At 33.1% G+C, this 72,089-nt stretch overlaps 5 protein-coding genes and 1 non-coding gene across 6 annotated transcripts in view; 4 read left to right on the top strand and 2 right to left on the bottom strand.

The window, feature by feature from the left end:
• Positions 1–9,604, top strand: part of LOC124846218 (putative FCP1 homology domain-containing protein C1271.03c) — a 10,113-nt gene extending 509 nt beyond the window's left edge. The window contains exons 2-7 of the mRNA XM_047323435.2: positions 7,742–8,014; positions 8,092–8,173; positions 8,293–8,359; positions 8,608–8,793; positions 8,899–8,959; positions 9,318–9,604. Coding sequence (XP_047179391.2) covers positions 7,742–8,014; positions 8,092–8,173; positions 8,293–8,359; positions 8,608–8,793; positions 8,899–8,959; positions 9,318–9,505 — 857 coding nt within the window. The 3' untranslated portion in view covers positions 9,506–9,604. The remainder of the gene's footprint in view (positions 1–7,741; positions 8,015–8,091; positions 8,174–8,292; positions 8,360–8,607; positions 8,794–8,898; positions 8,960–9,317) is intronic.
• A 12,685-nt stretch (positions 9,605–22,289) lies between these two features.
• LOC148200120 (uncharacterized) lies at positions 22,290–24,270 on the bottom strand. The gene is made up of 2 exons (XM_088112852.1): positions 22,786–24,270; positions 22,290–22,637 (listed from the first exon to the last, which is right to left on the bottom strand). Exons 1-2 carry the CDS (start codon positions 24,268–24,270, stop codon positions 22,290–22,292), a joined length of 1,833 nt encoding a protein of 610 aa, XP_087968978.1.
• LOC148200121 (small nucleolar RNA R71) lies at positions 23,594–23,696 on the top strand. The gene has a single exon (XR_015786451.1). It is a non-coding gene; the product is annotated as a small nucleolar RNA R71 (small nucleolar RNA).
• Positions 24,271–35,603: 11,333 nt separating the features above from the next.
• LOC148200119 (uncharacterized) lies at positions 35,604–39,229 on the top strand. Its single transcript, XM_088112851.1, has 5 exons — positions 35,604–36,765; positions 37,108–37,721; positions 37,845–38,277; positions 38,440–38,844; positions 39,144–39,229. Exons 1-5 carry the CDS (start codon positions 35,604–35,606, stop codon positions 39,227–39,229), a joined length of 2,700 nt encoding a protein of 899 aa, XP_087968977.1.
• A 298-nt stretch (positions 39,230–39,527) lies between these two features.
• Positions 39,528–42,698, top strand: LOC148200118 (uncharacterized). The gene is made up of 2 exons (XM_088112850.1): positions 39,528–40,143; positions 42,610–42,698. The coding sequence occupies exons 1-2, from the start codon at positions 39,528–39,530 to the stop codon at positions 42,696–42,698; spliced, it is 705 nt and encodes a 234-aa protein (XP_087968976.1).
• A 15,037-nt stretch (positions 42,699–57,735) lies between these two features.
• Positions 57,736–60,852, bottom strand: LOC124840171 (uncharacterized). Its single transcript, XM_088111716.1, has 7 exons — positions 60,338–60,852; positions 60,030–60,193; positions 59,790–59,941; positions 59,493–59,540; positions 58,939–59,095; positions 58,741–58,860; positions 57,736–57,904 (listed from the first exon to the last, which is right to left on the bottom strand). The coding sequence occupies exons 2-7, from the start codon at positions 60,123–60,125 to the stop codon at positions 57,824–57,826; spliced, it is 654 nt and encodes a 217-aa protein (XP_087967842.1). The 5' UTR covers positions 60,126–60,193; positions 60,338–60,852; the 3' UTR covers positions 57,736–57,823.
• Between the last annotated feature and the right edge of the window lie 11,237 nt (positions 60,853–72,089).

Raw genomic sequence — 72,089 nt, 5'->3', positions numbered from 1 at the left:
CAAGTTTAATTAGGTGTAAAACGTGAATTAAGGATGTTAGAAATTGGAGAAATGACCTAGAAATGGTAAGGGCTAGTGTGAGTGCATGATTCTGCAGAATTTGTGTTCTACAAATGATGTAGAGTCGCTATGCGAGCTGTCTCAAGGACTCGCTATGCAGAGTCGCACAACGAATGAATCAAACAGAAAGCACCCTCTGCAAGGAGAAGATCCATGGTGGTGCCCTTAGTTGTTTAGAATTAAAGTAGGAGCTCAATCTTGGGGGTCATCCTGAAACTCCAAGAGTCTTTCTTCTCACATAGAGAGGATTGGACCATGTGGTGAGGAGTGGCAGGAGGTCTTAGTCTTGGGGGCTTCCAGTACGCCTCAAGGCCCAGAACAGGCTAACCTCGTGAGTGTGGTAGAGTGGGGAACCCAAGTATTATAAGCCACAATGAGTGCAAGACCTGTCATAACTCGACTATCATTCTAAGTCCGGACGAGTCAAGTTTAAAGTGTAACAAGTTGTGTTAAGTGATCGAGTATATATGAATTAAACTTGCATGTTGTATGGGATTGTTATAACATGATTTTTGTATATCTAGCTCACCCTTCTGCTTGTGTTTGTCTTTTGTTTGTGTGTGTTTTCTGTTGCAATGATCACCCATTTGGATGTGAGCAAAGGTAGATGAGGTGCTCTAGAGCTGGCCTTGGAGGGAGATGACACTGCTTCTTAGCCTAGTTAGGATCCATAGGCTTCTGCTTATTTTGAAATACTTTATCGTGTTAAAGTTTTAAATTTAAAACCATTTTAGGATGACGGTAACCTTAAGACTTTATCCACAAGTCTTCTTCCAATTGTTCTATTATATTAAAATGTGGACTACTAAATTATACAGTTCTATATAATTTGGGTCGTTACATTTATTTTATAAAAATCTATTCGATAATTTTTAGATGACATCAATTATTATATTCATAAATAATTTAACTATAAATAGATTTTATCTTAGTTGAGTTTCTATGAAATCATTATCTCATGTAAAAATCTTTTCTTAAAGTTTATTCTATTTTCCTTTTAAATTTTTAGTCATTTCTTATATGTTTGACCGTTATTACCTCCAACTGATCTATGGTACAGAGATATACAATTCTAACATATCAGAATCTAAAATAAAATAAATTTATATTTTATTTTATTTTTGAGTTAATTTAATGTGATTCACAAAAATTTTAAAGTGAATATTTATTTAGTCGTAGATCATTAAAATATATTCAATTTTCAATTAGCTCTTGAGGTTTTATCGTTAAGCGTCACCCATGAACTATTAGGTACTACCTAAGGATTCAATTCTATGGATTTTTAGTGGCCTGGGTATTGAGCACCAGGCTTCGGCTATTGGGCGTCAGTCTAAGCATTAGGCGCCATTTAGGTTCCTTTGTTTCATTTCCACTGGGCGCCCTTAGTTACAGTGGAGCATCCCAAGATAGGGTTTGTTGGGACAAAAAGAAATTCGTTGAGTGAATTTATGATGACACATGATATGTGTACATACTCAACCTATATTTAAATCATCATCATCATCATCATTATTATTATTATTATTATTATTATTATTATTATTATTATTATTATTATTATTATTATTATTATTATTTATTATTATTATTATTAACGGAACCAAAATGGTTCAATAAATAAAAGATTCAAATATGAGATTCATACAGTATATTAACTACTTTAAAATAAGAAAAATATAATATTTGATAGATATATGTTATTATATAATAGATATTATTATTGGCAGAACCAAAATGGTCCGATTCAAATATGAGATCCATATAGTATATTAACCCAATGAACCTAAATGCTATGAAATATTAATTGTCAAACTATATTTTTTCTACACAAATAAATAATAAAAAACGTGATTATTTATAACCAAAAATATATTATACTAACCTTAAATCCTTAAATACATATATAATATAAAAACAAAGCACAAACTTCCAAACTTATTAACTTTTAGAATACACAAATTTCATAATATTTATTTAAAAATAAAATACTAATTTACCACCAACATAAAGTTTCATTAATATACATTAAAACATTATTATACTTTATGTAACACTCCCAATTTGGGATTGTCACAGTTTACAAAATTTTCAAAAACATAAGAAATGTTTATTTGTCAAAAGGAAACATATGATACTGTTATAAAAATTTTAACACTTCAAAGATTTAAATAAATAAGTTTATCCTTCAGTTCAATTAAGAAAATTAATTAAAATACAACTCAAGGAAATGACAAATACATTATTCCCAAAAAAGTTTCCACGCAAATTCTCGCTTTACATCGATCTATCTTCATCTATAACAACATGCTCTCGTATAACACTACACATTATACAATCATCGCATTCACATGCACCAACACAAACAACAGAGTGATCTAACTGAAACAAGGATACATGACCCACAATCCTCTGATATCACAAGTATAACACAATACAAATCATGCATATAGCACACCCAAATAACATATTATTACCAATCAGTAAAATCATCAACCTATTTACTGAAGCGTAATAACATCTTATCATCCTACCTACTTACCAGTGCAGTCCAAGATCTTTTGCCTACCTACCAAAGCAACACAATAAGGTGATACTGTCTACTTACCAAAGTAGCATAATATAAGACATCTCACCTACTTACCAAAGTAGTACAGTTTATATCATATCCTCATCTTATCATCCTGCCTACTTACCAAAGTAGTGTAGTCCAAGACCCTTCTGCCTACTTACTAAAGCAACGCAGTATAGGATATCCCGCCTACTTACCAAAGCAACACGATTGCTGTTGATTTTGCCAACTTACCAAAGTAGCGCAAACCAACAAAGACACACATCACAACACATCAACCACAATCGGCTCAACATAATTGTTTAATTTTCACAAATCATCTCAACCAACAACCATAATCCAGTCATGCTCAACAAACATATCATACATCATACTGTTAGATCACACATATCTCATTCCCATATCATTTTACATCTCCATAAAGACCACACAACATTTCCACAATCAACAGATGCATAAAAATCAACTTAAGTCATCAAAAACATGCTTTCAGCCTCACGTTACTCGCCCAGCCAATGACTTCACTCGTCCAGCGAGTGAGTCTGGCTCTCCCAATGAATGGTTTCTTCTTATTCAAACATAATCAGATTCAAGCCTATTCTACAATTCCCTCTAACATTCCAGACTTTCTAGAGACCCAAAATTCAATCAACAATCATCACAAATACCAATTTTCTCATCAATATCATCATATTCTCAATCAAATTCAGGGTCTAAAATCATGCACAGATTCTATTTAAGGCATATGAACTGCCCATACTCAAACAAAATCACAATAACACCCAAAATAAGAATCAATAACAACCTTTATCGGGAAAGACAGAGAATAAATGGTACATACATATTCGATCTCACATATTCTCCTAGTGTACAATTAATAATCATGTTCATCATCACGAAATCAACAATTTCAAATCTTCCATTTCAGTATAGCATCACCAAAATAACATTTGACTTATTATGTTCATCAATCATACATAATCATGAGTTTAAACACGAATTACAATGGAAAATAAAAGCTTAATCTCCATTTAAAATCATTCACAGATTCAAAAACCCAAACATCTTCATGAATCAAGAACATGCAGAGTCAAAAGACCAAAGGTTAGCTCCCTTTATAGTTTTCTCCTAGCATGCTCGACAAAACTGGCTTTCGATGGTCATTCCACAAACTCAAACTCCTCATCTACCCCAAACTCAAATCTTCATACCTCTTTACCACTCAGATTCATTTTTCAGACCCTTTCTCAAGTTTGAAACATGCCTTAAAATAGGCTAAGACGCTTTTGAAATGCGTCTAGAACCAACCAAATGCTCAAGCTAAAGCCTTATTTGTCTAAGCTAATTGACCAATTCGCTCAAGCTAGCCTTATTAGTCCAAGCTAATGGACCAATTTTCTCAAGCTAGTGGACCAATTCGCTCAAGCTAGCCGAAAGTGCCTTGACAGTTTTTTCTACCGTCTACGACTTTTCAAGACGAATCTAGCTTTTTTTCCAGGTTCGAGGTAGCTCACCCAGCGAATCATCTAGCTCACCCAAGCAAGCCGAAAGCATCTAAAGTGTCAGATTCCCTTCCGGAAGTGCGATAACTAGTGCATTTTGGTCACCTAGTGAGTCAAAACTACACTTATCCTCTAAAAATCAAGGGTTTACACTTTACGTTTATGTATAATAAACTAAAAATAACTATACTCAGAAGCTGGAGGAAGTACTTTGATTTTTACGAGAATTTTAGAATAAGAGAAAGAAGAACAAATGTGAATCTCATAAGATTCCTTATTTCTTTCTCTGCCCATTTTTCGTGCCATCTCCTTGGGATTATGCTTCCCACATCCATTACTATACCGGTAGTCTCCTAGCATATAAGATCACATAACGCAGTTCATAAAATAAAATAACTTTGAATCAAGAAACTATTTCAAGGCAATGTAGAAGAAATATTACAAGCTGCAGTTTTGTTGTGCGTATCTAATTAATAAATTAAGAAAACATCCATCCAGAAAATATCAATAATCCCTAACCTAAAGCTTTTTATAATTCAACAATATATCATATAGGTAAACATAGAGAATACAAAGGTATGATTGCCTCTACAGTTCCTTCTTAACGTTTCAGCCTCCATTCTCACATCGAACCACTACCCAACAACCGTGCTACCTTTATCGGATCACCACAGGCCACCACGCGAAGTCTTCTTCTCCAACGCGTCACAACCACCATGGCATTCTCCAGAGTCACACCCGTTATCCATGGCAACCTACAGGAAATAGAAACCAAGCCAGAGAACCAAGACGCCGCCGCGACTACCGCCACCAAAAACCACGCTTCTCGCGCACCATCAACAACCACATTGTGTTGTGCCGTGCCACCGCCATCAGCAATCGTGCCACAACACCTCGCGAGCTCCATAAGGTCGCCGCCATAACCACCGTGAGAGCTTTCTCTCTCCTTCGCACAACCTGCAATCAGAACGACAACCAACAGATCACGCCACCACCGCCTTCGAAGTAGCCACTGCCAACGTCCACACAAATCGTGACAACCTCCTTTCATCGTGTGCAAAGAACAAGCAACAGAGCATAACAATTTCCCCCAATCTTCACCCCGTCGTCATCAAACCTTAATTCGCACCACCACCATCAACATCAGAAAAACCCCAATCACAAGTCTCCGCACTCACCTTCTTCACTAGAAACCTCCATTGATGCACTATCACAAAGCTTCGTTCATCACCACCTAGCGCTGCTGCCAACCTTCATGTTCGTCTCCATGGCGCAACCTCGTTCAACCTCAATGAGCGTCGCTCATCAACAACCTCACTTCACTCCCAATGGCCACCGCTTGCTCTTCCCTCCAAAGGCGACGGACTCGCAGGCGAGGTGGTAGTGGCTCCCAGCGGTAGGGTTTTGGCGAACAAAGAGGAAGGCGAAGGGATCTCGTTTTCGGTTTCGAGTTTGGTCACCTTGAGTCTCTGCGTGGAGGGGGAGATTTTGGAGCCGCCTCGTAGATTTGGTTTCTCACGAGAAAAGAAGAGGAAAAGGGGAAGGGGGCGGAGATCCGGGGCACCGTGCAACAGAGGTGGAGCAGCAAGGGCAGTGCAGCCAGGGGCGAGAGTGAGAAGAATGGTGAAAAAGTCTTATGCACGAGAGAGGAAGAAAAATTGTTTCTCGAGGAAGAAGGAAATGAAACACTGTTGCAGGTTAAGTTTTTTTTAGACAGCGGGGTTAAGAGGTAAACAATACTACCTCTGTTCAGCCGAAGCAATACCCACATGTATGCCTTGGTTCTACTCTTCCCGAGGCCTCAGAAAAAAATAAAAAAGAATATAAATGGATATACGCCTCGGTTCCCACCTAAACCGATGCATAAACATGGTTTCACACCGGTTATGAATGAACCGAAGTCATAGACTGCACAGACTTCAAATTTTAGAGACATGTTAGGGGGCAGATGGACTTTTAGACATCGATTGTAGTATCAATCAAGGTAATGTGCCTTATATGCTTCGGTTCCCCTTGAACCGAGACGTATAAGTTTGTTTAAACTACAAAAATACCATCGCATTTTGATAGACTTCAATTTCACCTAAACCGAAATCTATAGCGCGAGTTAAAAAAACAATTTTTTTACTAGTCATATAATCATGAAAAGAAATGATATATATTTCTATGGGGAATATATAAAGTTAATATTATTTTTAGTGTAAGAATTATAAAATAAGTATTAAATACAGGATGATTGAAATACTTTTAATTTTATAATTTTATAATTTTATAAATAATTATATATATATATATATATATATATTTATGGAGAAACTGTATTGTGGTTATAATATTTTTTATGCCATTTGGCTTAAATCCTATTGTAGCATATCTGCATGTCATTTAGATTACTGTCTGGGGTTAGAAGTTGATGTTCGTGTTATTATAATCAAAATTGAAATAGAAGATAGAGGGAAGAGTGATCTTATAGGTTTGGTGGACATCAAAATGAATATTTATTATGATTATATTGTGATGTATTTCATCAAACATTTGTTTTGAATTTTTTTTAAAGGTGAATTATCTTTAAAATCATTTTCTTTAACAATCCATAAAAGTATATTATGTTCGTGATTCTGAACAGAAATGACAAATTTATAAAATAAGACAAATTTATAAAATTGAATTTGACTTATTAAAAGTATAATTCTTGAAGACTATCCCCAAATCTTAAACTAGAATTCCCACAAATTTCTTTCCAATAATTTGAGTAAGAAGATCACCCTGTAACAATTAATATAATTCCACGCTGTTATTAAAAAATAATAAAAACATATTAAAAATAGAATCATAATTAAAAGGATTGTTTTTAGAATATTCTACTTTATCATTAAATAGAAAAGAGTATTAAAAATGTACTTGCATTTAATTCTGTCAGTTTTCTGTGACTACTTTTGGAAGTGAAAGAGTTATTTTGTTCTCCAATTTAATGAACAGTCCAAGTTGGTGACATTTCTTCAATTTATATGCGACGGTTACACTTTCCTAAGCTTACGTTAAGAAACAGAGGGTTCCTCACTCATTTCATGTCTTAGTGTATCTAGCGGTGGGAAGAAAGAAGCACAATAATCTTTCATAGACATTGTTCTGTTTCAACAACTGTGTTCTCCATTTTTGCATAGTTCCTCAACTTCAACAGGTACCATCTTCATGACACTCATTTTTGTGTCTTTTCGCTCACTTCCTTTTATCTGTTTTATCCAATGCTAATGTTGATGTATGTTATGTTTATTGAATCTCTTCTTTTATACTCTTACCTGTTTTGTGTATGAAACAATGACAATATCTTATAACTAGAAACTCTTTTTGTTCCTTTATTTTTATCGATTGTCATTTTTATTTGTTTTGCTAAATGTTGATGCATATTGATTCTTTTCATGTTTCCTTACTGAATATGGGTTTTAGAAGAAAAAAAAGTGATTTTCTGAACATTTATAAAGCCATTGATATAAAAGAGAGAACTATAAGAAGAACCATACTAATATTATGGTTTGGAATGATTTGTATTTCCGTGTAAATTTTCTAGTAACTTATTTTAATAATATTGTTGGTGCCAATGTTTTGTAAGAGAAAAATAGGAGAATGAATTTCAATGGAAATACCGTGAGTACTGAATCGACTGTGGCAGCCAAAGGAAAAAGAGACGAAGAAAAGACTGTGTCTGCTACTGACATAAATGAAGATCTCAGTATAGAAGTTTTCAAAATTTCTCTGCATGAAACTGAAATTCATCCCTTAAAGAGAAGACTAATTGTTCTTGATATAAATGGATTGTTAGCGGCTGTAGTTTCTTCTCCACCAAAGGATCGCAAACCTGATATAACCATTGGAAGGAGAGCAAGTAAGAATGGTTGTTCTTTGTTTTTTATGAATTCTGTTTATTATGCTAATTTTGGTTATGTTTGAATTTGATTTCAGTATTTAAGAGACCATCTTATCTTGATTTTCTGGAGTTTTGCTTAGAAAAATTTGAAGTTGGCATATGGTCATCAAGATTAAAGTACTCTTCTAACCACTTGAGTCTATTTTTCTATTTTTTTTGCCTCCATTTCTTTTTGGGATGTTTTGTTGTTAACCATTAGCTTTTAGCACCAAAATTTATGTTTCTTTATATTACAGGAAAAATGTTGATAGAATCATTGACGGTTTGATGCCATTTTTGAAAAACAAATTGCTTTTCTGCTGGGTAAGTATTTATTAAATGGTTCTCTGATTAAAGAAATACCTCTATCAATCTTTGTTTTAGTGAAATAATGTAGAGCTGAAAGGTTTGAAAATACCATGTTAGAAATTAACAATAGAGGAATTGCATTAACTCTGCTATAGAAACTATAATCTTTATGAGAGTGATGACAACTGCCATAATCTACTGACGGATTCCCTTTTCACTTTTGTCACTTCTGATTTTGTATTTTCTTGGCTTCTGATGTGCAGGATCTTTCTTATTGCACTGAAACACACTTCAAGACTCTCGAGAATAAATATAAAAATGTTGTTTTTAAGGATTTGAGGAAACTCTGGGATAAGCATGATCCTAATCTTCCATGGAAGAAAGGGTATTACAATGAATCCAATACTTTGTTGTTGGATGATTCTCCTTACAAGGCATTGCTGAATCCTGTAATCAATTTTAACTCACTTTTATTTCCTTCCGCAGCTTTTTATATCAACTAATTACTACATTTTTCTAATCTTTTGTTCCAATTCTTTTGATCAATTATTCAGCCAAACACTTCGATTTTCCCTCATACATTCTGTTATCATGATGAAAACGACAGCTCTTTAGGTAAAAATTTCTTTATAATATTTACTTGTATATAGTAATGAAAACATATTGAGTAACTTCTTGCTTGAATCTTTATCCTGAAATATTAGAAAGAAGAACAATGTAGTTTTGTAATCCGGAGAATGTCAAGATGATTTTTTTTATATAGTTTATTTTAAAAGATATAACCAAGTAGTCATTTGTTAATTCAGAATAAACTTACATTTAATGTGATGAACTGTTTGTAAAATGAGTCTTTTTTGTTTCTAACATTTTTTTCATAATTAACCAAAATTTATTGAAAACAATCGATTTTAGTGTCTTAGTTTACAAGGTTTATAATTTGAACATGATGGATTAACAGAATAATTCATGACAGCTGAAGGAGGAGAGCTGAGAGTATTTCTAGAAGGCTTGACAAAAGCTGAAGATATGAGAAAGTATGTTGAGGAACATCCCTTTGGCCAAGAAGCCATTAGTAAAACAAGTGATTCTTGGAACTTCTACAGTCAGGTCATTGAGAGTCTATCTGCAGAGAAAGCAATGTCTGATTTGAAGAGAAAATGAAACAAAAGGGTCTTCTTTTTGTCCTTAAACATTTTTGTTTTGATCTAAACTTTCTTTGAATATGACGGAAGATTTTGATTTAGATTAATGTTTCTGCTACAAAACAGGATGCTATATGTTATTATGGAATTGGAATGGAGTTTTTTTCCTGCAAACTTCATCAATCATCGGATATGGTGGCTGAGATATTGTTTTGGAAAATACTATTGGAATTTATCAAACTGTGTTCAAATATGTATAAGTTTTGTTATTTGGAAAGTGAAAATTTTTAGGTGATTTTTTTTTAATATTTTAAAGGGCAAAACAAATTTATCTTATTATGTTATTGATTGGTGCACTGGCTACATCACATACTTTTTTATATTCCAATTAATATGATAATGAAAACTTTACTGGTCTTTTTTATTTTGTATTGATATGTATAATTCGAAATATAATTTTATATTTTGAAACATATAATTTGAAATATAATTTAGAATGCATTTTTTATATGGTATTTCAAAATGAATAGTCCAAAACTGTGAGACCTTGGAAAATTAACACTGCAAACCTCTGTCAAATCAAATTAATGCACCCACGTCATTGCTCAGTATCATTAAAACGCACTCACATTCTCTGCCGCACGTCTGCCATGTGTCAAGTTGGAACATTCTGAAATCAGTAGTGGAAGACAGGTGTCCGCGTGTGAGAGAACGTCCGTTTGACATGGGGAAGAGAACTGAATTTTTCTGAAACACTCCTTCCCATTCTCTGCATGCACTCTTCTTCTTCCTCAAAACTGATTTCTCATTTCTCCACCTTCTCTCTAGAACCATTTCACCTTCTCTCTACTGTAACTCACCACCCTCTTCTCCGATCACGTTTCAGAGCTGTAGGAACGTTCCCTGCGTCGCGAGCTCCATTTTGGACCGAACAGCTTCAGATTCTGTAACCGGTAAGTTTCCCAACCTAGACGCTCGTTTCTGGATTACTTGCGAACCCAGATTTAGCTGCATGAAGGGTATAAGCTAAATTCTTCTACGTTTCTTTTGGTTAGATTTAGTGAAGAACTTAAGGAAAACGTTGAGTGTAGAAAAGCCATAGTTGGACGAGTCAAAGTCATACTCTTAGGACGTTTCACTCACTGATCCGGATAAGGGAAGCTTATTTAATTTAATTGATGCTTGTATGATGTATGAAAGCATGATATGAACTGGATGCATGAGATGTATGCTGATTGATTTGTTATGAACGATCGCTGTTATAATGAATATGGTATATGTTGGTTGAACGTTATGTTGATGATTGAAAAGTATGAATGATTAATGTGAATCATATAAAGTTTATAAATTGACATTGATATGAAGTATAAAGTATGAACTGATATGTTGAATTTGAGATCTGTAATAGATGAAAAATCTGAATGTAAATTACTCCCCTATGATAAAATACGTTCGTCATCGTACGGTCTTATACCGTTCGGTTTTCTAGTAAGTGACTTAAAAATGGAATTCTTTCATTCGGGAAAAATTCTAATCGAGAACGAGCGTCCTTTTGGGAAATACTATGTTTGAGCGTTCGGCTCATCATAGTGGCACCGTATACCTTAAATTAAAAAATAGTATTTTACACTCTTATGCTTTAAGATAAGTAGCGCTCTGTCTTATACCAAACGTTCGTCCTAAATAGCTGTCGGTCTTATACCAAGCGTTCGTACTAAATAGCGCTCGGTCTTATACCAAGCGTTCGTCCTAAGTAGCGCTCGGTCTTGTACTAAGCGTTCGTCATAATTAGTGCTCGGTCATCTACTAAACGTTCGTCATGAGTGGTGCTCGGTCTTATACCAAGCGCTGTATTATTGAATACCCACTTTGATAAATAGCGTTCGTTCAAGTAATATAATATTCACCTTTCCTCACGTTCGTTCAATTACTGGTATCGGTCTTCCATATGCGAATTACTACAAAGATAGTTCTAAATATTTTGACTCTCCTTCTTACATTAGATCTGGTCTAAGGTCTTCATAATGAAATTTTCTCTAAGTACCAGTGTACCTCCAAACGGGTTAGTTCATTTGACTGACCGACTAGATAGTAACGTTCGCTATAGACTTTTTCGTTCATTCAATACCTTTCTCTGGACGTTCGTCCTAGTTCTTTAGAGGACTGAACGTTCGTTATTTTATGCTCTTAAATCTAAAGATGAAAATGATGATAAATTATAAGGACTTGAAGTGTGAATACTATATTGAGTGATTATACGATTATGGATTTTGGACGAGCGTTCCAGGGAGGAACGACTCATATATATTGATTATGGAATTTGGTAAAGTATGACTGTGGTCATGCTAATGCTGGCTGGTCCATCCTGATGTTCCGTGAGTACCATCCTCACGTAGAGGGGTATGTCATGTGTGGGAACGGCAGGAGGTTCTATTCCTTAGGGGTACTTTGGATAGGGCTAACCTCGAGTGGCAGCTGTTGAGTGTATCCCAGTTACTACATCACTCGGGTGCAAGGACGCCTGTAGCTACACAGATTCATACAGTCCAGACGGTCTGTCTAGTATATATATATTTCTATGTTGTTATATGTTAAGTTACTTGTTGTGTGGATTGAAATGTTAAAAGTATATTTTGATGTATGAATTAAATTATATAAGCTTACCCTTTCGTTTTCCTTGTGTTGTCATTTGTCTATGTACGTTCGTCCTGTCCTTGCAATGATCATCCGTGTGGATGTGAGCAGAAGGCGAGGCCACTCTGGAAGACGTCATTGAAGAAGAAAATCTGGTCGAAGTGGAAGTCAAAGCCGAGCCTTAGAACGATCGTTTATTTTAGGAGTTAGATGTTAGTTTTCATTTTGACGTTCGATTAATTATTTTTGTAAAACCGTTCGTTCTAGACATTCACTGTTTCCGCTTCGTGCATGTTAATTCTGTATTCAAGCCGTTCGGCTTTTGAACTTCATTTTATTAATGTAAAGACTGCATTATTTTACTGTTAAATGTAATTAATTCTGATTTATGGTAATTACTGTATCTTGGGATGTTACAAAAACACATTTTGAAATTTAAAAAATTATGGATGTACATGCCGAAATTAGGAAGGTTGAGTTATGCATAACAATTCTGTTTTGTTATTTTGTGTTTCACCCTCCAAATACTTCATCCTAATTTTATGTTTGTTGACAATTTCTACGTCAAACTACACCCATTTTCTCCCTATTATGAAATATGTATCCTTACAGTCCATTTCTCATATATCAAAATAAAACCCTACACTTCATTTACACGCAATTATGATATATCTCTTACCTTTCTTAATATTTGAATTTGTATTAGTTTATAATGTAATTATATAATTTTTAATTATTATAAATTAATTTATATAAATTTATTAAAATTAATAAAAATATTTTAGAATAAAAAAGAAACTTAACCCATCATATATGAAAATTCAATTATATCGGATTTGAAATAGAAAATATAAGCACTTATCCCTTTCTTCTATACTCAACAGAAAAAATAACCAGTACCTTCATCTTCATCAACCTCCACACTTTGTCACTAGTAAAAAAACGTAATTTGAACTCGCGTAATAGGTTTCAGTTTCCTGCGGTGGCATTTATGAAATTTAATCGAACTTATACGTCTTGGTTCCTTTTGAACTGAGACATTTTAGCTATATTACTTCAATTAAAATAACAACCGATGCCTAACACTCTACCATTCCACCTACTTTCTGCACAGCAGACTTTTGCAGCTTTTCGAACCTGACATATTGCTTGGGTTCTTCAGAGAACCGAGGCAATAGCAATAAAGAAATGGAAAATGAAGGGTTAACCGAGTCATATATTATCGGAAGATAAACAAAAAGATGAATCCAGACAATTTGCATAAGCATGAAAACTACGAGAGAAGAAAAATAAGTATATTTTTGTTCTATTCATGGCAGATCTCACCCCTCTCCTCTGCCAACCCAATCCATCATTTGACACACAAGAATAACCACCATCACCAACACCCAACAAACACCACCCATCCCAGGGATCCACCCTCGAACTCTGCATAGGAAAATTCAATGTCTTCGACCTGGCTCTTCCAATCAGTACTTGTCTCCATCGCCTGACTCTTCGACGCCCAACAGACCTTCATCACCGTCTTCACTTACGCCCAACATACCTTCATCACCGTCTCCACTGCGCATGCTTCCATCGTGTCAGACTAGGGTTTGGAGTGCGCGAACTCTGTAATCTCGGGGATTTCCGCTTCGAGCTTCTTCGTTGGGTGCTTGGTGGGAGGATTCAGGCTAGCCTCGTTGGCTAACTCCTCGCTCGGGCAAAAGAACATGTGCATCACTTCTCTTCTCGTCACTCTCTCACGCAACGTTTGGATCTACTCCGCGCTCAAGTTCCTCTACGGCTTCGCTCGCGCGACCATGGACACTTTTGCGCTCGTGCTCGCCACCGAGATCATGGGCAAACGGCGGTGCAGCCAATGAGAAAGTAAGGAATGCAGAGTGTGCAAGCGAGAAAGCTCGTTTTTCAGAATCAAAGGCCCCTGATTCTTCTTCTGATTCTTCCTCTTTCGACTCCAACCCTAAGAGAATCAAAGGCTCCTAGAGCGCCGAGGAGGATCGCATCCTCACCCGCCTCGTCGATCGGGTCCCGTAACTGGTCCTTCATCAATCGCTACATTGAGGACAGATCTGCAAGTCCTGCTGCCTACGCTGGTGCAATCAACTCAGCTCCACCATTCAGCACCGACACTTCTCTCCCCAAGAGGACGAGACCATCATCGTCGGCCAACAACGAAGGAGCCACTTCTTCTCTCCAGCGCCGTCGTGGCTGAGGACACCGTACTAGATCACCGGATCTCTCATGAGAGTGCGCCGATGGGGTTTTGGGATATGATGAGAGATGTGACCGGACACTGTACTTTCATTAAATGAATCATAATTGCTTTTGTCTTTTTTTATTTGGAATATATTATTGAAGCAATTTGGTTTTACGGATCAGGAAATTAATTTTAAACTTTTTGGGACATACGGCCTCGGTTCCTACTGAACCGAGTGCGATTCAAAAAATAAAAAAAAAAAACAAAACAAAATTCCTACTGCTTCGGTCATGTTTCAACTGAGGCAAAATTCTATTTTTTTCTTTCGGTTGACAACCAAGGCAAAAAGTGGTTTAAAAAGGAAAATATGATTTTTATTAAAAATTTAATTTCAATTTAGAAAGGAAAAAAATTAAGACTAAATGAAATAAAATTAACAAAAATTGGGATTGAATGAAAATATACAATATTTACTACCAAATGGAATACCTTTATCACTCTCTTTAAGAAAATAATTTTATTTAGTTATTATTTTTATAGTGCCTTTTTTTTATATATATTTACACTCTTATTTTTTTTAATTACATTACATTATAATTAAAAGAAATTGAAAGTCTTGCTAATTAAAAGAATTTTTTTGAAAAATTGATTAAAAATAAATCTAAATATATATTTTTAATTCCTTTAAAATAAGTGAGTTTATAATTTTGTTAAAAGGTATTTATTTCTTAATTACTCTAAAATTAAAAATTAAAAATTTAATTTTTAATAATTTTATTGTTTTTGTTTAAATTTTATGATCAATATAATTAAGCATGCATTTAGTAAGTGAGTTTATTAAAAAATAATCATTATTAACATATTAATAATTAGTTAATTTTGAAACAATCACTAATTATTTTAAATTTATAAAATAAAAAATATATTTTAAAAATTAATTATATATTAATACTAATTTTACCTTTAATAAATATATATTTTTTTGGCTTTAATAATATATGTAACAATTCAATTAAATCAATTTGAATTAAAAAAAAATTAATAAAAATAAAATTTTCTACTGAAACTTTAATTATAATTATTTATTACATTAAAAATAAAATATATTAATGTTGGTGGTACTAAATCGATTATTTATCTAAAAAAATTATAATTACCATAATCAAATTTAAGTAACTTAAAGAAATTAAAATAAAATTATATTTAAATTTAAATTTTTTTTATGATATATTTGTTATCAGATTTAATAATAAAGTATATAAAGATCTAATTTTTTATAAAAATAATTATTAATATAATTGACTGTTGTACCAACTAAAGGATAAAGTAAATGCAAATTAAAATTTTTCACTTTTCTATGCAATGAATATTGTTAAAAAAAGTCCTCATCATGTTTTTGAACATAATCCAAAGACAAAAGAAAATGATCTGAATATAGGTTTGACAAATACTGCTGTTTGCACAAAGGAGCGGGAGAGAAAAAAATACAGAGGAGAGAAAAAAAGTTAACGACGTTTCTGTGTACTTAACGGAAGGGACTTGATTGAGACAAATTGTAGTAAGTGGGGATACAATTGACACTTTTTTAAAAGGAGGGACTTAATTGACACAATTAAAAGAATCCAAAAAATAATAAGAACAATTAAAAGAATCCAGACGTCACTGATCTATTTCTCCTAAAGCCTTTTTTTTTCTTTTCCGCATTGTTAGTGCAGCGTGGTGTGTGAGCAGGTGATGCAGATAATGAAAACAAAGAGAGTGGGAAGGGCAGAGAGTTTGAGACGTGAGCTAGAGAAAACGAGTGTTATTTTTTTATTAACAAAGTAAGGTATATATCAGAGAATGATACACTTTCATTTGACAGTTAAAGTCGTTTAGAGTTTGGTTTTATTTTCAACACGCATAACATTTTAAGTATAATTCATTACCTAAAGCCATCATCACGTTACAGCTACCATTTACCTATATGTTAAAACCATTTTTCAAAGATTCACATATCACAAAATTTATTCTATATGTACATGAAACGAAATCAACATTTATTGGCCTTCCAACAATTTCCTCGAAAAGATGTCCCCAACACTTGTAAAGTATGAAAGGTGGACGGACCTAGACGATGACCTACGTTCACCAAAACCATGGCCTTTTATTATCCGAATGATAAGGTATGGTCAGGTGTTTTCTTTGTCCCTAAAAGGAGAATCCTTAGCTTGGTTCAACGTGCTGCCATAGAACACAATGGACAACTTTGGAACCATCTGCAATATGTGTCCAACAGAGTTCAACATTTAACATATATATCCCTGTGATGAGCACTAGGCAACAGAAGGACGAGCCATTGAAAGACTTCATGTAGCGATACAATAAGATGGTTCAAATAAAAATTGTCAATCAGGAGTTCCTGATGAGCAGTATAACACCCTAATTTTTGAGATGTCACAATTTTTTTTTTTTTTGAAACACTATATTTCCTTCAAACATTTATGAAAGATTATAAACTTTATTCAATAAAAAAATCGGAAGAAAACATTACCATAAATGTACTCTGAAAATCTTGGAATATTTCTTTTACATACAAATACCATGTCCGGAGACTTTTTAATAATAGAAAACAATAATAAATCCCTGAACTTAAATCCCAACTCTCGCTAGTTACTACGATTCGGTCCTATATATCTGTAACGCCCTTTATTCCCGTACAAGTAAGATCATCGTAGGTGGAAACCATAATCACAACATGACAGGGTGAGCAACCAGAAATATCATAACACAATATATAATAACATTTTGAACACATATATCATTACAACATTGACGTCATAACATTAACATCAAAACATTATCTCAGCTTAGTAGTCTATTTCCCTTACACTAGCACACCACCTAATCAACATAACCACTTCATTATGAGACACACCCTCTTCCTGCAACACACGACCAAAGAGAACCTCTTTTCCGCATCACACGGCCAAAGACAAAAGTTTGGATAAATTGGCAATTTTGACCTTAGAGGAATGTTCTCGTTTGTACCAGGAAAGCAAATTTTTATTATACATGATTTCTTTGAAGTCCAAGCTATTTGATGATGTGAATTTCATTTTGGGTGGAATAAGTACTTCTTCTAAAGTCTATAACAAAGATTTAAGTGCTAAGTGGAGAGTTGGAATATCTCCTTTGTCAAAGGAATAGCAAATCTTCCTCCAACTCATTTGGATATCTCGTGTTTTCGCTAGTATGATAATGTAAGTCTTATTCAATAATGGTAATATGAGCAAAGATTAAATATGTTTTTGGTCTCTTATAGTCCCTCTTCAAAATTTTGATCTAATTTAGTCCACAAATTTTAAAAATGTGTGAATTTAGTCCACTTAACAAAATTTGATTAAGAGAACTAAATCTAGATAGTTCCAAAAATGAGAGATTAAATTGATCCAAAGTTTCAAAAAGAAACTAATTCTAATTTTTATTGAAAGTTAAGTGACTAAAATCATATTTAACATTGATAATAATAATACACTAAGTAATAAAGCATGTTAATTTAATTTTAAGTTGAAATGATTAATGAGATTGAAATTATGATACATGAAGTATTTACATAAAGGCAATCTGAACTACTAAAGTTCTTCCTTTTATAATTTTACCCCCAAAATATTATTTTATTTGTTCCTATTTTTTTAGTGGTACCTCTCGATTTAAGACTAAGATAATCGATCTGTAATCACAGTGATATAATAATTCTAATTTTTAGTTTTTTTTTTTTAAATTAGTTCCTAAAAAAATAAGTTTTGGTTTAGATGTTTTCTATATAAATTTTATTTTTCTTTTAGTGCCCAAAATTGAAAATTGTTACCTTTGTTAGGCTATATACTAATTAATATTTCTTTGAAATGAAAAGTTAAGAGTAAGACACATTGCACATAAGTTTATTAAATATGTAAAATATAACGGATGACTATTGAAATTTGTACCATTTATATCATTCATTTGCATATTATTTAAAAAATAACCGTACATCTCACGCGTTAACAGTTCTTTTTATATACCAAATATAATTACTTAATAATATTAAAATTATAGTTAAGTATATTTTTAGTCTTTAATTTATTTTTAAAATAAATATATATTTATTTTTAAAATAAATATATATTTATTTTTTCATTCCAATTCATAAAAAGAATGTAAAATATCCTTCTTAAAAAATAATATGTAAAATATTTATTGTGAGTGTTGAGACCTCGGCAAGCGTACCGAATCGTTCAAGTAATAAACCGGTAAGTCCGAATATCGTTTCCCAAGAGATTTGTTTAGATTCACTGATTGTTAAAGTTTACTTATTTAGCGATTATTAAACGTATTCTTATAACACACTTAAGATTAGCTTACAGATTTGAAAAGTGGTAAAAACAGTCGAATTAAAGTTCACTGCGATTGACATTCAAGTTCATCATTCAAATAATTTTCTACTAACATAGTTCCTCAAAATTAAGCATCGACATTCTAGGCATACAAGCATCTAATTCCTCATATGACAATTCCTGAATCATTCAAACTAAATCACTAATCCCTTAGCAAATTCAGATATCAGATTCACATTAAACACAATGTCACAGATGACTAAAAGTTCGAACCTATGTCTAGAATTGAAATCTCTTAGTTGTTCTATCCTAGGTCCGTGGTCTCATGCATTTTCCAATTATTTAACCGTTCAATTAGCTCAGATTTCCATCGTAGGCATGAATAATAAAGATAGAACAATAAATTCATACAAGATCATGTATTAACAAATATATTACAAAGAGTTTCAGAACTTTACTCTCAACCCCAGTGAAATGGAGTTCTAGCTACACATATGCATCTCAGAATCAATAATTGATGGATTAGATGGTAGAAAGTGGTGGTTTTGCACCTTGGAAGCACACATACACGAGCTAGACGCGAGCTGCAACGTTCCCCTCTTTCTCCTCATCCTTCTCTGGTTCAGTTTCGCGACATTTTAAAGAGAAGGACCTTAAGTGAATTCTCCATGGGCAACAGGCCTTCACTCGCTGGGCGACAGGCCTCCACTCGCTGGGCGAGTCACTCGCTGGGCGAGTGACCTCTTCTCGCTGGGTGACTGGTGCTGGCTCGTTGGGTGAGCGACGCACTCCAAGTCTTTGAGATTATCCAATCCTTATTCTACTTCGATATAAACATACAAAAGCATCAATACACATTTAAACATTCAAAACTATACTTACATCAATATTTATATACTTTTCATGAGAATAAACACTTAAACTACTCAAAAGCACAACATTTTAAGTAACAAATACAAGTAAAGTTTACATTTATCAACTCCCGCAAACTTATATATTTTCATGTCCTCATGAAAATAAACAATAACAAAAGAGCAAACCCAAAAGAGCAGTTGATATTCCATCACATAATCTTTGTCACAAAAGTGAGGATTGTACCTACATCTCAAAATATTCAGATCAAATGTTATAATTTCTATATTAACAAGTTCTTGAATCCATAATGATAAGACAACAGAAAAAGAATAATACAAATATGCTCAATCAGTGTTTATCTCAACCTGCAAGTGTTTACAACTCCAATTCACACTCAAATTGTCATCAACTACTTCATCAACTTTTGCAAGTCATCTCATACACAATTCACACATTTTGATTTAAATCAAAAGGACTTTCTCAGGTTATAACTTGGCTTGACTAGAAGAAACATGGTTTTACAAGGAAACAAAACAACACTAAAGAAGAGGAGAACAAGAACATAACAACATTGAAACTTTATTTATCAACTACCTCTTCATTCATCACATAACACATTGAAATATATAAATATTTTTTTTTCTTTGTTTTTAATCGGTTAAAGAGTCAACTGATTATAATTTCCCCCAAACTTAATTTCTACCTATATCTTGGCAATTATGTTTCTTATTCTCTTCTTCTAGAGTGTTGGATAAGGTAGATTGTTGTGTACTATGCTCAGGGTTCACAAAATATATATATATATATATATATATATATATATATATATATATATATATATATATATATATATATATATATATATAAGGCTCAAACAGGATATTAAAGGATGAATATTCACATATGGGTAGTTATCTGGCCAAGTAGTTAATTTCAACAAAAATCTGCCTTTCTCATTTCTAAACCAGAATGTATTTGTGTTAATAAGAATTGTGCAAAAACTAAATTCATAGCAATAACAACTTCTCACTTGCTCTCAAAGCTTTCTCAGTACACTCACTTATTCAACTTCTAGGTCACAATCAATCAGATTCAAGAACAAATCATATATAATCATAACACAATAAAACTCAGATTTTGCAAAAACAATCTGACAATCATGCCATTTATCATGGAAAGAATTCAAAACTCATTATTATATATATATATATATATATATATATATATATATATATATATTCTTTTTTTCAACACAAAATTCACAATCTTTATTTAATTTAAAACTAAAATTTAAATCACTCAATTTAAAATAACTAACAATAACCACTCATGGTTGATGTGGCCATAGTCTCCAAGGTGAAGGTTGTCTCTGTTGCTCCTCAGAATGTCCTTGTTACTCAGCCTCTGCTTCATGTGGTTGTTGCTGCTATGGTGCTTGAGCTTCCCTTCCCCTCACAAGTGTTGGCCTGTCCTCAGGCCAAGGTACATGCTCCGCAAATTGAATAGCAGTCATAATACTACACTATTCATATAACAATTGTATATAACAATAAGCTCCAGAAACTTATCCAAACTTCAAACAAACATTTCACAATCAAATCATTGCAGAAACATAATTCAATCCACATAACCAAAAAAAATTCAATTCAGGTTAAATTAACACTAAAAGAACTGAAACCAAAAATTAAGATAGAGTTAGAAAGTTGGGTTGCCTCCCAGTAAGCGCTTGTTTAACGTCTTTAGCTTGACACTAAAAAATTGATCCTTTTTGGTTGCCTTGTTGAGCTTTCTATAATAAATAGACATTCCCCACCCAGTCACTTTCCTTGTTGGTATAAGCTCATTTTTCTCATTACAAACAACAGTCATGCCACCTTTCTTTGGTACGACTTGAACCAGACTCACCCAAGTGCTGTCAGATATAGGATAGATAATACCTGCTTCTAAAAGCTTTAGAACTTCTTTTCTAACCTCTTCTTTCATCACTAGATTAAGTCGTCTCTGTGGTTGAGCTACTGGTTTGAAATCATCCTCCATGAATATTCTATGCATGCAATAAGAAGGACTTATTCCTTTCAGATTAGAAATTGACCAACCTACAGGTCCTTTGTTCACTTTTAAGACTTCAATTAATTTATCTTCCTCCAGAGTGGATAAAGCATTGCTGATGATCACAAGTTTATTATCATCTTTTTCAAGAAAAACATACTTCAAATGTGAAGGTAACAACTTCAATTCCAGCTTCTTTTCTTTTATCTCTTCCTCAATCTTTAATTCTCCAATCTCCACTTCATCATATGGAATCTCCTTTAAAGCATAAATTCTGTAGACATTCATCAATTAATTTCTCTTCCTCTGCATGTAAGAATTCACAAGCATCAATAGGAGTTCTTTCAAGAGGTGATGATATATGCATCGTCTTCTGTCTAACCATGCAGACTTTCTCAAGTTCATCAGTTTGAAAACACGTATCTTCATCATTTAGGTGAGACATTGCTTCAAAAACATTAAATTTACTTCTTCATTCTCAACTCTCACTTTAAGCTTCCCATCATCAACATCAATTAACACTCGAGTGATCTTCATGAATGGCCTTCCCAGAATCAAAGGAATTTCTGTATCTTCTTCCATTTCCATGATAACAAAATCCACTGGAAATAAGAATTTGTCTACCTTTACCAAAACATCTTTTACTACTCCATGCGGATATTTGAGCGATCTATCTGCCAATTGTAGAGTCATGCGTGTGGGCTTCAACTTTAATTCTCCAATCCTTTTAAACATTGACAGAGGCATAAGATTGATGCTCCAAGATCAATTAACGCTTTCCCAATAGCCAGTTTACCAATGGTGCATGGAATTGTAAAACTGCCTGGATCTTTAAATTTTGGTGGGAGCAACTTCTGAATGATAGCACTGCACTGGCCCTGTACTTGTATAGTTTCTTCCTCAATATACTTTCTCTTCTTTGTGAGCATTTCTTTCATGAATTTTGAATAAGAAGGCATTTGTTTCAATGCTTCTGAGAATGGCATCTTGATTTCCAACTTTTTGAAAATATCAATGAAACTCTTGAACTGTCTTTCCTTCTCCTTTCTAGAGAAAACCTTTGGATATGGAAGAGGTTTCTCGTACACCTGTTCTTTCTTTTTCTCTCCCTCTCTCTTTCTCATTTTCTCTATCCTCTTTCTCTTTTTCTTTATCTCCCTGTTTACTCATCTCATCTTTTTCTTCACTCAATTTTTTAACACTCACCATATCTCTTTCTTGCTCTTTTTTCTCATTCTCTATTTCTTCCAGAATTCTTCCTGATCTTGTAGTAATAACTTTACATCCTTCCTTTGGATTTACTTTAGTGTTTGCCACAAATTTCTTCTCTGGTTTTTCTTCCAACTTTTTAGCTAATTGACCCACCTGAATCTCCAAATTCCGAAGTGAGGCTTTTGTACTTTTATGGTTGGAAATTGATACCTGCATAAACTGCTGAAGAGTTTCTTCCAGTTTTGAAGTTCTTTCTGTGAGAGTAGGTTGTTGCTGAAAGTTCTGTGGAGGTGGTCTGAAGGATGGATCGGCTTGTTCCATACTCGGATGAGGTCTCCATCCTTGATTAAAACTTTGACCCTGATTATAATTTGTCTGACAACCTTGATTTTCCAAATAATTTACTTCTTCATGAGACATGCCTTGCACTGCACATTTCCCATTATTATGATCTCCTCCGCACAATTCACAACTTTGAACAATCTGATGTTGAGCTTGAGAAATATTCTGCAATTCTTTAGGTAGCTGAGATAACTTCTTCATTAATGTCTCAAGTTGTTGAGTCATAATCTTGTTCTGAGCTAGTAAAGCATCTTGAGATTGAAGTTGAAGAACACCTTTTTGTTGAAATTGAGCTCTTTCACTCTGAACTTCATTATCATTTGCAGCCATGTTTTCAATCAGTTCATGTGCTTCTTCAGGCGTCTTCCATCTGATATTACCCCCAGCTGATGCATCTAACATTAACTTTGTTTGAGATTTCAGCCCTCCAAGAAACAGATTTAGCAGTGTAGGCTCATCAAATCCATGAGTAGGAGTTTTTCTCAGTAGGCCTTTGAATCTATCCCATGCTTGACCTAGAGTTTCATCAACATCTTGTTGAAAAGAAGAGATCTCCTGCTTTCCCTTATTGACTTTGGACTGAGGGAAGAACTTATTCAGAAATTTAGCAACTACATCATCCCAGATTATCAGACTATTCTCTGGAAAGGAATTCAGCCACATTTTTGCATTACCAGCCAATGAGAATGGAAATAAGCTGAGTCGGATTGCTTCATCTGAAACCTGGTGAATCCTTACTGTATTACAGATCTCCATGAAAGTAGCCAAGTGAGTGTATGGATTCTCGTGGGATAATCCATGAAACTGATTGTTCTGCACCAGATGAATAAGAGTTGGCTTCATCTCCATGTTAGCAGCATTCACCACTGGTCTTGCAATACTATTGAAGTGCAGAAGTCCTGAGAAAGTATTATAATCTGCAAGAGTACGCCTTCCTTGCCCAAAACCTTCTCCAGTACGATTATCTTCCATTTCTTCTTTTTCTTGACCAGATGAAGAGTCCAGAATTTGTTCAGAAATAACAGAGGCTTCTCTGGATTCTCTACTTTGTCTCCTCCTTCTACTGTTGTTCCTTCGAGCAGTTGTTTCAATTTCCGAATCAAAAAGTAGATTCTCAGCCTGTTCTGTGCTTCTCATACAAAACACAAACTAAAAAGATAATTTCTACAGATGATAACAATTATGCACAAGAATTCAAATACGATCACAATAAACACTTAAACAAAAGATAGCTAAAATCAACTAAACCAGATAAACAACACACAATCAACAAAAACAAAACAAATCTCTGGCAGCGACGCCAAAAACTTGTTGAGATCTCGGCAAGCATACCAAATCGTTCAAGTAATAAACCGGTAAGTCTGGATATCGTTTCCCAAGAGATTTGTTTAGATTCATTGATTGTTAAAGTTTACTTATTTAGCGATTATTAACCGTATTTTTATAACACACTTAAGATTAGCTTACAGATTTGAAAAGTGGTAAAAACAGTCGAATTAAAGTTCACTACGGTTGACATTCAAGTTCATCACTCAAATAATTTTCTACTAACACAGTTCCTCAAAATTAAGCATCGACATTCTAGGCATACAAGCATCTAATTCCTTAGATGAAAATTCCTGAACCATTCAAACTAAATCACTAATCCCTTAGCAAATTCAGATATCAGATTCACATTAAACACAATGTCATAGATGACTAAAAGTTCCAACCTATGTCTAGAATTGAAATCTCTTAGTTGTTCTATCCTAGGTCCACGGTCTCATGCATTTTCCAATGATTTAACCGTTCAATTAGCTCATATTTCCATCGTAGGCATGAATAATAAAGATAGAACACAAAATTCATACAAGATAATGTATTAACAGATATATTACAAAGAGTTTCAGAACTTTACTCTCAACCCCAGTGAAATGGAGTTCTAGCTACACATATGCATCTCAGAATCAATAATTGATAGATTGGATGGTAGAAAGTGGTGGTTTTACACCTTGGAAGCACCCATACAGGAGCTAGACGCGAGCTGCAGCGTTCCCCTCTTTCTCCTAATCCTTCTCTTGTTCAGTTTCGCGACATTTTAAAGAGAAGGACCTTAAGTGAATTCTCGTTGGGCGACAGGCCTCCACTCGCTGGGCGAGTCACTCGCAGGGCGAGTGACCTCTTCTCGCTGGGTGATTGGTGCTGGCTCGCTGGGCGAATTGTGCTGGCTCGCTGGGCGAGGAGCTCCAGCTGGCTGGGCTACTGGATCCTTCTGGCTAGGTGAGTGACGCACTCCAAGTCTTTGAGATTATCCAATCCTTATTCTACTTCGATATAAACATACAAAAGCATCAATACACATTTAAACATTCAAAACTATACTTACATCAACATTTATATACTTTTCATGAGAATAAACACTTAAACTACTCAAAAGCACAACATTTTAAGTAACAAATACAAGTAAAGTTTACATTTATCAACTCCCCCAAACTTATATATTTTCATGTCCTCATGAAAATAAACAATAACAAAAGAGCAAACCCAAAAGAGCAGTTGATATTCCATCACATAATCTTTGTCACAAAAGTGAGGATTGTACCTACATCTCCAAATATTCATATCAAATGTTATAATTTCTATATTAACAAGTTCTTGAATCCATAATGATAAGACAACCAGAAAAAGAATAATACAAATATGCTCAATCAGTGTTTATCTCAACCTGCAAGTGTTTACAACTCCAATTCACACTCAAATTGTCATCAACTACTTCGTCAACTTTTGCAAGTCATCTCATACACAATTCACACATTTTGATTTAAATCAAAAGGACTTTCTCAGGTTATAACTTGGCTTGGCTAGAAGAAACATGGTTTTACTAGGAAACAAAACAACACTAAAGAAGAGGAGAACAAGAACATAACAACATTGAAACTTTATTTATCAACTACCTCTTCATTCATCACATAACACATTGAAATATATAAATATTTTTTTTTCTTTGTTTTTAACCAGTTAAAGAGTCAACTGATTATAATTTCCCCCAAACTTAATTTTTAGCTATATCTTGGCAATTATGTTTCTTATTCTCTTCTTCTAGAGTGTTGGATAAGGTAGATTGTTGTGTAGGGTTCACAAAGTATATATATATATATATATATATATATATATATATATATATATATATATATATATATATATATATATATATAAGGCTCAAACAAAATAACAAAGGATGAATATTCACATATGGGTAGTTATCTGGCCAAGTAGTTAATTTCAACAAAAATCTGCCTTTCTCATGGATGAATATTTAATTTAAAACTAAAATTTAAATCACTCAATTTAAAATAACTAATAATAACCACTCATGGTTGATGTGGCCATAGTCTCCAAGGTGAAGGTTGTCTCTGTTGCTCCTCAGAATGTCTTTGTTGCTCAGCCTCTGCTTCATGTGGTTGTTGCTGCTATGGTGCTTGAGCTTCCCTTCCCCTCACAAATGTTGGTCTGTCCTCAGGCCAAGGTACATGCTCCTAAAATTGAATAGCAGTCATAATACTACACAATTCATATAACAATTGTATATAACAATAAGCTCCGAAAACTTATCCAAACTTCAAACAAACATTTCACAATCAAATCATTGCAGAAACATAATTCAATCCACACAACCAAACATATTCAATTCAAGTTAAATTGACACTAAAAGAACTGAAACCAAAAATTAAGATAGAGTTAGAAAGTTGGGTTGCCTCCCAGTAAGTGCTTGTTTAACGTCTTTAGCTTGACACTAAAAAAAATGATCCTATCTGGTTGCCTTGTTGAGCTTTCTATAATCAATACACATTCCCTACCCAGTCACTGTCCTTGTTGGTATAAGCTCATTTTTCTCATTACAAACAACACTCATGCCACCTTTCTTTGGTATGACTTGTACTGGACTCACCCAAGTGCTGTCAGATATAGGATAGATAATACCTGCTTCAAAAAGCTTTAGAACTTCTTTTCTAACCTCTTCTTTCATCACTGGATTAAGTCGTCTCTGTGGTTGAGCCATTGGTTTGAAATCATCCTCCATGAATATTCTATGCATGCAATAAGTGGAATACGTACTTTTTCACTAGTCTGCAACGAAGATTTAAGTTCTGTCCAGATCTATAGTCCATCAAACCTTGACAGTTTGATATTATTTTTACTATTTCAATTTTATTTAGTTATTTTTTATAAAAAAAAAATCATTGAAAAGGTATCCATGATATTATTAAATATTCAATATTTACAAAGAAATGATAATGGTATAAATTTAAATTAAATTACCAGATATATGATAATGGTATAAATTTAAATTAAATTACCAAATATGTATTAGACATTAAAATAGTGAAACTCGATTATACAAAACAATTTATATTAAAATCGTTTAATATTAAAATAGTCGAGCTTTACTATTTTTAATTCCCTACAACTCCTAAAATGTCATTTTCTAGATTTTTACAATTGATCAAGGTACAATGATTATTTAATAATTATTAATTATTCATTAATGGAAAAGAAAAGAACTTAATTTGCATAAAATCATTAATAATTTGATAATAAAAAATCAAATGCATGTAATTAATGTAAACCGTTAATTTAAAATAAAATATGTTAGAGTGATGCATTGGAATTATTAGCGTGAATTGAGGGGTGAATTAAGTTGTTATTGTAAATATATGCCTTTAATAATTTTCTCTTAATTTTAATTTTCTTAGCGAATAATTAAAACAATAATAAAGAGTAAGTAGGAGAGAAAATTGCACAAATAATTTTATTTTGATTTAGATCACAAGGATCTTATGTCCAATTGTTAATCCTAAATGGAGATTAACTTTTCGTTATCACACAACTAATAAACTTTTACAATCACATAGAAAGATAAGTTTAAGGGTTTGGAAAACATCTTTCTTGTTACCACGTGATGAAACTCATTTCCCCTGAAAGCCACAAGGGATGAACACTTCTGCTGAATGCTTCTCGATGCATCAACACTTCCTTTTAATCTTCAGGATGACAGATTTCACTTAACAACAACAACAACACTCAATCACAATTCTAGTGAAAGTTCTCACTTTTGAATTATTCATTGCAATAAAAATTATTAATTATTTATTTTAATCGTATTTAAATTTTAAAAGTCAAATAATTCATGGTTATTATATTTACTATTAGTGATTAATTTGTCAATTCGAAAAATTTATTGATTATTTATTTCTGTCCAGATAATAGTCCATTAAACATTGACAATTTGATATTATTTTTACTATTTCAATTTCATTTAGTTACTTTTTATGAAAAATCATTAAAAAGGTAAACATGATATCATCATATATTCAATATTTAGGAAAAAATGATAATTGTATAAATTTTAAATAAAATTACCAAATATCAATTAGATATTAAAATAATAAAATTCGTTTATAAAAAAACTGTTTATGTTAAAATTGTTTAACATTAAAATAGTAGGTCTTACTATTTTTAACTCACTATCACTTCTAAAATGTCAATTGACCCAAATACATCATGATTAATCAACATTATTAATTATTTATTAATGGAAAATAAAGAAAAGAACTTAATTTGCAGGAAAAACATTAAAAATTTGATAATAGAAAATCAAATACATTTAATATATAATTAATGCAAACCGTTAATTTAAAAGAAAATAGAAACCTAGAATTAATGTAAACCGTTAATATAAATAGATCCTTTCTCTCTCTATCTATTATATATATTATGTGATGTATGGATCAAATTTTATCCCATTTCTGACAAACAGTGAATTGTAGAAAAAGAAAAGAAGGCAACAATGAGATTTGCTTTGAACGGATCGCTGATTTTCATTGTGTCTTTATTCCTGTTTCAAAGCTCAAATGCTTCTGACCTTATCTCTAAAAATTGCAAGGAGGCTTCAAATAGAGACACAGGAATAATGTATGATTTCTGTGTTGCATGCCTTGAAGAAGCCTCTTCTAAGTTACATCCACCACCCACCAACCTTGAAGATCTTCTGGGCATTTTAATTACAATTTCTAAGAACAATGCAACCAATGTGCTTTCTATTATTTCAAAGCTCTCGAAGGACAAAAGTTTGGATATATTCGCACTTAGGACCTTACAAGAATGTTCTGGTTTGTACGATCACGGCGTATTTTATTTAGACAATATTGCAGGTAATTTGAAGTCCAAGGTATTTAATCATGTTGGTATGGATTTAAGTGGAATACGTACTTTTTCACTCGTCTGTGACGAAGATTTAAGTTCTAGGTGGAGAGGTGGAATATCTCCTTTGTCAAAGGAATACCAAATCTTTGACCAACTCCTTTGGATATCTTATGTTTTCCTCAAAATGATAACGAAAACTTAGAATGTCTTGATGTAATCCTGTCCGAGTTGTCCTTCTTTTGTATTTTTACCTTTCATAGGTTAGCTTTTAAGGAGCATGGGTTAGTATAAATACCCAGCTTCTCTATTGTAATTGGCACTCATGAGGCGCTTCTATCATGTCTTATTCAATAATAGTAATAATAATAAAGATTAAATTAGTTTTTGTCCCTTACAGTACCTTCTTAAAAACTTCCACCTAATTTATTTACAAATGCATGAATTTAGTCCTTTTAACTAAGTTTGGTTAAGTTTATTTAGCGTTTCAAATGTGTTTCATGATAACATTTGAGTTTCTTTTTTTAAATTGTTTGACATATTTTCACCTCAATGTTAAATTGTTTGACAAACTTTAGAAATGCATGAATTTAGTCGTTTTAACTAAATTTGGTTAACTTTACAAACGCGTTTGAAACACCAAATAAACTTAATAAAATTTGATTGAGAAAAACTAAATCTACCAGTTATAAAAATGAGAGTCTAAATTGGTCCAAAGTTTCAAAGAGAAACTAATCCTAATTTTTACTGAAAGTTAAGTTACTAAAATCATATTAAACCTTGATAATGATACACTGAGTGATAAAATATGTTAATTTAATTTTAAGTTGGAATGATCATTGAGATTGAAATTACGCTATGAAGTATTTCTTATGGCACAAAAGCATACTCAAGTTCTTCCTTTTATAATTTTACTCCCAAAGTGTTATTTTATTTGTGTTTTTTTAGTTTATTTGTTATTTTAGTGGTACCTCTCAATTGAAGACTGATATAATTTATTTGTAATCACAGTTATATTAATTCTAAAGTTTAATTATTTTTCTAATCAGTTCCTAAAAATATAAGTAGGTTTTGGTTTAGACGTTTTCTGTATAAATTTTATTTTTCCTTTTTCCCCAAAATTGAAAATTGTTACTTTTGTTGGGCTATACTAATTAATATTTGTTTGAAATGAAAACTTTAAGAGTAGGACACACTGCATATAAGTTTATCAAATATGTAAAGTATATTTACATATTATTTAAAAAATAACTGTACATCTCGTTAACAGTTCTTTTTATACATCAAACAGAATTATTTAATAATGTTAAAATTGTAGTTAAATATATTTTTAGTTTTTATTAAAATAAATGTATATTTATTTTATCACTGTACTTTATAAAAAGAATGTAAAATATCCTTCTTAACAAAAAATATGTAAAATATTTTTCATGAGACAGACAAAATTTTACACTAACTATAGTATAACCTTGATATTTTTTGCAAAAGGTATTTTTGCATGACTTTAATAAAGTTTTTGGTCAAAATATATGTATAAATTTAGTTTGAGAATGATTGGATGCACTAAAACTAATGCATTTACACAATTATCTTGTGAATGAATCATTTGCGATGACCTAATTTAGAATACAATTTTCTTCTTCCACCATATGATTGTTTCACATTTATGGATATAATTAATAAATATTTAAATTATTTTGCAAATTCAAAAATATATTTTGAATTATACATTGCAATAAAAATTATTATTTATTTATTTTAATCATAATTAAATTTTAAAAGTCAAATAATTCATAGTTATCATATTTAATATTAGTGATTAATTTGTGAATTTGAATAATTTATGGATTATTTATTTCTGTCCAGATCTATAGTCCATCAAACCTTGACAGTTTGATATTATTTTTACTATTTCAATTTTATTTAGTTATTTTTTATAAAAAAAAAATCATTGAAAAGGTATCCATGATATTATTAAATATTCAATATTTACAAAGAAATGATAATGGTATAAATTTAAATTAAATTACCAGATATATGATAATGGTATAAATTTAAATTAAATTACCAAATATGTATTAGACATTAAAATAGTGAAACTCGATTATACAAAACAATTTATATTAAAATCGTTTAATATTAAAATAGTCGAGCTTTACTATTTTTAATTTCCTACAACTCCTAAAATGTCATTTTCTAGATTTTTACAATTGATCAAGGTACATCATGATTATTTAATAATTATTAATTATTCATTAATGGAAAAGAAAAGAACTTAATTTGCATAAAATCATTAATAATTTGATAATAAAAAATCAAATGCATGTAATTAATGTAAACCGTTAATTTAAAATAAAATATGTTAGAGTGATGCATTGGAATTATTAGCGTGAATTGAGGGGTGAATTAAGTTGTTATTGTAAATATATGCCTTTAATAATTTTCTTAGCGAATAATTAAAACAATAATAAAGAGTAAGTAGGAGAGAAAATTGCACAAATAATTTTATTTTGATTTAGATCACAAGGATCTTATGTCCAATTGTTAATCCTAAATGGAGATTAACTTTTCGTTATCACACAACTAATAAACTTTTACAATCACATAGAAAGATAAGTTTAAGGGTTTAGAAAACATCTTTCTTGTTACCACGTGATGAAACTCATTTCCCCTGAAAGCCACAAGGGATGAACACTTCTGCTGAATGCTTCTCGATGCATCAACACTTCCTTTTAATCTTCAGGATGACAGATTTCACTTAACAACAACAACAACACTCAATCACAATTCTAGTGAAAGTTCTCACTTTTGAATTATTCATTGCAATAAAAATTATTAATTATTTATTTTAATCGTATTTAAATTTTAAAAGTCAAATAATTCATGGTTATTATATTTACTATTAGTGATTAATTTGTCAATTCGAAAAATTTATTGATTATTTATTTCTGTCCAGATAATAGTCCATTAAACATTGACAATTTGATATTATTTTTACTATTTCAATTTCATTTAGTTACTTTTTATGAAAAATCATTAAAAAGGTAAACATGATATCATCATATATTCAATATTTAGGAAAAAATGATAATTGCATAAATTTTAAATAAAATTACCAAATATCAATTAGATATTAAAATAATAAAATTCGTTTATAAAAAAACTGTTTATGTTAAAATTGTTTAACATTAAAATAGTCGGTCTTACTATTTTTAACTCACTATCACTTCTAAAATGTCAATTGACCCAAATACATCATGATTAATCAACATTATTAATTATTTATTAATGGAAAATAAAGAAAAGAACTTAATTTGCAGGAAAAACATTAATAATTTGATAATAGAAAATCAAATATGTCACGCCCCAATAATTACACTGCTGAGTCACCACTGTGCTTCCATTAATGCACCGTGACACGCACACCCTTCCATTAAAACACACTCACTCTCACATTGCATGCATGCTGACAAGTGTCACTTTGGAACGTTTCCAAGAGTTAGTGGAATCCAAGTGGCAGCACGCGGATGGACGTTCGTCCTACGTGGGAGGAGAAATTAATTTCTCTGGAAAACTCTTCCCATTCCTCTGCACACTTCATCTTCTTCCTCCAACTCTCTGATCTCAAACTCTCTACCTTCTCTCTAGAACCCCTCCATCTTCTCTCTTCTGCAACTCACCCTCCTTTGCTCCGTTCACGTTTCAGCACCGTGAGAAGCGTCCCTGCACCGTGAGCTTTCCATCAAACCGATTGGTTTTGGATTCTGAAACGGGTAAGTTTCACGTCCTCAACCACCCTTCATTTTCAACATGCAAGCTTCCTTTTGAATCTGCATGAGTCTTCTCTGAACCGTTATTTGGTTTTTGTAATTTTAGTTTAAGGAAATCTTGGGTTGAAACGTAAAGGGTAGAAAAGAGGGTACTGGAGTCTTGTTTTCTTTCTCTGAAGAACGAACGCACGTTGCTTAATCCGGGTAAGGGAAGCTTATTGGTTTAATTCATGCGATTTCTGTACTGCATGTGTGTTATGTGATGCTTGGAATATGATTTATGATATTGGACTTTTGAGTTTATGAATATGATTCTGAGATGATATGAGAAAACGATGCATGTATGTACTGGAAATTATATGTTGAGTGTATGAATGTTCTGTAAAGTTGTATGTGGATGATTTTGATATTTAAATGTTAGTATATGATGTTGATTAAAAGCATGAGAAGCATGGAAAAATACTATAGTATGATTAAATGACTGTAAGATTATACTGGAAAATGAATTACTGTAAAAGAGGATTTATATGAAAAGTGCATGAAATTGAACGTTCATTATCGATACGGTCATTGACCGTTCGGTATTCGTAGTCAATTCCTTGAATTAGTTGAACCCTTTCATTTGGAAAGGATTTCCCTTTGAGAACGAACGCCCTCTTAAATAGCTTTATGTTTGAGCATTTGGCCAGACGTACACTTCATGAGTGTTGCGTGAGAATTGAGAAGCTTGATAACATCCTTTTGAACTCTTAGTCAATTTGTAAGACATGAATTTTAAGTATCTTATCTTATAGAAATCCCAAACTTCTTTGATTTTGAATCAGTGAAAGTTCCCTACCTAAAAACGTACGTCCTGAAGTGGCGTTCGGTCTTAGACCGAACGCTCGTCCTAAAAAGAGTGAATGATAAGTAGCGCTCGGTCTTATACCGAACGCTCGTCCTAAAACTTTAAATGATAAGTAGCGCTCGGTCTGATACCGAACGCTCGTCCAATGCGTATGTGATAAAGAACGCTCGGTCATATAACGAACGTTCGTTCCTTCTTTAATTATCAGCGAACGGTAATAGCGTTCGTCCGGAATTGAAATAGCGTTCGTCCATAAATCTAAACAGCGTTCGTCCAATAGTTCTATTGACGCTCGTCCAAGTTCTCAGTGACGTTCGTCCAAAATTCTTTAAAAGTCTATTTTCGCGCTCGGTCATTGACTAGCGGTTTGTCTCCTGAATTAAATCTTGTCCAGTTTATTTATCTAAACGACTCGTGATTTTACTTATCCTTTGGATTCGCTCAAGTGTTACTGAACTTAGATTTTTCTAAGTATTATTTGGATCGTACTAGAATCAGTTCATTTAACTGATTCGAAGGAGTCTTTCTTGGTCTAGTTCTTGACGTTCGTCCTCGTTATGAAGGGGAGTGAACGTTCGTCTTTTAATGCAAGTGAAACAAAGAATGAAAGTGTTAATAAGAGGTTGAATTAAGATGTGCGAACACCATGAGGAATGAAATTGTGATTGTGGAATTTGAACGAGCGTTCCAGGGAGGAACGACTCTTGGTTGGAAATTGAGATTTGTAAAGTATGAATGTGGTAAGCTTAGCTGGCGGTTCATCCTGATATTCCGTGAGTGCTCGTTCTCAAGTAGAGAGGAGCATGTCATGCGTGGGAATGGCAGGAGGTCCTAGTCCATAACTGTAACTTGGACGGAACGGACTAACCTCAGGTGGCAGCTGACGAGTATTCCAGCTCTTCCACCTGGGTGCACGGACGTCGTAGCTACACAGAATTCATACAGTCCGGACGGTCGGTCTAGTATCAGGATTTTGATTGAGTTAATGTATGATTTGAATGCATGTGTTATAAATGAATTGATATGTTTGATATGTATAAACTGTATGTTTGACTTGAATTAAATTCAATAAGCTTACCCTTGCAATTTCCATTGTGTTGTCTTGTCTATGTATATCCGTCTTGTCAAATGCAATGATCATCCGTGTGGATGTGAGCAGAGGGAGATGCGTCTTTGGAACAAACACTTGAAGGAGAGCTCATTGCTGAAGAAAACTTAGTGGAAGTAGAAGTGAAGGCCGAACAGTGAAAGCGTTCGGTTTTAGTTAGTATATTAGAGTAGCGAGCGGCTGTGAGCGAGCGCTCTTATATTGTTTGTAAATAGATTGGACGTTCGGTCAATTTTTGTAAACCGTTCGTCCTTATTCTTTTGTAAACGCTCGTTAATTAATGCATGAAAGGCCGTTCGGCCATTTATTCAATCTGCTCCCTTTATATTTTAAGACTGTTTTACTTTATTGATACGTGTAATTATTCTAAGTATATGGTTGATGACTGTATAAATTTTGGGATGTTACATTATTGGTATCAGAGCAGTTTTGTTCTTTTAAGGACAAGTAGGGTTATGAGTACACTATACTTTCGTTGTGTGCTTGTTATGTGTTTAATGAGTTATTGAAGTATTTAACTCTTGAACAATTCTAACGTTCGTTTTTCTGATGAACCAGAGAACGAATGGCTCCTAGACTTCCTCCTCCACCACAGCCTAACGAGTCTGACGCTCCCAACAACAATAGAATGTTGGAGGCTGTGATTGAGCGATTGCAACAACAAAACACTACCCTTATGGAGCAGAACGCTGCTGCTCTACAAAGTTTGGAGGCTGCACGCGTCACCTCTGAAGCCACGCAGAGGCAGCTAATGGAGATCATTGCTGCCACTAGAGGTACGCCTGGAGCGTCCTCTTCCAGCGCTGCCCAACCACATGCCGAATGGAGCTTGGAAAGTTTCTTGCAACACCATCCGGCCAAGTTCAATGGAAAAGGTCTCCCTGATGAGGCAGATCAGTGGCTGCGTGACATGGAGAGGATTTACGACGCCAAGAGGTGTCCGGATGAGAACCGTTTGGCTTACACGGAGTATTTGCTTACTGGAGAAGCAAGCCACTGGTGGGCGAGCGCTAAGGCTATACTTACGGACGCTCACAGACCTATTACGTGGGAGGTTTTCAGGAACAAGTTCTATGAGGAGTACTTTCCAGATAGCGTTCGTTTTGCTAAAGAGGTGGAATTTCTTCAGCTGGTACAAGGAGGGATGTCGGTTTCAGAGTATACAAACAAGTTCAAGCATCTAGTGAGGTTCTATACAATGGCTACTAGTGAAGAGTGGCAATGTAGAAAGTTTGAAAACGGATTAAGAAGTGATCTGAAGGTATTAATCTCAAGTCTATGCATTCGGTCGTTTCCAGCCTTGGTGGAGAGGGCCAAAGTGTTAGAGAAAAATATGGCTGAGGCAGAACAACATAAGAAACACCAAGCGTCTCGGGGTCCAATTATGACGAGAACAAATGCAAACAGGAACAGGACACCGTACGCTCGTCCAGGGCAGTCGAGTGGATCGCAAGCAGTGGTAATTGCTGGGCAGACGGGCCAATCAGGGGCAGTGAGATGTTTTCAATGTGGAGGACCCCATTACAAGTCATCTTGTCCTCAATTGGTAGGGATAAAATATTGCACTCGTTGTAGAAGACATGGTCACCTGGAGAACGAGTGTAATATGGGTGGACGTGCGGTGACGAGGCCACCCAACACTGGAAGGAATCAGACGAGAGGTGGTGGGCGAGCCCAAGCTGTTGGGCGTGTGTACGCGATTACTAGGGCAGAAGCAGCGAGCTCAGGTACGCTCGTCACTGGCACGTGCTTGTTGTATGGAATAAATTGTTGTGTGTTGTTTGACTCGGGGGCGACGCACTCCTTCATCTCGAAGGCGTGTGTTGATAAATTGGGGTTAGTAGCGAGCGAGATGCAGTTTGATTTGGTGGTATCAACACCAGCAGCTGGGGAAGTTAGGACGTCTACAATGTGTGTTAGATGCCCTATTGAGGTAGAAGGACGTAGGTATAAGGTGAATCTCATCTGTTTGCCTCTCAAGGACTTAGAAGTAATTCTGGGAATGGATTGGCTGAATACCAATCGCATTCTCATAGATTGTGGAGCTAAGGAGTTGATTTTTCCGGAAGAAAATGAAGAAGAGTTGAGTGTGACGCTCGGCCAGTTGAAAGAAGATATCATGGAGGGCGCGAGTTGCTTTTTGATTATGACGCATGAAGACATAGGGGTTGCGGATAAGAGCTGTGAACGTTCGTCCAATAAGTATACTGAAGGACGAGCGGTTGTGGAAGAATTCCCGGACGTCTTTCCGGATGAGGTGCCTGGACTACCACCCGTTCGTGAAGTTGAGTTTACCATTGATCTGGTAACAACCGCAGCTCCCATATCCGTTCAACCATACAGAATGGCACCTGCTGAATTGGTTGAGCTTAAAAAGCAAATTGAAGAATTGATGGACAAGAGGTTCATCCGTCCAAGCGTGTCCCCTTGGGGAGCGCCAGTGTTATTGGTGAAGAAGAAGGATGGCAGCTCTCGGCTTTGTATTGATTATCGTCAATTGAATAAGCTGACCATCAAGAACAAATACCCATTGCCTCGCATTGACGACTTGCTGGATCAATTGCATGGAGCGAGCGTCTTCTCAAAGATAGACTTGAGATCGGGCTATCATCAGATTCGTGTTAAGGAAGGGGACATCCAGAAGACGGCCTTCCGTTCTCGTTACGGACATTATGAGTATGTGGTCATGCCGTTCGGTGTGACGAACGCTCCAGCAGTCTTCATGGACTACATGAACAGGATCTTTAGGCCGTACTTGGACAAGTTTGTGGTGGTGTTCATTGATGATATTCTCATCTACTCCAAGAGCTGTGAAGAACATGAAGAGCACTTGCGATTGGTACTTGGAGTGTTGAGAGAAAAAGAACTGTATGCTAAGTTATCCAAATGCGAGTTTTGGATGAAGGAAGTACAGTTCTTGGGTCACGTTGTGTCCGCGGGTGGAATTTCAGTTGATCCTGCTAAGGTACGAGCGGTCTTGGAATGGGAGAGTCCACGCTCGGTCACGGAAGTGAGAAGTTTCGTGGGGCTCGCAGGCTACTATAGACGGTTTATAGAAGGATTTTCTAAGATAGTAGCACCATTAACCCAGCTGACCAGGAAGGACCAGCCGTTCGCATGGACGGATTTGTGTGAAGAGCGCTTCCAAGAGCTGAAGCAGAAGCTGACGAGCGCTCCAGTTCTAGTGATTCCGGACACTGCTAAGCCATTTGAGGTTTACTGTGATGCATCTCACCAAGGTTTGGGGTGCGTCCTAATGCAAGAAAGACGAGCGGTGGCGTATGCCTCTCGGCAATTGAAGATACATGAGAAGAATTATCCAACGCACGACCTAGAGCTGGCAGCAGTCGTCTTTGCCTTGAAGATTTGGAGACACTACTTGTATGGATCCGTTTTCCAAGTCTTCAGCGATCACAAAAGCCTCAAGTACCTCTTCGATCAGAAGGAGTTAAACATGAGACAAAGGAGGTGGCTTGAGTTCTTGAAGGATTATGATTTCGAGTTGCTCTACCATCCAGGAAAAGCGAACGTTGTGGCAGACGCATTGAGCAGAAAAGTGGTGCATATGTCGTCCATGATGGTACGTGAGTTGAGCCTTGTGGAAAGCTTTAGAGACTTAAGGTTGCAGTACAATTTAGAACCGGACAGCATTAAATGCTGCAACCTTAGGATATCCAGTAACGTGTTTGAACGGATTAGAATGAAGCAGTTTGAAGATGAAGAATTAATGAAGATAAGAGGCGCGCTCGGCACAGATCAAGGAAAGGGGTTCAACGCTGGGACGGACGGCCTACTACGTTACATGGGTAGGACGTGCGTTCCCAATGATGGAGATTTGAAACGGATTATATTAGAAGAGGGACATCACAGTCGTCTTAGCATGCATCCAGGCATGACTAAGATGTATCACGATTTGAAGCAATCGTTCTGGTGGCCAGGGATGAAGAGTGATGTCGCACGTTTTGTGGCATCATGTCTAACTTGTCAACGTGCCAAAGCTGAATACCAAAGACCGGGCGGCCTACTGCAACCTTTGGAGATTCCCGAATGGAAGTGGGACAGCATTTCAATGGATTTTGTGACACACTTGCCTCGCACATTCAAGAATCACGATTCCATTTGGGTGATAGTGGATCGTTTGACGAAGAGTGCTCACTTCCTACCCATCAACCTGAAGATGTCATTGACTAACTTGGCAAAGCTCTACATTAAAGAGATCGTTCGTCTGCATGGAGTGCCGTCCAGCATCATCTCTGACCGAGACACAAGGTTCACCTCTCGGTTTTGGCAGTCGTTGCAAAGTGAGCTGGGCAGTAAACTCCAAATGAGCTCAGCGTACCATCCTCAGACGGACGGTCAATTCGAGAGAACAATCCAGACGTTAGAGGACTTGTTAAGGACGTGCGTACTCGATCACATGGGTGTTTGGGATGAAGTCTTGCCTTTAGTTGAGTTCACCTACAACAACAGCTTCCAGTCCAGCATTGGAATGGCTCCCTTTGAAGCCCTTTACGGACGCAAATGCCGCACACCACTTTGCTGGTTTCAAGAAGGAGAAAACATATTAACAGGACCAGAACTCGTTCAACAAACCACTGAGAAGGTGAAATTAATTCAAGAGAGATTGAAGACGTCCAGAAGCAGGCAAAAGTCATACGCAGATAAGAGGAGACGACCCCTGGAGTTTAAAGCTGGCGACCATGTTTTTCTAAGGCTGAATCCAACTACTGGAGTAGGACGAGCGTTGAGATCAAAGAAATTATCTCCCAAGTTCGTAGGGCCGTACCAGATCACAAGGAAAATTGGACCAGTTGCATACGAGATGGCTTTACCTCCACAATTGTCCAACCTTCATCCGGTATTTCACGTGTCTCAACTTAGAAAATACGTATCAGATCCTTCGCACATATTGGAGCTTGAGGACGTTCGTCTTCGCCAAGACCGAACGCTGGAGATGAAGCCAGTTCGTATTGAAGACGAACGCACTAAGTTACACAAAGGGAAGGACGTTCGGTTGGTGAAAGTGGTGTGGGACGACAAGACTGGCGACTCTACTTGGGAAGTTGAGGATGCCATGAAGGACTTATACCCTCATCTATTCCCTGGTAAGACTTCCATTTTCGAGGACGAAAATTTTTTTAGTTAGGGGGATTGTCACGCCCCAATAATTACACTGCTGAGTCACCACTGTGCTTCCATTAATGCACCGTGACACGCACACCCTTCCATTAAAACGCACTCACTCTCACATTGCATGCATGTTGACAAGTGTCACTTTGGAACGTTTCCAAGAGTTAGTGGAATCCAAGTGGCAGCACGCGGATGGACGTTCGTCCTACGTGGGAGGAGAAATTAATTTCTCTGGAAAACTCTTCCCATTCCTCTGCACACTTCATCTTCTTCCTCCAACTCTCTGATCTCAAACTCTCTACCTTCTCTCTAGAACCCCTCCATCTTCTCTCTTCTGCAACTCACCCTCCTTTGCTCCGTTCACGTTTCAGCACCGTGAGAAGCGTCCCTGCACCGTGAGCTTTCCATCAAACCGATTGGTTTTGGATTCTGAAACGGGTAAGTTTCACGTCCTCAACCACCCTTCATTTTCAACATGCAAGCTTCCTTTTGAATCTGCATGAGTCTTCTCTGAACCGTTATTTGGTTTTTGTAATTTTAGTTTAAGGAAATCTTGGGTTGAAACGTAAAGGGTAGAAAAGAGGGTACTGGAGTCTTGTTTTCTTTCTCTGAAGAACGAACGCACGTTGCTTAATCCGGGTAAGGGAAGCTTATTGGTTTAATTCATGCGATTTCTGTACTGCATGTGTGTTATGTGATGCTTGGAATATGATTTATGATATTGGACTTTTGAGTTTATGAATATGATTCTGAGATGATATGAGAAAACGATGCATGTATGTACTGGAAATTATATGTTGAGTGTATGAATGTTCTGTAAAGTTGTATGTGGATGATTTTGATATTTAAATGTTAGTATATGATGTTGATTAAAAGCATGAGAAGCATGGAAAAATACTATAGTATGATTAAATGACTGTAAGATTATACTGGAAAATGAATTACTGTAAAAGAGGATTTATATGAAAAGTGCATGAAATTGAACGTTCATTATCGATACGGTCATTGACCGTTCGGTATTCGTAGTCAATTCCTTGAATTAGTTGAACCCTTTCATTTGGAAAGGATTTCCCTTTGAGAACGAACGCCCTCTTAAATAGCTTTATGTTTGAGCATTTGGCCAGACGTACACTTCATGAGTGTTGCGTGAGAATTGAGAAGCTTGATAACATCCTTTTGAACTCTTAGTCAATTTGTAAGACATGAATTTTAAGTATCTTATCTTATAGAAATCCCAAACTTCTTTGATTTTGAATCAGTGAAAGTTCCCTACCTAAAAACGTACGTCCTGAAGTGACGTTCGGTCTTAGACCGAACGTTCGTCCTAAAAAGAGTGAATGATAAGTAGCGCTCGGTCTTAGACCGAACGCTCGTCCTAAAACTTTAAATGATAAGTAGCGCTCGGTCTGATACCGAACGCTCGTCCAATGCGTATGTGATAAAGAACGCTCGGTCATATAACGAACGTTCGTTCCTTCTTTAATTATCAGCGAACGGTAATAGCGTTCATCCGGAATTGAAATAGCGTTCGTCCATAAATCTAAACAGCGTTCGTCCAATAGTTCTATTGACGCTCGTCCAAGTTCTCAGTGACGTTCGTCCAAAATTCTTTAAAAGTCTATTTTCGCGCTCGGTCATTGACTAGCGGTTTGTCTCCTGAATTAAATCTTGTCCAGTTTATTTATCTAAACGACTCGTGATTTTACTTATCCTTTGGATTCGCTCAAGTGTTACTGAACTTAGATTTTTCTAAGTATTATTTGGATCGTACTAGAATCAGTTCATTTAACTGATTCGAAGGAGTCTTTCTTGGTCTAGTTCTTGACGTTCGTCCTCGTTATGAAGGGGAGTGAACGTTCGTCTTTTAATGCAAGTGAAACAAAGAATGAAAGTGTTAATAAGAGGTTGAATTAAGATGTGCGAACACCATGAGGAATGAAATTGTGATTGTGGAATTTGAACGAGCGTTCCAGGGAGGAACGACTCTTGGTTGGAAATTGAGATTTGTAAAGTATGAATGTGGTAAGCTTAGCTGGCGGTTCATCCTGATATTCCGTGAGTGCTCGTTCTCAAGTAGAGAGGAGCATGTCATGCGTGGGAATGGCAGGAGGTCCTAGTCCATAACTGTAACTTGGACGGAACGGACTAACCTCAGGTGGCAGCTGACGAGTATTCCAGCTCTTCCACCTGGGTGCACGGACGTCGTAGCTACACAGAATTCATACAGTCCGGACGGTCGGTCTAGTATCAGGATTTTGATTGAGTTAATGTATGATTTGAATGCATGTGTTATAAATGAATTGATATGTTTGATATGTATAAACTGTATGTTTGACTTGAATTAAATTCAATAAGCTTACCCTTGCAATTTCCATTGTGTTGTCTTGTCTATGTATATCCGTCTTGTCAAATGCAATGATCATCCGTGTGGATGTGAGCAGAGGGAGATGCGTCTTTGGAACAAACACTTGAAGGAGAGCTCATTGCTGAAGAAAACTTAGTGGAAGTAGAAATGAAGGCCGAACAGTGAAAGCGTTCGGTTTTAGTTAGTATATTAGAGTAGCGAGCGGCTGTGAGCGAGCGCTCTTATATTGTTTGTAAATAGATTGGACGTTCGGTCAATTTTTGTAAACCGTTCGTCCTTATTCTTTTGTAAACGCTCGTTAATTAATGCATGAAAGGCCGTTCGGCCATTTATTCAATCTGCTCCCTTTATATTTTAAGACTGTTTTACTTTATTGATACGTGTAATTATTCTAAGTATATGGTTGATGACTGTATAAATTTTGGGATGTTACAAAATACATTTAATATATAATTAATGCAAACCGTTAATTTAAAAGAAAATAGAAACCTAGAATTAATGTAAACCGTTAATATAAATAGATCCTTTCTCTCTCTATCTATTATATATATTATGTGATGTATGGATCAAATTTTATCCCATTTCTGACAAACAGTGAATTGTAGAAAAAGAAAAGAAGGCAACAATGAGATTTGCTTTGAACGGATCGCTGATTTTCATTGTGTCTTTATTCCTGTTTCAAAGCTCAAATGCTTCTGACCTTATCTCTAAAAATTGCAAGGAGGCTTCAAATAGAGACACAGGAATAATGTATGATTTCTGTGTTGCATGCCTTGAAGAAGCCTCTTCTAAGTTACATCCACCACCCACCAACCTTGAAGATCTTCTGGGCATTTGAATTACAATTTCTAAGAACAATGCAACCAATGTGCTTTCTATTATTTCAAAGCTCTCGAAGGACAAAAGTTTGGACATATTCGCACTTAGGACCTTACAAGAATGTTCTGGTTTGTACGATCAGGGCGTATTTTATTTAGACAATATTGCAGGTAATTTGAAGTCCAAGGTATTTCATAATGTTGATAGTGATTTAACTGGAATACGTACTTTTTCACTCGTCTGTGACGAAGATTTAACTTCTAGGTGGAGAGGTGGAATATCTCCTTTGTCAAAGGAATACCAAATCTTTGACCAACTCCTTTGGATATCTTATGTTTTCCTCAAAATGATAACGAAAACTTAGAATGTCTTGATGTAATCCTGCCCGAGTTGTCCTTCTTTTGTATTTTTACCTTTCATAGGTTAGCTTTTAAGGAGCATGGGTTACTATAAATACCCAGCTTCTCTATTGTAATTGGCACTCATGAGGCGCTTCTATCATGTCTTATTCAATAATAGTAATAATAATAAAGATTAAATTAGTTTTTGTCCCTTACAGTACCTTCTTAAAAACTTCCACCTAATTTATTTAGAAATGCATGAATTTAGTCCTTTTAACTAAGTTTGGTTAAGTTTATTTAGCGTTTCAAATGTGTTTCATGATAACATTTGAGTTTCTTTTTTTAAATTGTTTGACATATTTTCACCTCAATGTTAAATTGTTTGACAAACTTTAGAAATGCATGAATTTAGTCGTTTTAACTAAATTTGGTTAACTTTACAAACGCGTTGAAACACCAAATAAACTTAATAAAATTTGATTGAGAAAAACTAAATCTACCAGTTATAAAAATGAGAGTCTAAATTGGTCCAAAGTTTCAAAGAGAAACTAATCCTAATTTTTACTGAAAGTTAAGTTACTAAAATCATATTAAACCTTGATAATGATACACTGAGTGATAAAATATGTTAATTTAATTTTAAGTTGGAATGATCATTGAGATTGAAATTACGCTATGAAGTATTTCTTATGGCACAAAAGCATACTCAAGTTCTTCCTTTTATAATTTTACTCCCAAAGTGTTATTTTATTTGTGTTTTTTTAGTTTATTTGTTATTTTAGTGGTACCTCTCAATTGAAGACTGATATAATTTATTTGTAATCACAGTTATATTAATTCTAAAGTTTAATTATTTTTCTAATCAGTTCCTAAAAATATAAGTAGGTTTTGGTTTAGACGTTTTCTGTATAAATTTTATTTTCCCTTTTTCCCCAAAATTGAAAATTGTTACTTTTGTTGGGCTATACTAATTAATATTTGTTTGAAATGAAAACTTTAAGAGTAAGACACACTGCATATAAGTTTATCAAATATGTAAAGTATATTTACATATTATTTAAAAAATAACTGTACATCTCGTTAACAGTTCTTTTTATACATCAAACAGAATTATTTAATAATGTTAAAATTGTAGTTAAATATATTTTTAGTTTTTAATTTACTTTTAAAATAAATGTATATTTATTTTATCACTGTACTTTATAAAAAGAATGTAAAATATCCTTCTTAACAAAAAATATGTAAAATATTTTTCATGAGACAGACAAAATTTTACACTAACTATAGTATAACCTTGATATTTTTTGCAAAAGGTATTTTTGCATGACTTTAATAAAGTTTTTGGTCAAAATATATGTATAAATTTAGTTTGAGAATGATTGGATGCACTAAAACTAATGCATTTACACAATTATCTTGTGAATGAATCATTTGCGATGACCTAATTTAGAATACAATTTTCTTCTTCCACCATATGATTGTTTCACATTTATGGATATAATTAATAAATATTTAAATTATTTTGCAAATTCAAAAATATATTTTGAATTATACATTGCAATAAAAATTATTATTTATTTATTTTAATCATAATTAAATTTTAAAAGTCAAATAATTCATAGTTATCATATTTAATATTAGTGATTAATTTGTGAATTTGAATAATTTATGGATTATTTATTTCTGTCCAGATCTATAGTCCATCAAACCTTGACAGTTTGATATTATTTTTACTATTTCAATTTTATTTAGTTATTTTTTATAAAAAAAAAATCATTGAAAAGGTATCCATGATATTATTAAATATTCAATATTTACAAAGAAATGATAATGGTATAAATTTAAATTAAATTACCAGATATATGATAATGGTATAAATTTAAATTAAATTACCAAATATGTATTAGACATTAAAATAGTGAAACTCGATTATACAAAACAATTTATATTAAAATCGTTTAATATTAAAATAGTCGAGCTTTACTATTTTTAATTCCCTACAACTCCTAAAATGTCATTTTCTAGATTTTTACAATTGATCAAGGTACATCATGATTATTTAATAATTATTAATTATTCATTAATGGAAAAGAAAAGAACTTAATTTGGATAAAATCATTAATAATTTGATAATAAAAAATCAAATGCATGTAATTAATGTAAAGCGTTAATTTAAAATAAAATATGTTAGAGTGATGCATTGGAATTATTAGCGTGAATTGAGGGGTGAATTAAGTTGTTATTGTAAATATATGCCTTTAATAATTTTCTCTTAATTTTAATTTTCTTAGCGAATAATTAAAACAATAATAAAGAGTAAGTAGGAGAGAAAATTGCACAAATAATTTTATTTTGATTTAGATCACAAGGATCTTATGTCCAATTGTTAATCCTAAATGGAGATTAACTTTTCGTTATCACACAACTAATAAACTTTTACAATCACATAGAAAGATAAGTTTAAGGGTTTAGAAAACATCTTTCTTGTTACCACGTGATGAAACTCATTTCCCCTGAAAGCCACAAGGGATGAACACTTCTGCTGAATGCTTCTCGATGCATCAACACTTCCTTTTAATCTTCAGGATGACAGATTTCACTTAACAACAACAACAACACTCAATCACAATTCTAGTGAAAGTTCTCACTTTTGAATTATTCATTGCAATAAAAATTATTAATTATTTATTTTAATCGTATTTAAATTTTAAAAGTCAAATAATTCATGGTTATTATATTTACTATTAGTGATTAATTTGTCAATTCGAAAAATTTATTGATTATTTATTTCTGTCCAGATAATAGTCCATTAAACATTGACAATTTGATATTATTTTTACTATTTCAATTTCATTTAGTTACTTTTTATGAAAAATCATTAAAAAGGTAAACATGATATCATCATATATTCAATATTTAGGAAAAAATGATAATTGTATAAATTTTAAATAAAATTACCAAATATCAATTAGATATTAAAATAATGAAATTCGTTTATAAAAAAACTGTTTATGTTAAAATTGTTTAACATTAAAATAGTCGGTCTTACTATTTTTAACTCACTATCACTTCTAAAATGTCAATTGACCCAAATACATCATGATTAATCAACATTATTAATTATTTATTAATGGAAAATAAAGAAAAGAACTTAATTTGCAGGAAAAACATTAATAATTTGATAATAGAAAATCAAATACATTTAATATATAATTAATGCAAACCGTTAATTTAAAAGAAAATAGAAACCTAGAATTAATGTAAACCGTTAATATAAATAGATCCTTTCTCTCTCTATCTATTATATATATTATGTGATGTATGGATCAAATTTTATCCCATTTCTGACAAACAGTGAATTGTAGAAAAAGAAAAGAAAGCAACAATGAGATTTGCTTTGAACGGATCGCTGATTTTCATTGTGTCTTTATTCCTGTTTCAAAGCTCAAATGCTTCTGACCTTATCTCTAAAAATTGCAAGGAGGCTTCAAATAGAGACACAGGAATAATGTATGATTTCTGTGTTGCATGCCTTGAAGAAGCCTCTTCTAAGTTACATCCACCACCCACCAACCTTGAAGATCTTCTGGGCATTTTAATTACAATTTCTAAGAACAATGCAACCAATGTGCTTTCTATTATTTCAAAGCTCTCGAAGGACAAAAGTTTGGATATATTCGCACTTAGGACCTTACAAGAATGTTCTGGTTTGTACGATCAGGGCGTATTTTATTTAGACAATATTGCAGGTAATTTGAAGTCCAAGGTATTTCATAATGTTGATAGTGATTTAACTGGAATACGTACTTTTTCACTCGTCTGTGACGAAGATTTAACTTCTAGGTGGAGAGGTGGAATATCTCCTTTGTCAAAGGAATACCAAATCTTTGACCAACTCCTTTGGATATCTTATGTTTTCCTCAAAATGATAACGAAAACTTAGAATGTCTTGATGTAATCCTGCCCGAGTTGTCCTTCTTTTGTATTTTTACCTTTCATAGGTTAGCTTTTAAGGAGCATGGGTTACTATAAATACCCAGCTTCTCTATTGTAATTGGCACTCATGAGGCGCTTCTATCATGTCTTATTCAATAATAGTAATAATAATAAAGATTAAATTAGTTTTTGTCCCTTACAGTACCTTCTTAAAAACTTCCACCTAATTTATTTAGAAATGCATGAATTTAGTCCTTTTAACTAAGTTTGGTTAAGTTTATTTAGCGTTTCAAATGTGTTTCATGATAACATTTGAGTTTCTTTTTTTAAATTGTTTGACATATTTTCACCTCAATGTTAAATTGTTTGACAAACTTTAGAAATGCATGAATTTAGTCGTTTTAACTAAATTTGGTTAACTTTACAAATGCGTTTGAAACACCAAATAAACTTAATAAAATTTGATTGAGAAAAACTAAATCTACCGGTTATAAAAATGAGAGTCTAAATTGGTCCAAAGTTTCAAAGAGAAACTAATCCTAATTTTTACTGAAAGTTAAGTTACTAAAATCATATTAAACCTTGATAATGATACACTGAGTGATAAAATATGTTAATTTAATTTTAAGTTGGAATGATCATTGAGATTGAAATTACGCTATGAAGTATTTCTTATGGCACAAAAGCATACTCAAGTTCTTCCTTTTATAATTTTACTCCCAAAGTGTTATTTTATTTGTGTTTTTTTAGTTTATTTGTTATTTTAGTGGTACCTCTCAATTGAAGACTGATATAATTTATTTGTAATCACAGTTATATTAATTCTAAAGTTTAATTATTTTTCTAATCAGTTCCTAAAAATATAAGTAGGTTTTGGTTTAGACGTTTTCTGTATAAATTTTATTTTCCCTTTTTCCCCAAAATTGAAAATTGTTACTTTTGTTGGGCTATACTAATTAATATTTGTTTGAAATGAAAACTTTAAGAGTAAGACACACTGCATATAAGTTTATCAAATATGTAAAGTATATTTACATATTATTTAAAAAATAACTGTACATCTCGTTAACAGTTCTTTTTATACATCAAACAGAATTATTTAATAATGTTAAAATTGTAGTTAAATATATTTTTAGTTTTTATTAAAATAAATGTATATTTATTTTATCACTGTACTTTATAAAAAGAATGTAAAACATCCTTCTTAACAAAAAATATGTAAAATATTTTTCATGAGACAGACAAAATTTTACACTAACTATAGTATAACCTTGATATTTTTTGCAAAAGGTATTTTTGCATGACTTTAATAAAGTTTTTGGTCAAAATATATGTATAAATTTAGTTTGAGAATGATTGGATGCACTAAAACTAATGCATTTACACAATTATCTTGTGAATGAATCATTTGTGATGACCTAATTTAGAATACAATTTTCTTCTTCCACCATATGATTGTTTCACATTTATGGATATAATTAATGTAAGACCCATGAAAAAGAAAATATTTATAGTAGTAAATTTTAGTATTTTATTAGTAATAATAATTTTAATGGATAGAAAAATATAAATTTTGGATATAAAATTATAGTAATTTTAGAAGGAGAGGTTCAAATTTTTGATAACTTATTTAGTAAATTTTTTTTTAAATTGAATAGTAAAAAGTAAATAGTAAATAGTAAAAAGTGAATAGTAAAAATAAATTTTCAGCATTTGGATTTCCTTAGCATGGAAGAAAGTAGTAGGTAGAAATTAGGATCAGATTTGGTGAGAAAAGGATTGAAATATTATTTTTAAATAATATTAAAATAATAAATAATACTAAAATATTAATGAATAGTAAATTTTTTTTTTACTATAAATAGCCATGGGAGGGAAGGGTATTCTGCACCAAGAGAAGAGAAATCAAGTGAGAGAAAGTTAGAGAGAAATTTTTAGTTGCAAGAAGGGTAGAGGTTCTGAAATATTTCGGAGAAATAAATTCAGAGCAAGAGACGTCTGGAATAGAGGTAGGGGAGCTAACCTTTCTATGTTTTTATATTATGATTTAATAGTTCTATGCTTTTATATTATGATTTAGTATTGTTTTATTACTATTCATATATTGAAATTCTGTGTGAATACTGTTAATGCTTACTGTATGTTAATCTATATTGAAATTCAGTGTTAATATTATATGTTGTTGTTTTGAATCTGTAAATAAGAAATTTGTTAAAAACTAGTTGAGGAACACTTTGGCTAAGGAAAGACTTGGTACTTAAGTTGTCCATTGTGACGCACCTCTCTTTCCTGGAAGTCTACTCGACAAGTTTTTAACTTAAATCCTATTGAACAGATTGAGTACTGTTAAATTATTGTGCAATATATTAAATATTAAAATAATAAATAATATTAAAATATTAATGAATAGTAAATTTTTTTTACTATAAATAGCCATGGGAGGGAAGGGTATTCTGCACCAAGAGAAGAGAAATCAAGTGAGAGAAAGTTAGAGAGAAATTTTTAGTTGCAAGAAGGGTAGAGGTTCTGAAAGATTTCGGAGAAATAAATTCAGAGCAAGAGACGTCTGGAATAGAGGTAGGGGAGCTAACCTTTCTATGTTTTTATATTATGATTTAATAGTTCTATGCTTTTATATTATGATTTAGTATTGTTTTATTACTATTCATATATTGAAATTCTGTGTGAATACTGTTAATGCTTACTGTATGTTAATCTATATTGAAATTCAGTGTTAATATTATATGCTGTTGTTTTGAATCTGTAAATAAGAAATTTGTTAAAAACTAGTTGAGGAACACTTTGGCTAAGGAAAGACTTGGTACTTAAGTTGTCCATTGTGACGCACCTCTCTTTCCTGGAAGTCTACTCGACAAGTTTTTAACTTAAATCCTATTGAACAGATTGAGTACTGTTAAATTATTGTGCAATATATTGAGTTTGTGTGATTTATGCGATGATTGTATTTTATTATATTGCATTTGAATTTATGCATCTGAACATGTTATGAGTATTATGGGGAGATTTTGTAAGGGTATAATGTGAGTTGAGGAATATGAGTATGGTATGAGTCTCGTGGAGAGATTCAGTAATGTTACGGTATTTGTGTATATGTTGATGTTGAGGGTCCCGTAGTTGGAGGTTATCCTGATACTCTAATAATCATCTAGTCTCAAGTAGAGAGGGATGAATTATGTGGTGAGAGGAGCAGGAGGTCCTGGTCTATGTGCCGGTTTTGGACATAGTGAGGGGATTAACCTTGTGAATGGTATGAAGTATTTTGAAAGTGTATTTGTAAAAAAAAAAAAAAAAAGAAGTAGAAGTCATTACAAGTGCATAATCTCCCGTGACCGCTCATCAACGTATCATCCGGATGAGTGTCTATTGGGTATTGTGAGACGAGTGTCTAATAGGAATTGTGGTATGAGGGTGTCAAACATAATTATTATATGATGTTTATATCAAGGTAATTATACATGTTTTATAAATGATTTGTTACATGTTTTATAAATGATTTGTTGCATGTTAGCTCACCCTACTTGTTTGTGTTTGTTTTTTTTTGTGTTTGGGTATGTGCGATGATCGTATAATTCGTTATACGGGAGCAGATGAAGGAATGTCGTCTGATCCAATGCCAATGAAGAGAGAGACAGAAGAATAAGTTAGAAGAATTCGAATTATATTTATGAGTTTATAGTTGAAATATGAATTTAAAACATGTGTAGACATATATTAACTATGAATTTATAAGTGTGAGATTACGGGATATTACCGTAAATGTAATATTACAATATATGAATTATGAATTATCCAGCGTGAGATATTGGGATGTTACAATTAATAAATATTTAAATTATTTTGCAAATTCAAAAATATATTTTGAATTATACATTGCAATAAAAATTATTATTTATTTATTTTAATCATAATTAAATTTTAAAAGTCAAATAATTCATAGTTATCATATTTAATATTAGTGATTAATTTGTGAATTTGAATAATTTATGGATTATTTATTTCTGTCCAGATCTATAGTCCATCAAACCTTGACAGTTTGATATTATTTTTACTATTTCAATTTTATTTAGTTATTTTTTATAAAAAAAAAATCATTGAAAAGGTATCCATGATATTATTAAATATTCAATATTTACAAAGAAATGATAATGGTATAAATTTAAATTAAATTACCAGATATATGATAATGGTATAAATTTAAATTAAATTAACAAATATGTATTAGACATTAAAATAGTGAAACTCGATTATACAAAACAATTTATATTAAAATCGTTTAATATTAAAATAGTCGAGCTTTACTATTTTTAATTCCCTACAACTCCTAAAATGTCATTTTCTAGATTTTTACAATTGATCAAGGTACATCATGATTATTTAATAATTATTAATTATTCATTAATGGAAAAGAAAAGAACTTAATTTGCATAAAATCATTAATAATTTGATAATAAAAAATCAAATGCATGTAATTAATGTAAAGCGTTAATTTAAAATAAAATATGTTAGAGTGATGCATTGGAATTATTAGCGTGAATTGAGGGGTGAATTAAGTTGTTATTGTAAATATATGCCTTTAATAATTTTCTCTTAATTTTAATTTTCTTAGCGAATAATTAAAACAATAATAAAGAGTAAGTAGGAGAGAAAATTGCACAAATAATTTTATTTTGATTTAGATCACAAGGATCTTATGTCCAATTGTTAATCCTAAATGGAGATTAACTTTTCGTTATCACACAACTAATAAACTTTTACAATCACATAGAAAGATAAGTTTAAGGGTTTAGAAAACATCTTTCTTGTTACCACGTGATGAAACTCATTTCCCCTGAAAGCCACAAGGGATGAACACTTCTGCTGAATGCTTCTCGATGCATCAACACTTCCTTTTAATCTTCAGGATGACAGATTTCACTTAACAACAACAACAACACTCAATCACAATTCTAGTGAAAGTTCTCACTTTTGAATTATTCATTGCAATAAAAATTATTAATTATTTATTTTAATCGTATTTAAATTTTAAAAGTCAAATAATTCATGGTTATTATATTTACTATTAGTGATTAATTTGTCAATTCGAAAAATTTATTGATTATTTATTTCTGTCCAGATAATAGTCCATTAAACATTGACAATTTGATATTATTTTTACTATTTCAATTTCATTTAGTTACTTTTTATGAAAAATCATTAAAAAGGTAAACATGATATCATCATATATTCAATATTTAGGAAAAAATGATAATTGTATAAATTTTAAATAAAATTACCAAATATCAATTAGATATTAAAATAATGAAATTCGTTTATAAAAAAACTGTTTATGTTAAAATTGTTTAACATTAAAATAGTCGGTCTTACTATTTTTAACTCACTATCACTTCTAAAATGTCAATTGACCCAAATACATCATGATTAATCAACATTATTAATTATTTATTAATGGAAAATAAAGAAAAGAACTTAATTTGCAGGAAAAACATTAATAATTTGATAATAGAAAATCAAATACATTTAATATATAATTAATGCAAACCGTTAATTTAAAAGAAAATAGAAACCTAGAATTAATGTAAACCGTTAATATAAATAGATCCTTTCTCTCTCTATCTATTATATATATTATGTGATGTATGGATCAAATTTTATCCCATTTCTGACAAACAGTGAATTGTAGAAAAAGAAAAGAAAGCAACAATGAGATTTGCTTTGAACGGATCGCTGATTTTCATTGTGTCTTTATTCCTGTTTCAAAGCTCAAATGCTTCTGACCTTATCTCTAAAAATTGCAAGGAGGCTTCAAATAGAGACACAGGAATAATGTATGATTTCTGTGTTGCATGCCTTGAAGAAGCCTCTTCTAAGTTACATCCACCACCCACCAACCTTGAAGATCTTCTGGGCATTTTAATTACAATTTCTAAGAACAATGCAACCAATGTGCTTTCTATTATTTCAAAGCTCTCGAAGGACAAAAGTTTGGATATATTCGCACTTAGGACCTTACAAGAATGTTCTGGTTTGTACGATCAGGGCGTATTTTATTTAGACAATATTGCAGGTAATTTGAAGTCCAAGGTATTTCATAATGTTGATAGTGATTTAACTGGAATACGTACTTTTTCACTCGTCTGTGACGAAGATTTAACTTCTAGGTGGAGAGGTGGAATATCTCCTTTGTCAAAGGAATACCAAATCTTTGACCAACTCCTTTGGATATCTTATGTTTTCCTCAAAATGATAACGAAAACTTAGAATGTCTTGATGTAATCCTGCCCGAGTTGTCCTTCTTTTGTATTTTTACCTTTCATAGGTTAGCTTTTAAGGAGCATGGGTTACTATAAATACCCAGCTTCTCTATTGTAATTGGCACTCATGAGGCGCTTCTATCATGTCTTATTCAATAATAGTAATAATAATAAAGATTAAATTAGTTTTTGTCCCTTACAGTACCTTCTTAAAAACTTCCACCTAATTTATTTAGAAATGCATGAATTTAGTCCTTTTAACTAAGTTTGGTTAAGTTTATTTAGCGTTTCAAATGTGTTTCATGATAACATTTGAGTTTCTTTTTTTAAATTGTTTGACATATTTTCACCTCAATGTTAAATTGTTTGACAAACTTTAGAAATGCATGAATTTAGTCGTTTTAACTAAATTTGGTTAACTTTACAAACGCGTTTGAAACACCAAATAAACTTAATAAAATTTGATTGAGAAAAACTAAATCTACCAGTTATAAAAATGAGAGTCTAAATTGGTCCAAAGTTTCAAAGAGAAACTAATCCTAATTTTTACTGAAAGTTAAGTTACTAAAATCATATTAAACCTTGATAATGATACACTGAGTGATAAAATATGTTAATTTAATTTTAAGTTGGAATGATCATTGAGATTGAAATTACGCTATGAAGTATTTCTTATGGCACAAAAGCATACTCAAGTTCTTCCTTTTATAATTTTACTCCCAAAGTGTTATTTTATTTGTGTTTTTTTAGTTTATTTGTTATTTTAGTGGTACCTCTCAATTGAAGACTGATATAATTTATTTGTAATCACAGTTATATTAATTCTAAAGTTTAATTATTTTTCTAATCAGTTCCTAAAAATATAAGTAGGTTTTGGTTTAGACGTTTTCTGTATAAATTTTATTTTTCCTTTTTCCCCAAAATTGAAAATTGTTACTTTTGTTGGGCTATACTAATTAATATTTGTTTGAAATGAAAACTTTAAGAGTAGGACACACTGCATATAAGTTTATCAAATATGTAAAGTATATTTACATATTATTTAAAAAATAACTGTACATCTCGTTAACAGTTCTTTTTATACATCAAACAGAATTATTTAATAATGTTAAAATTGTAGTTAAATATATTTTTAGTTTTTATTAAAATAAATGTATATTTATTTTATCACTGTACTTTATAAAAAGAATGTAAAATATCCTTCTTAACAAAAAATATGTAAAATATTTTTCATGAGACAGACAAAATTTTACACTAACTATAGTATAACCTTGATATTTTTTGCAAAAGGTATTTTTGCATGACTTTAATAAAGTTTTTGGTCAAAATATATGTATAAATTTAGTTTGAGAATGATTGGATGCACTAAAACTAATGCATTTACACAATTATCTTGTGAATGAATCATTTGTGATGACCTAATTTAGAATACAATTTTCTTCTTCCACCATATGATTGTTTCACATTTATGGATATAATTAATGTAAGACCCATGAAAAAGAAAATATTTATAGTAGTAAATTTTAGTATTTTATTAGTAATAATAATTTTAATGGATAGAAAAATGTAAATTTTGGATATAAAATTATAGTAATTTTAGAAGGAGAGGTTCAAATTTTTGATAACTTATTTAGTAAATTTTTTTTTAAATTGAATAGTAAAAAGTAAATAGTAAATAGTAAAAAGTGAATAGTAAAAATAAATTTTCAGCATTTGGATTTCCTTAGCATGGAAGAAAGTAGTAGGTAGAAATTAGGATCAGATTTGGTGAGAAAAGGATTGAAATATTATTTTTAAATAATATTAAAATAATAAATAATATTAAAATATTAATGAATAGTAAATTTTTTTTTTACTATAAATAGCCATGGGAGGGAAGGGTATTCTGCACCAAGAGAAGAGAAATCAAGTGAGAGAAAGTTAGAGAGAAATTTTTAGTTGCAAGAAGGGTAGAGGTTCTGAAAGATTTCGGAGAAATAAATTCAGAGCAAGAGACGTCTGGAATAGAGGTAGGGGAGCTAACCTTTCTATGTTTTTATATTATGATTTAATAGTTCTATGCTTTTATATTATGATTTAGTATTGTTTTATTACTATTCATATATTGAAATTCTGTGTGAATACTGTTAATGCTTACTGTATGTTAATCTATATTGAAATTCAGTGTTAATATTATATGCTGTTGTTTTGAATCTGTAAATAAGAAATTTGTTAAAAACTAGTTGAGGAACACTTTGGCTAAGGAAAGACTTGGTACTTAAGTTGTCCATTGTGACGCACCTCTCTTTCCTAGAAGTCTACTCGACAAGTTTTTAACTTAAATCCTATTGAACAGATTGAGTACTGTTAAATTATTGTGCAATATATTGAGTTTGTGTGATTTATGCGATGATTGTATTTTATTATATTGCATTTGAATTTATGCATCTGAACATGTTATGAGTATTATGGGGAGATTTTGTAAGGGTATAATGTGAGTTGAGGAATATGAGTATGGTATGAGTCTCGTGGAGAGATTCAGTAATGTTACGGTATTTGTGTATATGTTGATGTTGAGGGTCCCGTAGTTGGAGGTTATCCTGATACTCTAATAATCATCTAGTCTCAAGTAGAGAGGGATGAATTATGTGGTGAGAGGAGCAGGAGGTCCTGGTCTATGTGCCGGTTTTGGACATAGTGAGGGGATTAACCTTGTGAATGGTATGAAGTATTTTGAAAGTGTATTTGTAAAAAAAAAAAAAAAAAGAAGTAGAAGTCATTACAAGTGCATAACCTCCCGTGACCGCTCATCAACGTATCATCCGGATGAGTGTCTATTGGGTATTGTGAGACGAGTGTCTAATAGGAATTGTGGTATGAGGGTGTCAAACATAATTATTATATGATGTTTATATCAAGGTAATTATACATGTTTTATAAATGATTTGTTAAATGTTTTAGAAATGATTTGTTGCATGTTAGCTCACCCTACTTGTTTGTGTTTGTTTTTTTTTTGTGTTTGGGTATGTGCGATGATCGTATAATTCGTTATACGGGAGCAGATGAAGGAATGTCGTCTGATCCAATGCCAATGAAGAGAGAGACAGAAGAATAAGTTAGAAGAATTCGAATTATATTTATGAGTTTATAGTTGAAATATGAATTTAAAACATGTGTAGACATATATTAACTATGAATTTATAAGTGTGAGATTACGTGATATTACCGTAAATGTAATATTACAATATATGAATTATGAATTATCCAGCATGAGATATTGGGATGTTACAATTAATAAATATTTAAATTATTTTGCAAATTCAAAAATATATTTTGAATTATACATTGCAATAAAAATTATTATTTATTTATTTTAATCATAATTAAATTTTAAAAGTCAAATAATTCATAGTTATCATATTTAATATTAGTGATTAATTTGTGAATTTGAATAATTTATGGATTATTTATTTCTGTCCAGATCTATAGTCCATCAAACCTTGACACACTACAAAAATATAGAATTTTAGTAGGGGTTATTTTTAGTATTATCGGGGTTAAAACCCCCGGAAAATTCATTTCCCGCGGTTGGAAAACCCTCTGGGAAAAGCTGCGTCGGTAAAAATTTTACCGGCGGTTTTGTTTAAAACCGTCGGGAATGACAGGGTTTTCCGAAAACCGCCGGGAATGGCAGGGGTTTTCCAAAAACCGCCGGGAATGGCAAGGGTTTTCCGAAAACCGCCGGAAATGGTAGGGTTTTCAAAAACCGCCGGAAATGCATGTCAGATATTTTTTTTATATTATTTAGTTTATTGATAAAAAAGCTATAATAAAGAAAAACTCATAATAAAATAATTTGAAACAAAAATTAAATATTATAAAATGAACTATAAAATGTTTTAATACAAGTAATTGTTCAATAATAACATTTTTCAAATATACATTAAAGAAAAACATGTTCACTTAATGTAAAATGTTCATCTGGAAGCTTCTGCACTTCTTCCATGTTATGAATAGAGCTTTCCTGAGTAAGAGAGCACCAAAGTAGTCAAATAGCAAAAAACAAAAACTCAAAAGGCATAATATAACAAATTTTGCATAACAGAATATATATTTTCAATTTCCAATTGTTCATTTCTAATACATAATATAAAGAGTTCGAAAATCACAATAAACATTAAAAAGTTTGTCCTGTAAAAAGCATGAAAATTAAATATAATAAATAATACAATAAAATGAAGAAATATACAATAAAAAAATTAAGATATTTATTTATATTTTATTTTCTTCACAATTATCTTCTTTAATACTAAAGTTCATTCTTATTGTTTCTCCTAGTTACTCATTTACCAAGGATTATGTTTCATCTTTGAAGAAATAAAAAAAAGGAAAACAAAATAAAAATTCAATTTTTATTATGTACCTAATAAATCAAGTAAAATATCATAAAGATGTGGTTAAAAATGGAGATTTGAATTTAGGAATTAAATTATCATAAAATGTTATTATAAAAGGGCTACAATTTAACACTATTAACATTCAATGGAGCTCCCCTAACTATCTAACTGATGTTGGTTTGTATTTAGTGGGAGACTAAAGTTGATGTCAATTCTTTGGAGCATCAGATTGATTTCACATATATATTGGTGGATCACATTAGTGTTTACTCGTAACCAGCTTTATCTTCAATTTCGTTATTGATTTTATTTTTCTATAAAATGGTGCCTTGTAGTCCTCTTACTCTTAACTCCTACTGCTCTGAATTTATCTTGTTTTCATTAAAATAAAATTCGGTTAAGTGATCAATCATAACAAAAGCATTAAAGCAACAAATCAGGTTTTAGCATGAGGAAATCTTACCTCCTCTGGGCGAAGGTCAAAAGTTTTTCCACCAATAGTAAAAGACACTACAGGTAATGAGGAGATATCCCCGCAACCAACAGAAGAGTTTCCCATCGGGCTTGGCATTTTATCGCAAAGCTGCAACATCATCATGAACCTATGAATCAAGAGGTGTGGAAAGATGCTTGAATAGCAAAATTAAGAGAACTGGCTCACCTGATTGACGTAGTTTAGTATCTGATCCTGTGTTTGATTTCGGCTGAGTTGGTTCTGCATCCAAACAACCGCCATGTCACACGCAGAACAAGCAGCATCATGAAGACCACCAGATGATTTTCTTGCATTCTCATCCACAACGCTCTCTATGCACATACTAAGGTGAGGGGCTGAACAAATAATAAAATGGAAATCATGTGTTAAAATATTAAAATATTTAAATAAATTTGGACCACAAATTTGACCACTGAAATCTGACTAATGTTCCAGAGCCAACTTCCCAAAGCTTTACAGTAGAATCTTCTCACAAGAGAGAAAAAACCTAGAAATCAGACAATTAAATCACCACATGTCTACAAGCTAAGAGATAAGCTAAGAATCCTTCTCGCATACTATATTTCATAATTTCTTTTTAAATATGTTGATAATAAAGCTAAGAGATAATTTCCTATATATTATCTTCATTCAGGTTCTCATGTACACAATTTAAAATAATAGAGTAAGCATACACATATAATTACTTGCTGGAATATTTATGTAAATAGAATGTTTACCTGCAATGAATTAAGAATCCACTATATAGAGCAAGCTTTATTGTATGTCTGCATTGAAACAAAGAAAAGAAGAGGTGCATATTCAATAAACATATATAACGTTAATTGTAGGATCTAGTTCCTATCACTAAACCAAAATACTTTAGTTGAAGTACAGGTGTAACTTTATTAGTATAATAATTCTAACAATAAGAATAATAGAAAAGAACGCACTGCAGGTTTAAAAAGAGAGATGGTGATTGAGTAATTAAAAAGAGAATCTACACTTAAAATCAACCAAACAACAAAAGTAATAACCTCAATCCAGGCCTATACCATGTTGAAACCCATATAAACAACCAACAGAATCCACTGTTCACAACCTTCCCACTGCCACCGGTAAGCTCGAACTCATCTCCAAGTAAAGCAGCATAAAAGTTATGGGCAGTAGCATCTTTGCTAGTGTAATTCTAGCATAAAAAAACAGTCCACATATTAGACCGTATCAAACTAGATATAACAATAAGATATTGGATAGTGAAAAACCTAACATAATACCTTTGGAACTCCTTCATAAACATCACCCCCATTTGGTTTGTTAATGATGACTTCAGGCCTTGGATTGTCCCAATTGAACGCAATGTCATCATACATAAAAACAATGGTATTTTCTTCTTTCAAGCCACCTTTCCTCGGTATTTGATAGGCATGACAAATATCGGCTTGATGCAACAAGACAAACTAGACATTAGAACTAAATTTATAGAACTAACAAAGAGTATGGTCACACTGTAAAAATAAATACTATTAAAATTTGGAAAATATAAAGAAAAATTTTAGGAAAATCAATCAGTTGGATGCTTTACGTGAAAATCATGTCTCTGCCAGATCCACCAACCCTAAACGTGGAGAAAATAGAAGAAGCAATAGTGAGTGAATATATGATGCTACATCCCGATGGTGATTTTGACGTGCAGGGGAAACAGAGGACACATGAGTGTAGGAAAAACAAAACGAAGGGAAGCAAACCAAAACTTTCAGCACAAACTCTTTGCAGATAACGAAACATACCTCAATACCACTCCAAATCTTTCCAAAATGCGAAACTATGAGTCTTCCACACATGACACGAATCATACCATAAATTGTTTTGTGCCAATCGAAAGAAAGAAAAGAGGAATTAAGGTTTTCGAGTTTCAGGAATTTAGAGACTAGGAATGAACGAATAAGATTACTTACCAGAGGAATTAGGATTTTTGAGTTTTAGGAATGAAAGCACCCACCGCCTCCTTGGCAGCGGCGATATTCTGCTCCTCCCAGCACCGGATCCAGTTCCCCCACGACGCACTCCATGAAGGCGCTCTCGGCGCACTTGAGGCGGTCTGAGAGGGTGACGACAATGTGGCGGAGGCAACACTCGATCTGGTCCATGGACGGTCAGGGAAGGGGAAAGAGAGGTGGCGGCGAGGGTTGTTTTGGTGGAGGAAGGAGCAGACAAGGTTGGTGAAGAGGAAGGGATGGAAGTCGGCAAGCCAGAGGAGATATTTTGTAGGGTTTGGGAAAATAAGAAACGAGGAAGGAAGTGCAGAAAAATAAATATATTTAATCTTAACGGAGGTTTTTATAAAACCGCGTAAACTATTCGGGGTTCTTAAAGCCGCAGCTAAAAAACCCCTAATAAAATTAATTTTTTTTGTAGTGACAGTTTGATATTATTTTTACTATTTCAATTTTATTTAGTTATTTTTTATAAAAAAAAAATCATTGAAAAGGTATCTATGATATTATTAAATATTCAATATTTACAAAGAAATGATAATGGTATAAATTTAAATTAAATTACCAGATATATGATAATGGTATAAATTTAAATTAAATTACCAAATATGTATTAGACATTAAAATAGTGAAACTCGATTATACAAAACAATTTATATTAAAATCGTTTAATATTAAAATAGTCGAGCTTTACTATTTTTAATTCCCTACAACTCCTAAAATGTCATTTTCTAGATTTTTACAATTGATCAAGGTACATCATGATTATTTAATAATTATTAATTATTCATTAATGGAAAAGAAAAGAACTTAATTTGCATAAAATCATTAATAATTTGATAATAAAAAATCAAATGCATGTAATTAATGTAAAGCGTTAATTTAAAATAAAATATGTTAGAGTGATGCATTGGAATTATTAGCGTGAATTGAGGGGTGAATTAAGTTGTTATGGTAAATATATGCCTTTAATAATTTTCTCTTAATTTTAATTTTCTTAGCGAATAATTAAAACAATAATAAAGAGTAAGTAGGAGAGAAAATTGCACAAATAATTTTATTTTGATTTAGATCACAAGGATCTTATGTCCAATTGTTAATCCTAAATGGAGATTAACTTTTCGTTATCACACAACTAATAAACTTTTACAATCACATAGAAAGATAAGTTTAAGGGTTTAGAAAACATCTTTCTTGTTACCACGTGATGAAACTCATTTCCCCTGAAAGCCACAAGGGATGAACACTTCTGCTGAATGCTTCTCGATGCATCAACACTTCCTTTTAATCTTCAGGATGACAGATTTCACTTAACAACAACAACAACACTCAATCACAATTCTAGTGAAAGTTCTCACTTTTGAATTATTCATTGCAATAAAAATTATTAATTATTTATTTTAATCGTATTTAAATTTTAAAAGTCAAATAATTCATGGTTATTATATTTACTATTAGTGATTAATTTGTCAATTCGAAAAATTTATTGATTATTTATTTCTGTCCAGATAATAGTCCATTAAACATTGACAATTTGATATTATTTTTACTATTTCAATTTCATTTAGTTACTTTTTATGAAAAATCATTAAAAAGGTAAACATGATATCATCATATATTCAATATTTAGGAAAAAATGATAATTGTATAAATTTTAAATAAAATTACCAAATATCAATTAGATATTAAAATAATGAAATTCGTTTATAAAAAAACTGTTTATGTTAAAATTGTTTAACATTAAAATAGTCGGTCTTACTATTTTTAACTCACTATCACTTCTAAAATGTCAATTGACCCAAATACATCATGATTAATCAACATTATTAATTATTTATTAATGGAAAATAAAGAAAAGAACTTAATTTGCAGGAAAAACATTAATAATTTGATAATAGAAAATCAAATACATTTAATATATAATTAATGCAAACCGTTAATTTAAAAGAAAATAGAAACCTAGAATTAATGTAAACCGTTAATATAAATAGATCCTTTCTCTCTCTATCTATTATATATATTATGTGATGTATGGATCAAATTTTATCCCATTTCTGACAAACAGTGAATTGTAGAAAAAGAAAAGAAAGCAACAATGAGATTTGCTTTGAACGGATCGCTGATTTTCATTGTGTCTTTATTCCTGTTTCAAAGCTCAAATGCTTCTGACCTTATCTCTAAAAATTGCAAGGAGGCTTCAAATAGAGACACAGGAATAATGTATGATTTCTGTGTTGCATGCCTTGAAGAAGCCTCTTCTAAGTTACATCCACCACCCACCAACCTTGAAGATCTTCTGGGCATTTTAATTACAATTTCTAAGAACAATGCAACCAATGTGCTTTCTATTATTTCAAAGCTCTCGAAGGACAAAAGTTTGGATATATTCGCACTTAGGACCTTACAAGAATGTTCTGGTTTGTACGATCAGGGCGTATTTTATTTAGACAATATTGCAGGTAATTTGAAGTCCAAGGTATTTCATAATGTTGATAGTGATTTAACTGGAATACGTACTTTTTCACTCGTCTGTGACGAAGATTTAACTTCTAGGTGGAGAGGTGGAATATCTCCTTTGTCAAAGGAATACCAAATCTTTGACCAACTCCTTTGGATATCTTATGTTTTCCTCAAAATGATAACGAAAACTTAGAATGTCTTGATGTAATCCTGCCCGAGTTGTCCTTCTTTTGTATTTTTACCTTTCATAGGTTAGCTTTTAAGGAGCATGGGTTACTATAAATACCCAGCTTCTCTATTGTAATTGGCACTCATGAGGCGCTTCTATCATGTCTTATTCAATAATAGTAATAATAATAAAGATTAAATTAGTTTTTGTCCCTTACAGTACCTTCTTAAAAACTTCCACCTAATTTATTTAGAAATGCATGAATTTAGTCCTTTTAACTAAGTTTGGTTAAGTTTATTTAGCGTTTCAAATGTGTTTCATGATAACATTTGAGTTTCTTTTTTTAAATTGTTTGACATATTTTCACCTCAATGTTAAATTGTTTGACAAACTTTAGAAATGCATGAATTTAGTCGTTTTAACTAAATTTGGTTAACTTTACAAACGCGTTGAAACACCAAATAAACTTAATAAAATTTGATTGAGAAAAACTAAATCTACCAGTTATAAAAATGAGAGTCTAAATTGGTCCAAAGTTTCAAAGAGAAACTAATCCTAATTTTTACTGAAAGTTAAGTTACTAAAATCATATTAAACCTTGATAATGATACACTGAGTGATAAAATATGTTAATTTAATTTTAAGTTGGAATGATCATTGAGATTGAAATTACGCTATGAAGTATTTCTTATGGCACAAAAGCATACTCAAGTTCTTCCTTTTATAATTTTACTCCCAAAGTGTTATTTTATTTGTGTTTTTTTAGTTTATTTGTTATTTTAGTGGTACCTCTCAATTGAAGACTGATATAATTTATTTGTAATCACAGTTATATTAATTCTAAAGTTTAATTATTTTTCTAATCAGTTCCTAAAAATATAAGTAGGTTTTGGTTTAGACGTTTTCTGTATAAATTTTATTTTCCCTTTTTCCCCAAAATTGAAAATTGTTACTTTTGTTGGGCTATACTAATTAATATTTGTTTGAAATGAAAACTTTAAGAGTAAGACACACTGCATATAAGTTTATCAAATATGTAAAGTAACATTTCAAAGATTCAAAGTAACATATCAAAAATTAAAAAAACACAGTTTCAGCTCCCAAATTATTGAGATGAGATAGCACCATACCTCTCGTGTTTTCAGGCATGGAACTGTCAAATCTAAAATAATTAAAAAAAATGAAGAATTTTGAAATAAATTGTAAAATACTTTTTTTGAAAAAATTAAGACAGTGAATCACAAACCAACTGGAGTTACTTTGTGAACAATGGTTAGTGATAGAAAAGAAGGAGGAGTAAACTCAGGTTGGCCAACATCAGTATCCAGATAAGCTACTTTGGTGTATTTCTGCAAGAGGATATTTAGGAGATAGCGGGAAAAGTTCGTCTTCCCACAATTTTTGGCACCATATATAAAAACAATAGGAGGTGTTGAACTCCAAGAAATGGATTCTGCAGCCTCTGACCATTGTTCCGGAATGTATATCCTGTGAAGGAGAAGAATCCATCTCTTTCTCTCTGTAAAATTGCAAGACAGCTTTTATTGATTAGGCAGTTTCTTTTTTGCCCGTGAGACATGCAAATTTCCAAATGGCACAATCTCAAAATTAGTTTTAAAACCAACATTCCTCAAAAAAAAATTTAAAAACTTTCTTCTCCAAAATTTGTATTTAAAAACCAACATTGATTTTTTAGACAAGATCCAATCCTAAAAGTGGTTTTAATATAATTTCACAAAATCGCCAACAAAACTAATTTTAAATCAAATTTACATTTCAAACTCTGATATTAAAACAGATGCTCAATGTGAGCCTAAGAGTCAGATGACTTGCAAAATATCTAGCTGTCCAGGTTAAAACTACATGAAATTAGGGCATTTGGTAGAAGGAAAGGTTTTTCAAAGAAATTCAACCAAAAATTAAATTAACAAGTCACTGCACATCCAACTAGAGACCTTACAAGCATCTATACTTATTCCAAATCTTAACAAAAAGATAAAAAAGAAACCTATGAAACCAAAACGAACCTCTATTCAATATTCACAAAAAGGCTAAGCTAAGTGTTGACACATGGTGATTTATGAAACTGACTGCCAAGACAAATAAAAGAAACCAAGAAAGCTCTATGCAACAAGTCTTTCGGTAGTTGCAAGGTGTAACATCCCAAAATATACATTCATCAACTATATAATAGAATATTCACATATATTAATATATCAAATCAGTCTTACAGTAAAGAAATAGCGTACGCTCTGGGCCGAACAGTCTCACATAACCATATACAATTTTAGGAGCGTTCTATAACTAACATGAACGAACGGTTTACAAAATGGAAACAAAATACCGAACGTTCCAAAATTTAGCAGAAAGAAAAAGGGCGCTCGTTCTAAAACAGCCGCTAACCTAACTAAACTAACATATAATCGAACGTCCTACTGTTCGGCCTTCACTTCTACCTCCACTAGATTCTCTTCCGCTAAGATTCCTTCTTCGAGCGTCTCTTCCAGCAATGCATCTCCCTCTGCTCACATCCACACGGATGATCATTGCAAGGACAAGACGGACGTACAGATACAGGACAACACAATGAAAAATGAAGGGTAAGCTTATTGAATTTAATTCAAGTAAAACATACATTTCATAACATATCAACCAGATCAAATAATTCACAACATATACTTCAATCCATTCATTAACTCAATCAATTCATGATACTAGACTGACTGTCCGGACTGTATGAATTCTGTGTAGCTACGACGTTCGTGCACCCAGGATGTGTAGTAACTGGCATTTATCATCAGCTGCCACCCGAGGTTAGTCCCTTCCATCCAAAGTACCCCTAAGGACTAGGACCTCCTGCAGTTCCCACGCATGACATACTCCCCTCTACGTGAGGACGAGCACTCACGGAACATCAGGATAAATCGCCAGCTAAGCTTTGTCCACATTCATACTTTACAATTCCAACTTTCATCCAAGAATCGTTCCTCCCTGGAACGCTCGTTCAAAATTCACAACCATAATTTCATTTCTTATACCGTTCGCACATTATAATTTTTCACCTTAATATCATTTTCATCTTCCGTTTTAATTACGTAAAAGGACGAGCGTTCAATCCTCTTCATAACGAGGACGAACGTTAAAAGCGAGACAGAAATATCCTCATTTCCGAAAAGAATGAAGTCGACACATATTACATGACGAACGTCACTAACACTTGAATCAGTTGAATGAACTGACTCTATAACAATTCGATCAATACTTAGAATAAATTAAGTACCAAGGCTCTGGGCCGAATCCAACTGGATAGAGATACAAAAGACGAGTAGTAACTATACACAAGACAATTCATTTAGAGAAACCGGCTGCCAGTCAATGATCGAACGCGGTACGTTAATTTACTGAAATTTCAGACGAACGCTATTTACACTCGTTTGTTAATTCAGGATAAGAACGAGCGTTCGGTATAAGACCGAGCGCCACTCATAACGTACGCTTTGGGTCGAGACCCATTGCTGATTCAAAATTTTAGAAATAGGGATTTATATAAGACGAGATGGTAAAGTTATGTTTTTAACAAAATGACTAAGTGTCCGAATGTATATTTTCAAGCTTCTCAATTTCTCACACAACACTCAGGATATCTACGTTTGGCCGAACGCTCAAACGTAAGACTAATATAAGAGGGCGTTCGTCCTCAACTGGAATCCTTTCCGAATGAAAGAATTCTCTTTCAAATAAAATTTACTAATAATACCGAACGGTAAAAGACCATTCAGTGACGAACGTTCATTATTTATAAGAATTTCATTATCAAAGTTTCATTTACATTAAACACATTTCTCAGCATATACTTTCAAATATTCATCTCATCATACATTTCATACTTCAGTTTACTCATACCATAGTACATTTCATCATTTTCATACATCAACTCATGATCATATTCATATACCAAAAATCAAATGTCACAAATTCATACTTCATACAACACACAGAACGTGCATACAGTACAGTGCAAACATAGGAATTAAATTTAATAAGCTTCCCTTGCCTGGATCAGTGTTGAACGTCCTAAGAGAGTGATTTTGACTCGTCCAACTACAGCTTTCTACCCTCAACGATTTTCTTAAGTTCTCCAACTAAGTCTAACCAAAAGAAAATATGAAAGGATTCAGATAATACCCCTGCATGCAACCAAATCTGGGTTTTGCATGTAACCCAAGAACGTACGTTTTGAAAAGAGGACTTACCAGCTTCAGATTCTGAAACTGTTCGGTCCAACTGCTTACCGTGCCGGGAGCACTTCTATGGTGTCTGAAAGGAGAAAGGAGAAGGGAAAGGATGAGTTTCAGTAGAAAGAAGGAAGAGGATTCTAGAGAGAAGGAGGAGGAAATGAAATCTGAGTTTTGGGAGGGAGAAGGTGCGCGCAGGAGAATGGGAGGGTTTTTGATGAGATGGTCGCACCTCTCACAAAAGTTGTGCATAAAAGAATGCAGTATAGACTAGGCAGTGACTCCTAGGTCGTCTCTCAAGGACCAATTTGTGGTTCGAGTCTTAGATCACACACGTAGTGGGGGGTGAAGAGTTTTGTGAATGCAGATGAACTAAATTAAAACTGGAAATTAAATACAACCAAACATAATTGAAAGCATTAAAGTGCATGAAAACATTAAAGTGAACAATGCAACAAATAAATATCCAAACATAATTCAAACTATAAAAATGCACATTGCCTATTAGAATAAAAATTCAAAAAAAGAAACAAGAGTGTTAACCAATTGAAACATAAAGCAGCAAGAATAAAAGAAAATATGCAACGCTTAATCTAAACATTGGAATGCACATTATAGTCATCCACCAACACATATCCATCACAAAAACAATATAAATTAAAAATGCTTAAACAGTGAAAATAAAGTAAAATGAGTCAGCGTTTTCTCTCCTAGCCAAATGAATGCAAAGAAAAGGGATTGAATGGCCGTGATGCCTCCTGCTGGATGAACTTGTTCACCATTTTCAAGCCAAATAAAAATGATCTTTTTCTTCCATAAGAAAAGTTGAATGCAGCTGTGTGCACCGCTTCTAAAAAGTGTGCCACCGTTTCTCTCTTCTCCAATGCAAATGAATGCAGCGTGCTTCCCTTTCCAATCCATCATGTGTGCCTAATTTTTAAAGAAAGAAAATAAATCCCTTGACGTGACCGTGCTCTTCATTATCTCATCACTTTCTCCTTCCTTAAAAGAAAAAAAACATCCTAATCCTAATATCTAAAAACAATGAAAACAGAGAGCTCCTTCCCATGTGCACACCACTTTCTCATGCGTGAGCACCTCCTGGATGTGGTTTCTCCCTGCCACCGTACTGCACTTCTTCAACTCCGAATCACCACATCTCAACGCTTCTCTTTTCTTCATCATCAATCATCACACTTTGCCTCATTAGCTCCACGTCACCTTGTGCTACACGTCCAGCCCCCATTCAATGGAAATTAAAACCTTATCTTCACACACAATAAAGCACCGTTAACTTTTCTAAAAGAAAGCAAATGCTAAAAATGAAATTTTCTCCCCTGGACGTGACATCTTCCTGCCTCCAGCTCCACTTTCCAGTGCACACCTTACTCTAAAATAACAAAATAACAAAATGAATCATTCTAGAATTTCATCCTCCACCCGAAAACGTGCTGCACCTCTCTTCCCGAAACTGCATCACCGTGTGCTTATCATTTTAAAAGAAAGATAAACCATGCTCCTGCTACCACTAGTACAGGTAAACGATACGGCACCGGTTAATTTCACTGATAGACACCGGTTTTTGAACCGAGGCATATTCAGACGAGGTAAAAAGTGATAACCTTTTTACCTCGGTTCTAAACCGGGTTATTTTTTCGGTCTCTATGGCCTCGGTTAGAACCTAAACCGAGGTAGTAGGATTTTTTTTTAATTCTATTTTCAAACCCAGAATCCCAGATTGAAAACGTTAAAAATGAAAGAAGTTAGATAACAAAATTCATTCACTCTGTCACGCCAAACTTGATTCATTCATTCATTCAAAAATCTAAAACAAAACAATCAAGAATTTCATAACAGAATCAAACAAGAAACAATATTACAACATAATGTGAAAATTGTCTCTACAGATGCAGTAGAATTACATTCTCAGATGCAATATTACAGCAACAGAAAAAACTCAGAAAAACTCAGAAAAAACTCAGAGATGGATGAAACAGAAAGTCAGAGAAGCCAAATTTTTTCCTCTTCGCACATGGTGAAACAGAAAGCCAAGTTTCTCTGCAAACGCCTCTGCCCCGCCACCCCGACGAAGCCTTCACCGGCTTCTGTCCCGCATGCCTCTGCAAACGCCTCGTCCTCCTCGACCCCAACAACAACAGCCTCCATCCACTGCCGCCGTCGCCGCCCTTAAAGCCCTCTTCCGCCCTAGAAACCCTAGAAGAAAAAGGAAACTTATTCTGGACCCATTGATCGGTGTAAATCAAAGTTTAATCGGTGGAAAATGTTTCTAACGGTGAAAACAAGGTTTTAATCGGTGGAATCGAAGGGAAATGGTGAAAAGGAGAAGAAACCCTAATAGAGGGTTTAGATCTATGAATGTTTGAGGGCAGAAGGCTTACCGTGACGATGAACGGCGACTTGCGGCAAGGGATGAACGCGGCTTGCGGCAAGGGTTGAACGACGGCTTGCGGCGTGCCCTGAGGTTGGGGTTTGGTGGAGAAGAGAAACTGGAGGCTAGAGAGCGAGAGGCGAGAGGGCGAGAGGGGAAAGGGCGAGAGGGCGATGGGCGAGAGGCGAGAGGCGAGAGGCGAGAGGCGAGAGGGCGAGAGGCGAGAGGGCGAGAGGGGAGAGGGCGAGAGGGCGAGTGGCGAGGGGCGAGAGGCGAGAGGCCGAGAGGGGAGAGGACGAGAGGGAAGAGGGAAGAGGGAAGAGGGAAGAGGGCGAGAGGGTGAGAGGCAGAGGGCGAGAGTGCAGAGTGCCAAAGAGAAATTGGTTTTTTAACCTAGGGTATTGCCTCGGTTAAATTTAAACCGGTGCCTAATTTCAGAGTATTACCTCGGTCAAATTTTAACCGGTGCCTAAAGCCTTTCAGTCACAGGAAATTACCTCGGTTCGCCTCTTACTCGAGATAGTAAAGTTTATAGACATCGGTTAATATACAACCGAGGCATATAGGTACACAATATTTACAAAAATACCACCGCGTTTTTATATGCTTCGGTTTTAGTAAAACCGGGGTATATATAACGTGTTAAAAAGGGCTTCTTTTACTAGTGTACTAATCTATGAAATCACCGCATCCTATTCTTTAAAAAAAATGAGATGAAAGCATTGTTCTTTTCCAATTGGAATCAGCACATGTGCCTCCGTGCAAGCAGTAAAAAGAAAACGAGAGCTTCTATTCTTCTATGAAAAATGAATGGAACGTGTGTTTCCTCCATAAATTTCATGAACTAAATGAAAATAAAATAACCAATGAGTAATCCGGAACTTCAAATTAACATGGAGTTTTCATTCATTTCTTTCCAAAACAGCGTTGCACACTTCTCTTGTCTTTTCCACAGAAAAGTTCTCCGAAAAACAAGTGCCCTCCTGGCGGCTGGCTCCTTTCCAAGGGCTGTGAGTTTCTCTTATTAATAAGGGTGGGGTCCACACAAAAAAAAACCCTAGGTCCAAGTCACTAACTTCTAATTTTGGGTCTAGTCTACTTTACCAAAAATTTGTCCCAAAATGTAAAAGTTGATACAGAAATTCTAAACTACTGAATTACAATTTAATTAATTCTAAAATGTCTGTGTGGAGAGTCTTGAATTTATTTGGCATTCTTCCTGATGTCCCAAAATGTATTTCTGAAATTTTCCTGCACTTCAAAAATGCACTTAATCAGCTCAGAAAACCCAAATTAGCACAAGGACAAATTTTCGACCAAATTAAGCAGAATTCGGAAAACGGGGAAATAACAAACAATTAAACACAATTCCCTGGTTTATTTAAGTGCAATAAACTAAATATAATTCAAGAAATAACGACTCATCAGTTTTTCAGAAAAATCAGTTTTGTTCAATCCCACTTTCAAACGGACGAGCGTCTTCCCTGTCGACACCTGCACCCCCACTACTGACTTCAGAAGCTTCTATTTTGACAAGTGGCGTGCATGCATGGATCGTGGAGTGGGTTTTTAATGCCTCTAAGCAAGTGACGTGGGTGTATTTATGAGAGCAGACAGCTGACGTGGATGTATTTTAAACAGGTTATGACACAAGGCTAATCTAAATTCTAAACACAAGATGATTCACGAAAATCACAAAGTTTACATCAAAATCACTTTTTGCATAATCTTAAGTTGTTCCATTAAGAAGAAATAAAAACAAAATAAGTTTCACTAAATTTTAAAATTAATTAATGCATAAAAGAATCAAATCAATCCTGAATAGTAAATGTGCTTCATAGGAAAAACCAGTTTAAAAAAAAAAAAAAAAAACTAACCTCAATCGGAGGAGCAACGTCAGCCACAAAGGTTGCGGGAAGAAGAAATAACAAAATTATTGAAATTTAAAAAAGTAATTTTTAACATTTGTATTCTAAGTTAAAATTAACAAAAGAATTTGTCAAGTTCAAATGTTCATTTAATATTTAATAACGCGTATAAAGAGGGGTGAAATTTCAATTTCTTTTTTTAATAAATGTCAAATTCTA

The sequence above is a fragment of the Vigna umbellata genome, chromosome 4 (genome assembly GCF_029865625.1).
Source record: "Vigna umbellata cultivar VRB3 chromosome 4, Vumbellata_1.0, whole genome shotgun sequence".
Classification (NCBI taxonomy): Eukaryota; Viridiplantae; Streptophyta; class Magnoliopsida; order Fabales; family Fabaceae; genus Vigna; species Vigna umbellata.
The sequence above is the reverse complement of the archived record's forward strand: the minus strand, read 5'-3'. Positions and strand labels throughout refer to the sequence as shown.

What these genes read in the sequence shown, in the direction of transcription:
- LOC148200120 (XM_088112852.1), bottom strand. Translation starts at nt 24,270, where the DNA reads ATGAGAAGCACAGAACAGGCTGAGAATCTACTTTTTGATTCGGAAATT. An exon ending in AAGAGCAAGAAAGAGATATG is followed by an intron (nt 22,638 to 22,785) that starts GTGAGTGTTAAA and finishes CCATATCCAAAG; the next exon opens with GTTTTCTCTAGAAAGGAGAA.
- LOC148200119 (XM_088112851.1), top strand. Translation starts at nt 35,604, where the DNA reads ATGGCTCCTAGACTTCCTCCTCCACCACAGCCTAACGAGTCTGACGCT. An exon ending in GGCAGAAGCAGCGAGCTCAG is followed by an intron (nt 36,766 to 37,107) that starts GTACGCTCGTCA and finishes TTTTTCCGGAAG; the next exon opens with AAAATGAAGAAGAGTTGAGT. An exon ending in CTGTGATGCATCTCACCAAG is followed by an intron (nt 38,278 to 38,439) that starts GTTTGGGGTGCG and finishes CCGTTTTCCAAG; the next exon opens with TCTTCAGCGATCACAAAAGC.
- LOC148200118 (XM_088112850.1), top strand. Translation starts at nt 39,528, where the DNA reads ATGGCTCCCTTTGAAGCCCTTTACGGACGCAAATGCCGCACACCACTT. An exon ending in ATACCCTCATCTATTCCCTG is followed by an intron (nt 40,144 to 42,609) that starts GTAAGACTTCCA and finishes GGATGTGAGCAG; the next exon opens with AGGGAGATGCGTCTTTGGAA.
- LOC124840171 (XM_088111716.1), bottom strand. Translation starts at nt 60,125, where the DNA reads ATGTATGATGACATTGCGTTCAATTGGGACAATCCAAGGCCTGAAGTC. An exon ending in GGATTCTTAATTCATTGCAG is followed by an intron (nt 59,096 to 59,492) that starts GTAAACATTCTA and finishes CCCTCACCTTAG; the next exon opens with TATGTGCATAGAGAGCGTTG. An exon ending in TACTAAACTACGTCAATCAG is followed by an intron (nt 58,861 to 58,938) that starts GTGAGCCAGTTC and finishes ATGATGTTGCAG; the next exon opens with CTTTGCGATAAAATGCCAAG.